Here is a 72,089-nt window from a genome sequence, read left to right on the forward strand (position 1 = left end):
GTTAATTTAATTTTGAGGAATATATATGCATACAAAAATCAAACCACAATAGCTGATATATAAGTGATCATTCATATCAAACTTGGTATATGTACATTGTGACTTGGCTAGTGAATGAGGATTGAGGACTATAATCCTATTTGCTGTCAATTGAGAAAAATATTAGGATATTAATGCATGCACAGTATGAACTAATAATTAGCAAAGTCCAAAATAAACAATAATATTGCGTTTTTTAGGTAATGTCCTATTAGCATTTGGGTTAATGCCTTATATGCAAACAGAATTAAAAACTATATCTTTTTTTTTCGGATCAACCAAGTATTCCAAAATAAAAATCGTTGTCTTCTCCAAATTGCACACAAACCCAGATTTCGAAAAATTGTTAATTTTTTTTTATTTTCGCATATATAAAGACCGATTTTCCATCCCTTGTTTGCGATTATCCAATTAACATATATTGTTTTAGGATTAAAAACAATCCCAGATTCACACATGAATCCAAATTTCGCATGAACTCTTCACATATAATATGTAAATCGATTGATGGTGCTTGGAAGAAGAATAAACTACCTTTGAATCTATGATGAATACGTGGAGAGCGGCAGTAGGATGGATTATCAAGGATAATGGTATAGTAATTGATAGGGGGTCAAGCCCATGTTTTTGCCTCTACCCCAACTCAAACAGAAGCCATGGCTGCTCTTATAGCTATAAAAAAATCCAAGCCTTAGAGGGAGGAATGTCTTGATGCTCACTGACTCAAGTGATTTGGTGAAGGCTTTTAATGACAGTAGCAGTGCAAAGAGGGAAATTAAGCAATTAGTGCTTGATATCAAACAAGCAGTTAGAGAGTTAGGAAATTTTGCTTTTGTAAAAGTCAATAGACTTAATGTAAAGAAGCTCACAAGCTAGCTGTAGCAGCTAGGAAGGGTATGTAATTGGCTTGCTTTCTTGATTGTCCAAAAAAAAAAAAATGTAAATCCATGTATATTTTCAATTTTAACTGTGTGCGAGTGTAGTGATGGTCTAAATATGTAAATCGATGCATAGTGTTTGACCAAGGTTAAAAAAAAATTAAAAATTCGGCCAATGATAAATCAGTATAGTGATGGTCCAAATAAAGTGCACAGTAGAAACATCCTAGGCATATTCTTAGGTGTAACCTCCTGCACCTAGTGTAGGTGCAACAACATGAAACACAAGAATTTATGAATGAAACGCAGCCCAAACTCAAATCATACAAAATGTTTTTCCCGCATAAGTTTGTTTCTTTTTTAAAATTTTTAGTTTCCTTCTTCCTAACTCTATCTTTTCTCTTTTCTTTCCTAATTCTCATCAAAATTTTCGATCATAAATTTCATTATAATTTTCTTTTACTCTGTTTTTTCTCCTTCCTTTTTTTTTATTTCAATTGATTCATCAAATCCAACCACGAATGTTGTTGAAGATTGTTCTTGATCAAAAATTTGCAATAATGATAATATAATTACAATGATCTTCATCCCTTTGTCATTGTGTGAAATGATTTTGAGTTTCAGAGAACTAATGGAGAAGAAGATGGGTTTTATTTTATTTTCTCTCTCCTCCTTTTCTTTTTTCTTTTTTTTTTTTTTATATATTTTTTGTTTTTATTCTTAATCAATCATAGATCAGTAATTATTTTATCTATGATGAGTCAAGATTAGATTTAAGATATATAATCAATTTTGGAGTTGGAATAATTATAATCGAATATTTGTATAATTTATGTAAGAAAAATGAACATGTAATAATTTAAAATGAACATTTATTACAAAATGAACATTAGTACAGTAAACATGAACATTTTACTACAAAAAATGAACTTTTTTATTATATACAATGAATTTGAACTATTTGAATATGAAAATCATGTTCAATTTTAATATACTAATTGTTTATCACTTTGTTTATCATGTTCGTTTTTGTACGTGTTCATTTAGTTTTTTTTTAAATGTTTTATTCAATTGCAATTGTATTTTATTAAATTTATATCAATTTGATCTATGTATGAATTTCGATTTATTATGTGGTGATTTTGTAATGAATTTTGATCGATTCGATTAGGTTTGTTAACATGTAATTCATATGAATTGAATTTACGACCTTTAATTATGAACACAAGAAAATTGAAGAAATAAAAAATAAAATGATTATGAAAGATACATATTATAAGTATTAAAAATAATTTGAACAGGCATCAAAAATATGAATATACACATTTTAGAAAATGAATATACGTATTCAATATATGAACATATGCATTATTGGTTCATTTTTTGAATGCGCATGAACATAAGCATTTCAGAAGGTGAACATATACATAAAAAAATATGAACATATGCATTGGTTCATTTTTGAATGCGTATGAACATAATTAAGCATTTCAGAAGGTGAACATATACATAAAAAAATATGAACATATGGATTTAGAAAGTGAATGTATGCATTTCAGAAAGTTTATAAATGGATTCAAAATATGAACATATGAACTTCAAAATGTGAACATAAGTATCCGTTTGATTTCACTATTTTTTTTTTTACAATTCCAATAAAAAATTTCGAACAATAGAGTTTCGAACAATTTCAAACAAAATTAAGTGATAATCATATAATTCAAACAAAATTAAATGAAATTTACATAAAATTGCCTTTTTTTTAGGGAAGATCTTTTTGATTTTGCATCTCTTTTTTAATGTCCATTGATGTTTTTGCAGTTTTTCAGTGAGTGAAAATGAAATAGAGGAGAAAGAAAGTGAAAAAGAGGAGAGAGAAAATCATATAGAAGAAGAGTTTTGAGTTTGAAAGTGACGTTACATTTATTGGGTGTGGGTGGGTGTATTGGGTGTGAGTGAATATATTGTAGTTACCGTGTTTTTTTTTTAGTTTTAGGGCCTTTTTTAATTGGGTTGTGTGTAATTGGGCTTCTGGGCTGCTGTTACACCTATATAAGGTGCACAAGGGTGCACCTTAGACCAATTGAACATCCTAGAAATACAAAATAATTATTTAGCATCCATAGTTCCCAGTTATATTTTTATTTCCCTCTCCTCTTTAGGCACCTGCAAAATGCATATGTTGGAGAGCTTAATGTCACAATATAAAAAGTTATTTTAATGTGCTCCGCAGATATTATATCATGATTTTCATTTAATTTTTCGTAGACTAGTTGTGAACTTGTGATATCTAATACTCCGTATCAAGCCTCAAGCGCAATACATATAAAAGGGGTAAGTCAATGATAAAAAAAAAATGCTAGGCAAGTGGAAATAATTGATTGTTTGATTCATGTTTGTACAAAAAGTGGACTTACTCAAAGAGTTACAAGTTACAACATCTGCAACGGTATGAAGACTTGGAACTAATAGTAGCATGCCCAAAAAGACATTAAAAAATTTAATGGAAATCACATAGCAGCCAGAGTAAAAAAAAAACATATTCACATTTACAATAGCAGCACATACTTCATAGTGGCTGTTGTTCAGAGTTAGCTTTGCCAACAAAGAGTGCCATCACAAAAACACAACATACATACTGATTCAGGATAAAGGTTCTCTGGTGTGGTCACGACTCCAACAAAACACCAGCTCGTGCAGTTCTTACTAACTGATGTGAGTATCAACTAGGAACACGGTGCTTCCCCTGTGCAGGGGTTCATATGGCTGTATGTTCGTATTAGAAGCTCACCAACAAGAGACTAAAGAGAAAAAAAAATAAAAACAAAAGGGAGAAGCAGTGTTGCAGGGCTGCACTATTTCCAGCTGACTGACTTAAGCACCCAAGTTGGCACCTTGTTCCTTGATACGGAAGTTCGTGGATTAGAAAGTGGTTTGCACTCAGGTCCCTTGCAATTGTCCCAAAACGAGTGTCCCCAGGCAAAACCACTGTCACTTTCTCAAAGATCTCCACAGTCAAAAGTCTGAATAGTTTCTTACATTCTTCGGTGAAAGCTGTAAAGTTCATTGATCCAGATCTATCCGACACATCAAACTTGAATGTTATGCTGCATATAAGAACAGTAGGTACATGTAGGTATAGACAGATTCACTTGCATTAACAATACCTACGGCACCCCTCATGCAAGCAATACTTGCAAGTATAGGGAGCACCAGTAGGAACTTCAAGCAGTTTACCACATTTGTTGGAACCAGGAAACACAACAAACTGAACAAAGTCAACATCATGAATTGATCAGGTTCAGGTATAATGACTTGCAACCAATGCTTCCCTACTAGGAGTATGTTGTGCGGCTGACAAATCAAACGCTTAAGAAGTCAGGAGTCTTTTTTGTTCTCTTTTTCGTTTTTTAAGTGTGTGTGTGTGTGTGTGTGTGTGTGTGTGTGTGTGTGTGTTGTGTGTGTATAAAGTTGGTATCAGACAACAGATGCATTTTATGTATATATATAATGACAAATTTGTTTCCACACCACAAGGGTTAATGTAAATGAATGTGAAACAGAGTGTAGAGAACCTTTCTCAGTTTGATGCTTCCAATTTGTCTAATGACATTCTGAGGATGAATTTTAAATTTCCCAAATTCATGCCATTTGGTCGCTTAACATGAGCATATTTGCTGCAACCCTGCAGGCACACCAATGGTTTTTTCAAACTTAAGCAGAAAATTCGGGGAATGCAAGCGTATAACAAATTAGACAAAGTTGAGAGGTGGACCATGCACACAAGTTCTCATGTTGTTGAAAATGCTAGTTGGCAGAGAAAATCCTGTTTGGAAAACATAGAGAAGCACTAAGGCTCAGAATTTCTGTTTTTTTAACAAACTTTGGTTGGTGTAACATAACACCTTTGTAAGCCGAAGGTTTCAAGGTGAGGAAATTTTAGGTTATTAGTTTCAGCAAAATCATCCCAAGCAGATATTGTCATTGACTGCTCTATACTTAACAGTAAAAGAGCCTAAAGTCGGACAAATGACTTTCAGTGGAAGAATTAAACTGAGCAGCAGACAACTGGCTAACCAGTGGGTTTGATCACAATTAATTTTGCGCACTGGATGATCAACTCCGTGCACTGTTGTCGAATTTAAAGCTCACTAACAAAAAAGATTACTCCCAATACTTCTGCAAATAGGTTAAAGACAGGTGTAAATGGCTGTCAAAGAAAACTATTTGCAAAAGATTTATAAGGAAATACCATAGCAATCAATTTAATTGTTTGTGTGTGGGATAGCTGCAATTGAAACATACTTGGGTAGGACAGGTGCCTTATCAGTACTTAGCGTCTGTATTATGGCTTGGCCTCCAAAACACATCTAGAAGTCATCAGGCCTGGCTTCATACCGACCAACAAGTCAACAACTGGTCTAAGTGATGCATTGGCTATTTCATTGTCCTTGACCTTTTGCAGGAAATCTTTGTATTCCTCAATCTGGTTCTAAAACATTGTTACAGCATAGTGTTTTCTGTGCATTTATGGCATGTAGACAGAAGCATTAGTTGTAATGCCTTTTGCAACAATTATACAAGGAATCATGTCCACCTTGCTCATGTGATTGTTTTGACTACAAACTAATGTACCTAAGCTAGTTTGGGCTCATTCTTTGTGTATTCGAAATGAATCCGGTAAGGTAGTTCTATCGTTAGCATGCATTTCATGTCTGTAAAGCTAACAGGGAAAAAAACGAGGAGCAAAATGGGGGTTGGATAAAAGCCAGGAATTTGTATTCAACTGGAACAAACAAAAAGTTAACGGGTTACAAATAAGCAGCTTATAGAAAATCGTACAAATATTTAGACCAATAAATGAATCCATCTATTTTCAACTTGTTTTTCCATACCATATAACAATATATATCGATGACTCAATCTATATAATACGGAGTACAATACTACACAATAGCCTTAATCACAGCTAAATAACTAGAAGACATCAACTTCCTATAGACCATTAAACATCAAAGTGATCAAAGTCTACATGGAAATTTTATTTTGGTAAAATACAGATTATTTTTTAGTCTCTTCGTTGAATGTTTGCCTCATTTCTCCTTATAGGGATTTAAACTATTGGTGGTGCTAGATGTTCTAAGGGATACAGGGATTGCAAAATGGTATTCACAGTACAAAATATAGGCTGTGTCAGTTACAACACAACAGAGGAGACAATTTTGAAGGGCCAAAAAATTGTGCCTTCAAAATTGTCGGACAATGTTCCTTACTTGGCAATATATAGCGTTTTCTGATGTCTTGGAATCATTGCCAAAAGTTGCTGCTGCCTAAGGCATTCCATCTCCATATACGTGTGGCAAGTGAGAAGATCCTGAAGACAAAATGATCAGCTCCAAAATATAAGGAATAAAGAAAAAAAAAAGAAAGAGATAAGTAAAACAGATAAATGGGAAATGGCAGCACAAAGCAGAATAATCCACATCGTGATGAGAAAGAAACTATACCTGATTTAGACATGTTACTTACAGCTCTGAGTTTGACACATCTGAAGTTTGTTGCTCAAGAAGGTCAGTCAATTTGTACGCAACTGTGCCTAGGTGATCTTCAGCATTTACTAGAGCTCATGCAGCATAATCTTTTAGGTTGTCCAATACCCTGTGGCATAATTCACACAAAAATCATAAAGGAAGACTAAAGAAAAAACATCACAAATAACTCAGAGAGTTGTGTGTGTGCTGTGCGTGTGTGTAAGTGTGCAATAATTATACTGTAACATTACATTTGTTTCTGCTCACTTAGAAGATAAGACGTCTTGCAGTATTCAGCGGCAGAGTAAAGCTGGGGTCTCAGATTCTTGAGTTCCTGTAAAGCAATAGAACAAAAATGATCATAATTAAATAGACAAGACAACAAAGAGTAAAAATACAATGACGAACGGACACAATAATTGACTTCTTAGAAATAATGAAGATTTAGGGATTACTATATGCATAAACCAATGAGTTAGCTGCATTAGCAGCTTTATTATTGCTTCCCACTTCTCCCAAGTGTAATTGCTGCTTAACAAATACAGAGTATAAAGGAAATCACATGGATCAAGCTGAGAAAAAGGTGCAGATGTTCCTCCAGCAGGAGTGCAGGACACGGCTAATTCATTCAACATTACACACTTTAGTTATATTTACAATAAAGAGCTAAGAAAATGTTCAGCACATATATCCTTCTATGTTTCACAGTATTCCTTGGCATAATTATTTAACCTTTTACATTCAAAACGAAGTAATAGGCCGTAGTAAAAATATAATGAAATCACTCTTTTCAGTGAGATGCCTGTGAGGCATAAAGAGCTCCATACAACATATTAACTCAAGATTCTCAATCGAGCAACCATTTACCACCCCATCAAGATTTCTAATCTGGAGGAAGATGGAGACGACAGATGTGGCTACAGCATAAATATACCAAGTTTTAATTAAATAGTCACAATTATATCTTTATTAGAGTAGAAGTGCATATACATCCATAAATCCATAGCTTATTAAGCTTCAAACTTCATCCTACAATGAGCTTTGGACATCCTATGAGGCTGGGAAGCACTATTAACCATCAACTCACTTTATTACAAGTATAGCACCATGTTTGGATAGCTATTTTACTCAAGCAAAGAATTGTCCTTATCACTTTTAAACAAGAAAGGGACTTTATTAAGCTCTAGGCATTAAGTCCCTCTCAAAACACACCAAAACCGTTCGTTTTCTCTTTAACACTCCCCCACCTTACATCTTTGTATCCCAACAACATTAAGCTGACAATTTTCCTTAACAACCAAAAGAACTCCTCTATCATATACATATAATCCCTAAAGCACTCGTTGTAACAGAACTGAACACGCTCAATGTAGTTTCCTGAATGCAACATTTGTCAATTCATCAAGATTTTCCCTGAATACAACAGTTTATTTCATCGTGCCCTTCCCCGAATACAGCAGCTAATCAGCTATATACATTTCGCATTTCTAGTAAAGCACTTAGCTTATCTTGCAAACATAACTCGAGAAAGTGAGCGCCAAAAACAGAAATGTGCCTTCCATTCACATCATCTCAATTCAAACCAAAACACCATCAGTATAATTCTACTAATTTCCCATTCAATATTAATTGTTAAACACTTGGAAGCATTTGTCCATAATCTGTCCAAACTACCAGTACATTCTTTAAGATGAATAATGTTACTGTACATTAATTTTTAAAAATGCAATTTGTATGAATAAACAATAAATCCTACCTCCGATTTTTGTTATTTATTATTTGCAACTTTGGAATATATAAAAATCGAGGTAGTATAATAATAGAACTACAGATTACAAGAATTAATCTATATTTAGCAAGAAGTTAATGAAAAGAAATTATTAGACAAAATATAAGATTTAAAAAAAAATCCAATTATAGCCAATTAATGATTCATCATGTGAAAATCACTTTGTAATAATTGCATCATCAAGAAACAAATAATAAGTCTTACAAAAAAAAATCAAGCTCAAAAACATGGAAATCCAGATTTAGCAATATGAAAATGAGGAGAGAGAGAGAGAAATTACCTCGTCATCCTCAAAGAATAGCCGTTGGTACCATGTCCTCAAACATTAGCTGTTGACTTAATAAGTTAATATGATATGGGAGAGAGCTTCGAGCTCCTCCAATGGCAGAATTTCTGGGTTTGATTGAGAAAGAAGAGAGAGAAACAGAGGAAAGAGAGAAGAATTGTATTCATGTATTGCATGTTGTATTTCTACTGTTTAGGGTTACTAAATGCAGGAGTAAAATATCCATTTATCGAGAAAGAAAGTTAGTGAGAGAAAATCCTCTCTTTCCTAGAAGTTAAGTAACTTTTTCCAGTTAGTAAATTTCCTAGTTTATCTCTTCACTTCAACCTTAGTTTTGTTGTTCTCCTAACTCTCTTCTAAGTTCAGTCCTAGTTCCCTTACTTTGCTTAGTGAATTTTCTACTACTATCATGAGTGACCGTATTTTCCCGAATACATACGTTTATCCTCACCGTATTGGAGGCTTTCAATACCCTCCACCGGTGTATGACAAGTCATATCAGTTGGGATTATTGTGTTATTGGTAGATTTTGGGATGACCGTGACTTTTCAGTGGAGCTTGTCCAGCGACTGGTTTCGAGGTATTGGCATCTTCGACAATCTGTTATAGTGTTCCCATATGATGGAGATTTCATTTTCTTTTGTGGTAATGAGGAGGATGCTGCTGATTTGGATAATCAAGGATGGGTTCATTTAAAAGGTAGTCTCATGGTCATACAACGTCTTCGTGGCTACCATGTTCCGGAAAATCTCAACCTCAATTTGGCGGATATGTGGGTCACGGTGGTTGGCCTACCTATTCGTTACTCAACTCATAGGGTAGCTTCTTCGGTCCTTGCCCATGTTGGGGATGTTACGATGGAGGAAGAATTACAAGAAGGTTTTCCTATCCCACGGCCTAGAGTGAAGATTTTGATAGATTTGTCGCTACCATTAATTGCGGGATGCTACTTCCCGACCTATGACAACCGCGCTACTTGGGTACGTTTTAAATATGAGGGAATATTTAGATTCTGCAAAAAGTGTGGTTTTGTCGGGCATGGACGTCAAACATGTCGTAAAGACCAAGATGAGGTAACATTCCACCTCGAGCGTCGCTTTCGTAAGCTACACGAAGGCGGCGCACGTGTTTTGTTTCGCCCTACGAATATCCCTTTATATTCTAACGCGACTCGAGGTATTTCTCCAAATCCGGAGATTTGGACTACGGAGCTTTGGTTCGGAGACCATGATGATAATGACCCTTCGGAATTTTCCGGCGACTCACATCCCTCGGACGGGGATGTTTTTGGGCCGGGAAATCTTGATTCCCCTCCTCCGCCACCGAGACCGACTCGTTCTTTACCGGGGTTATTTCCGGCGGTCGTTCCTGGTGGCTACCGTAGTGAGTAGGATGAAGTTGGCGCCGCAATTTGGGTATTAACAGGGCGATGAGGGCAGAATTTGAGGCTCCGGCTCCGGCGACTTCGCAGACTCCACCACCGAGGGTCGGTGGTCCGGTGCGATTCTCGCAACTTGCTAGGTATCAGGACACCTGGCGAAACGAGCCGACACCTGTCAACCGAGCAGAGCATATATGCTCATCTAGGTGTAATCTACTCCCACGTGGCAACCCAGCTTTGCCGCACCAGATTTATCATCCTCAGCACATGGGGTCAGCTCCTCATGTGACACCTGCTCAAGGTATTGCCACGTCAGCGTCGGTGCAAGTTATCTCTATCTCTTCTGAGTCTAGTAGTATCGGGGGTTCACTTCAAGAAATCTCTGGGCCTTTGAATCCTAATCATCTTAATGGTCCTAATTCTAGCTTGGGCCTCAATCAAGTTCACACTTCTGCTGGATTTTCTATTACGGGTACTTTTAATTATCTAGGTCCTAATGTGGGCTTATCTCAACAGGGCTTCCATGACCCATCTTTATGTGGGCCGAATTCAACAAACAATTATGGTCCTTCTCTTGGGCCGGTTAATTCTCCAACAAATTATCAAGCTGCTGAGTTTCGAAACTCAGACCCTTACCTAAGGTATGGTAATACCTCAATTACCCAAGGTGCTACGACGACAGTGCAACGATTCTCTTCGCCTCCGTTAGGCCCTTCCGGGCCGGAGTTTCTGGACCCTCTTGGTGCAGGTCCAAGTAATTGGGGGGCGACTCCTTCTCCGGCGACTCTAGTGGCGCTTGCGGGTTCCACACCGGAATCCTTTCCTTCTCTGTCTTCATCTCTCTCCGGGTCGTTTCCGAGCCAGAATTCTGCGGGATCGGGTTACATGGCGGATTCTTCTACGGACGGGTTTACGTTTTCTCAAGATTCTCCGACCACTTCTCAACTACTACAGGGTTATCAGGTTCCGATTAGCAATGACGACGTGGTTTCGGATGAGCCCACCCCGATGGACTGTTCACCTCCTATCTCAGTGCCGCCATCTCCTAGTTCTCTGCGCTCTGATGTCTCTTCTCCTCTGGTTCGTGATATAGGGCAGGGCGGTAAACCCCTTACTCTGAAATTGACTAAAAAAGGCGATCGGGTTTGGAAATGGGTTAGGGAAGTATGTCCGTGCAAGAGGCGTTCTCATTTTCCTGATCCTACAATGCCGAGGTCCCAGCCTTCTGATGTGGGTTCGGATTGTTTGTCTTTTCTGAAGCCTCTCAAGAAGCGTAAGTGCAGTGGTGACAGTGCATCTTCTTCTGGCTCTAGCTCTGCAGGTTTTAAGGGTAAGGTGGCTACCCACAAAGAGCCACCAATCTGGCCATGAACATAGCTGCGTGGAATTGTAGGGGTCTTGGTACAGCGGACTTTCCTAAAGTTCCGTATGTCGCTTCTCTAGTCCGCACTTTTGATGTAGATATCATGTTTCTCATGGAAACTCTAGTGTCTGTAAATATGGCTGTTCAAAAGTTGTCCTTAGTGGGTTTTGATGGTTGTTGTGGTTTAGATGCTTTAGGTCTTAGTGGGGGATTAGTTATTTTTTGGTTTGCCCCTGTCGTAGTTATTCCACTTTCAATTTCGTCGAATGTAGTGTTTTGCAAGGTTGTAGTTCCGGGCCAAGAAATAAAATATATTATGTTTGTGTATGGTTCGCCTCATGTTTCTTTTAGAAATTCCGTTTGGGAGGAAATTTCTCGTATTTTAAACTCGGTGCCAAATGTGGTTCTTTTAGCTGATTTCAATCAAGTAGAGTATTTTAATGATAAAGTTGGTGGTTCTTCTGTGATTCCTGGTAGACATAGTTTTATGGAATGGAAGCTAAATTCACAATTAATGGACATTCCCTTTTGCGGCCCTCATTTTACATGGACTAATGGTCAAATTCAACGTCCTACCTTTGAACGACTGGATAAAGGCTATGCTACCGCCGCTTGGTTGGATTCATATCCGGAGGCTATGATTTATCATCAACCTATCCTATTCTCCGACCATGCTGCTATTATCCTTCGGGAAACTGGTTGCTCCAACTTTAGGAAACGTCCATATAAGATTGAAAGTTGGTGTTTGGGTTTACAGGAGGTCTCAAACTTAATTAATTCTGAGTGGCACATTTTCCAGGCCGGATCTCCCATGTTTTCGGCTTCTCGCAAGTTGGAGGTTGTGAAAAAAAGTTTATTGTCTTGGTGTGTTTCACATAAACGCAACTGGGGTATTGATTGGCAGGATTTACAGCATTCTTTATCTTCTGACTCTTGGAATGCTCAGGTTCAACAGAATAGGAATGATCTACTACAACTTCGGCATGATAAATTGTCTCAGGCACAGGCTGCTTTTCTATTTTGGAAGCAACGTTGTAAGACTCGTTGGGATGCTTTGGGTGATAATCACTCCCGACTTCTTTTTCGTTCGGTTCAAGTTCGTCGCCGTCGAAATAAAATTATGAGTTTACGAGATACTCATGATAATTGGGTTTCCAGTCCATCTCAAATTTGCTCTCTCTTACAACAACACTTTGCTGGGATTTATAATTGCTATAACACTTCTCCTCCACCTACTCCTTGTCATTGGGAGGATTTAGCAGTGCCACAACTCTCTACTGAAGAATGTCAATTTCTTTCTCGGCCTTTTTCTCCAGCAGAAATTAAGGATGCAATGTTTCACATTGGATCGGATAAATCTCCGGGTCCTGATGGGTTTACGGCAGGTTTCTTTCGGGAGCACTGGAAGATTGTTGGTTCTCAAGTTACAGAGTCGGTTCAGTATTTTTTTGCTCATGGTTATTTGTTAAAGGAATGGAATCGTACCTTTCTTGTCTTACTTCCTAAGGTTGAACATCCTGAAACTCCGTCCCAGTTTCGCCCTATTGGTTTGTGCAATGTTCTGTACAAGTGTGTTGCTAAGTGCCTTACTAATAGGCTTAGGAGGGTTTTACCATCCCTGATTTCTTATTCTCAAAATGCCTTTGTCCCGGGTCGGATAATGGCGGATAATGGGCTTTTAGCTCATGAATTGCTTTCTTATATGTCATCGTCATCTTCCCAGTTGTAATCTGCTGCCTTAAAATTGGACATGAATAAGGCTTATGATCGGGTTAATTGGGAGTTCCTTTGGGATACATTACGGCATTTTGGTTTTCCCCCTTACTGGGTGCATATATTACAGCAATGTGTTACCACCGTTTCCTATCAGATCTTGGTGAATGGTTCTCCATCCCAACCTTTTCTTCCTAAATGTGGTCTGTGCCAAGGAGATCCTTTATCTCCCTATCTGTTTGTTCTCTGCATGGAGGTTTTTTCACTTATGCTTCGTCGGGATGAACAGCGGGGTCTCTTTCAGGGGTTACGTATTTCTCGCAGAGCTCCCTCAGTTTCTCATCTTTTCTTTGCGGATGACGCTTTATTGTTCTTCTGTGTTTCTCCTTCAGCCTGTGATCAGGTTCTATCGATCACGAATGAATTTTGTGCTATCTCAGGCCAGATGGTTAATCTGTAGAAGTCGTTTGTCCGTTTTGCTTCTTCTCTTCACATGAAGTCTAAACCTTTGATTGGTGAATACTTAGGACTTCCGGTTGATTTAGGTCGAAGTAAGTGTAAGGAGTTCCAGTTTATGGTTGATAGAGTGGTTCAGCGGCTTTCTTCGTTTGCTTCGCTCCACCAGTCTCCGGCGGCTAAGCTGTTGGTCATCAACTCGATTCTGGTTGCTTCCTTTAATCATGTTCTTTCTGTTTTTAAGGTTCCTTCGTCTATTTGTGATCGGATTGATTCGCTTTTATCTCGATTTTGGTGGAGTTCAAACAAGGATTCTAAGGGTTGTGCTCTAGCTGCTTCTTCGGTCTTGCATCTTCCTAAGGGTCTTGGTGGCTTAGGTATCCGTCATCTTCGTTCCTTTAATAGGGCCCTGTTGGCCAAACAGTCTTGGAGGTTATTCCATAATCCCCAACTTTTGGCCTCGAGGGTTCTTCGAGCTAAGTATCCTTCCCTTTTATCTTTAAATCCTTCTATTTCTTCTGTTCGTCCTTCTTGGGGTAGTCGTGGTTTGGTGGAAGGGGGTGTAGTTTTGTCTCAGGGGGTGGCGTGGAAGATTGGTTCCGGGACTAAAGTTAGCATTCTTAATGATTGCTGGCTGCCTAATGTGTCTATTTCTTTTAAGGACTCTGTTCCAGCGGCAGAGCGGCCTTCTTCGGTGTCTGAATTAATGTTACCTGATTCGTGCGCTTGGAATGTTTCTTTGTTTTGGCATCTTTTCCCAGGCCTAGTGGCTACGGCAATATTAGCTTTGGACCGGCCGCTGCAATTAATGGATGACTTTATTTACTGGAAGTTTACAAGGGATGGATCTTTTTCTACCAAATCAGCTTATTATCATTTGCTTTCTCAGAATATCCATCTCACGCTTGGTCTTCCTCCTCCTCCTTGGTGGAAACGGTTGTGGGGCTTTCCTATCCTTTCTAAATGGAAACTTTTTGCGTGGAAGATTTTACATCAGTATATTCCTACGGCCTCTCTACTGGTTAGGAGAGGTTTTCCCATTGATTCGACTTGTGGGTTTTGTTGGACCCACTTCGAATCGATAGATCATCTGTTTAGGGATTGTACGGTGGTAAGGTTGATTTGGGATTCTTTCCCTTGGGATGCTGATGTCTCTTCGGCTGTTTCTGTACCTGTAGACACCCATTTGTGTCTCCCCAAAACCAAACCCAATGATGAATACCTGTCACGTCGAACCATAATCGAATGAGGTGAAAGTGGTTGAAAAGTCAAGTGATGCGGTTAGTTTTTATTAAAATCCTTCTTTCTGTTTTTGAAAACCATTTCTATTTTATGAAAACGTCCAATTCAGTTTATTTTGGTCCATGATAAGGGTCCAATAATGGTGTAGTTGGATGGGGGCTGTAAAAGACCTTTCCAACGATACATTATAAGACCAATTCCGATGAATAACGAGGAAGTTATGGTCAAAATACTAAATTGGGCCCAAACCGGATTTTACCTACGACCCAATGATCATGTGGAGGGTCCAAAGGTTTAATCCTATTCCTAAACTAATTAGGATTGATTATAATCTTTTATAAGTTTCTAAAATATCTTAATTATCCTTTTTTGAAAAGATAAGATCATAAAATTTGATTTGGATATAAACTTTCCTTTTTTAAAACTTTCCTAATTCTATTCGGATTTAAAGATGTTCAAAGATAGTCAGATATTATTTTCGTGCCTCATATTTTTTATCCAAATTTTATATGGTTGGATAGATCTTGAAATTATCTTTCCAATGATATATTATAATAATAAATCCGAGCTATAACGAAAAAGATATTAAAGATATACGAAACTCTATCCAAAACTGACACCGTCCTACTATTTCGTCCATATCTTTTTATCTACAAAAGATTTTAATCTGATTCTGATTGCATTAGAAAGTAGACTTCAAGAGCTTTCCAACGACATATTATATGACTTATTTGGACTTCTAGATCAAAAGATATGATTAAAACAAAATCCGCAAAAAACTGTCTTGTCGCGAAACGACAGTTTTGTCGCCTCGCGACAGACTCTGTCGCCTGGCGACAAGATAAATCTTTGGCGACAAGGTCGGTTTGATTAGCGACAGAGTGGAGTTTTATTCCTTATCAAATTCTATGATTTTCCGGACTTTTTCCTTATAAATAGGGTCCGAACCTCTGTTTTTATCAATCAACTTTCATCATCAATTCCTATCAATCACTATCAATTCTTATTTTCTTCTCTCTTGAGCAATTCATGCTTTCTTTCTTTCTTTTCTAGTTTTTACATACAATATTCCGCATACATTAGACTTAGAGTCTCTTAGCCAAGTTCGAAGTTGCTTTCGCCCTAGACGTGAAAGGTTAATAATTTCTGAGGGTTTGGTCCAAAACTAGTCAAAACTTTATTTAATTTGATTTTAATTTAATTCTTTAATTGTTCTTTATTTATTTTCATTGAAGTTTACTAACTTGTGTATTTTGTTATTAGAAAGAGGTACGAGGCTTCAAAGTAAGTAGATTAGCTTACTCCCTATTTCTTTCACAATGTAGATTGCATGCTTATTATTGTTTTATAATTCCTAGTATCATGTTAGGATGTGTTTAATTCCTAGTACCATGTTAGGATGTTATTTTATGCTTTCTAGTATCATGTTTAGGGTGCCTTTATCTTTTCTAATATCATGTTAGTATCATGTTGGGTTTAAAGCTTTGATCTTTATTGTTCAATGACATGCTAGGATTTGTTATTAATCTTGTTAGTATCATGCCTAGGATCTTGCTATTATATTCAAGCTTTATTATGCCTTATCATGCTATTATCATCGTTATTGTTGTTATGATTATTATTCTTTATTCTTATGTTGCTTGATCTATATATTATTGTTATTGCTTGATCACGCCTTTTATGCAGGTTTAAAGGGAATTTGTACTTGAAATCACGCTTAATAAGATAATTTAATAATTTGGTTTAGGCTAATGTGATTTTAATACAAGTGATCGCCAATAATAGTCTTATTTGTGCATTAATATTCAACCAACATAGATAAACAGGGTAGGATTAATATAATGTTTGTATGTTATTCGAAAAGCGCGCATGAATACGAGCAGAACAAAGTAGAGGCCTATTTTATAGGGCGGGTCCTTTCTTTTGTAGATTGGATTCGTACCCTCATCCCCGGACCCTGTTTGGTTCAAGACCTTATGGAGTAGTTGACGGTCCTTTGGATTGTCTTTTGGGTTTACAAGTTCCTTAAAACTTGTTGGCGACTCTTTTTGCTCTTTGTTTTCCCTTTGGAACGCCACCATACTTTAGTGTATGATCACAGTGGGGTTCAAGTTTGGGGTTATCATAATGCTTGAAATATTCCCTACAGTACATTTCCATGACTGGTTTGCTGCGGTAATTTCTCATTATGCTTCTTTTAAAAATTGGTCTGCTCTGGATCGTTTCTTTGGGATTTCTTGGGCTATCTGGTTAACCAGGAACAACTGTCAGTTTAGATCCGCAGTGTTTTCTCCCCATTCTATTCAGGATTTAGCCCAAGAATGGTTTGTCAGAAGTCAAAATGCGCGGGAGTTTCGCAATTCCCAGGAGTGTCGTCCTCCGGGGTTCCCCTCATCCTCATGTTTAAGCTTGGTCCTTCGGGGTGATTTACATATGTCTTGTGATGTTTTACTGCTATTTGATGGTGCTTGGGATCAGGCTAATTCTAATGCTGGTACGGGTTGGTGTTTCAAAGATCCTGTCTCTTCTCAAATCTTAGGGGGTGGTGCTAGAGCTTGTCGAGCCTCTTCGGCTCTTCATTCTGAGTTGTTAGCCTGTTTCTATGGCCTCACTCATGCTAGGCAGCGACGGTTTGCTCGGGTTCGCTTGGTTACTGATTGTGTCCGGATTACCCAGTTGTTATCCGCGCTTGGTTCTTCAGATATTACTGTTGTTTGGGTACTCCAAAATATCCGGAATCTGTTACTTTCTTTTGAAATGTGTATCATTCAGAAGGCTCCACGGTCGTCAATTCAGGAAACTCATGGTCTTGCTATTGCGTCTAGGCGTCGAGAGTTACTTCTTTATGCTTTCTAGTTTTTTTAGTTCCCTTTGTCAAAAAAAAAAATACAGGAGTAAAGTATACAACTACTCCCTAAACTTAGCCAAAAGTTGCACTTTACTCACTAAATTCTTAAAAGTTGCAATTTACTCACTACTTAGGTGACTGGAGGTCATTTTTCAGGTAGTAACCTGATATAGCAGGTTAACTCCCTAAACTTTACCTAAATATTATACTAATAGGTAAACTCCCTAAACTTTGGTATTTTTTTTGGAAAATTTTTCAAAAATAAGTCAACCTTTACTTAATTAGCTCAAAATAAGTCAACCTTTTGATTAATTCAAAATAAGTTGAATTTTATAAGATGTTATCTTTAATTAAGTCAAGTGACCTTTTACCTGTCCAACAAGTCACTTTCTTTTTAAAAAAAACAAATTCTTTTATTTTTTTGGGAAAAAAAAACCTCCACCCCAATGAGGCTATGAACTACCACCTGCCACGGCTTCCAGCCACCACCACCACCACCACCAAGCGTCCAAGCCACTTAACCACCGCCACCACCACCACCAAGCGTCCAAGCCACTTAACCACCGCCTCCACCACCCACCACCAAGCCACTTAACCACCATTAGTCACCCATGAAACGTAGCAGATGTCCACCCTTAAAACATGAAGATCATCGCATCACCCCGGTTGTCGCCTTACCTCACTGGAAATCGATGTCTGATAGAGTATAAAACATATTCCTAGGCCTCAACCATCAGCTTAAACTTTTGGTTGAGTTGGTCCTCTAACATGGTATCAAGAGCCAGCGTGACACAAAGGTCACGGGTTCGAATCTCATCCGCCCCTCCTTCGAAGTGGAATTAATTCGCACCAGGTTTGGGTGGGCCTGTGTTGCATCCACATTTCAAGCCCAAAGGGCCTTTCATGTGAGGGGGAGTGATAAAGTATCAAACATATTCCTGGGCCTCAACCATCAGCTTAAGCTTTTGGTTGAGTTGGTCCTCTAACAAGGTCCTTCATTAAAGTGCACTCCTTGTTCTCCATTGAGGAGCCACCTTCTGACAATTTCTATTCTCCATTGAAGAAGCTTCTAAGTTCTAACTGAGGTAAGTTAGTAAGTTTTTTCTTTTTGTAATCGTCGCATATCAATTTCACAATCTCAGGTTTATCGTTAATTTAATTCACAGTTTACTCAATTTAGGGATCTTCGCTTAATCTAGTAATTGAATCAAATGTGTGTGTGATTATTCGAGCCTAAAGTAGGATAACTGATTGAAATTTGGTTAATAATGTGTTGCCGAAGCCTTTAATATTAGTATTGAAGTATGATCAAAGAGTTCTAATGATAGTTGGGTTGTTATGTACGAAGTCATTGGTAAAGGGTACCTCCTTTTTTAATTATGGCTTTAGGGAGGAGAGAGAGAACTGTGGTGAGGGCATGAGGGGGGTTGGTGGAAGAGAGAGAAGGGTGCAGTGGAAGTAGGAGAGATTTTTTTTTATTTTTGGAAAAAGGAAGTAAAAAAAAAGTTTAAATAGTTTAAATAAAATATTACAATGTAAGACCAATAAAATTACAACATGTGTCATATTAACTTGTTTAACGGGTTATCAACAGGTCATAACTCATTCAAAGATAATAACCTATAAAAGTCGACTTATTCTTAGATAATTAAAAGGTTGGCTTATTTTGAGATAATCGAGTAAAGGTTGACTTATTTTTGACAAATTTTCCTTTGTTTTTATTTTTATATTTTTTAATTTAACAATCTAATCATACATATGAAAGCCAATGTCAACTCTAAATTTAAATTCTAAAACTAATTAAATTTTTGACTTGAAAGGAAATTATTTATTTATTTATTTTCCTTTGCATTAGTTTGGTTCAATTATTTTTTTTTTAATTAGATAATCCATATACATTAACATCGTAGTAGAAAGAATGACTTACCAAATCAAATAATCATGAATCGGATTGTTTTTCGAACAAGATGAGCATATTCATTGTGTGTCACTATACATCACAAAGTAATTAGTTTGAATGTTTGATATATTATACACATTAAACTCAAAAAAATTTATAATTAATAGACTTTAGCAAAGAACATAGTACTAAAAATCCCTTATTGTCTCCTTAAAAAAAAGTCCCTCATCGTCGTATGAATTTGCAGTTGCGTGTGATGATTTTAAAAACAAAAAACCCTACTTAAAATTCCAATTTTTTGTGACACGATCATCATGATCTAGAAAATGATGGTTGCTTAATTAATAGCAGTCGATGTGGCTATAAAGTTTTCTAACTAAAAAGCCCAAAAACACAAAATTTTAAAAAAACCCAAAATATTAATTAAAAACCAAAAAAATTGAACTAAACCAATTCAAAGGAGATGAATAAATAAAAAGAAATAAATAAATACATAACTTCCTTCTAAATCAATATTTTAGCTAGTTATGGAATTAAAATGTTTTGTCACTACTATGTTTTATATTAAGGGTTTTTTTTATTTAAAAAAAAGAACTAAAGCAGACTAAAATAATTATTAAAGGAAGAGAAACTATAATTAGCTATTTATTAAAAAAAAAAAATACAGTGCTTTACAGAGTATTTTTTTTATTTTTTTTTATTTTTGTGTGTGTGTGAGCTTTCTTCACTTTCCATTTTACAAAATAATAACAGAGTATCAAAAATGCATTGGAGTATATATATTGATAGCTGTTGTTAGAAATTATTTTATATAATAATCGATTTTTAATTATTATTATTAAAGAGTAGTATTTTTTGTAATGGTTAGTTAATTAAAAATCATGTGTGAAAGTTTAGGGAGTTGTCAGAAAGTTTAGGGAGTTCTTGCATTTTACCTGTTATTGAAGGTCAAAACTCAGGTGATGAGTGAGTGAAATGAAACTTTTGAAAGTTTAGTGAGTGATCAGCAACTTTGTGCTAAGTTTAGGAAGTGACTTTATACTTTACTCCTAAATGCAGGATAAATTTACCTAAACGGAGAATAAATTATTTTTTTTTAAAAAAAATTATCTATCAGTTTTATCCTTGTTTTAACTTAATCCCTTACACTCCTAATTATATAATCATTTCTATTGTTTAATTTACAACTATATTTTAACGTATTCAATCTTAATCCTATTTAATATTAAATACAAGTGCACTACAACATTTTTTAGAGGTATGAAAATTATATGTTGTAATAGATGAATTATTAAACAAAATAAAATTTACATCTTATACGGCTAAGATTTTTGAAGGTCTCTAGCACTCCTCGTATACGATTTCCTAGGGTCTCCAATACCCTGCGGCTAAGATTTCTAGGGGTCTTTAGTACCCCTTCGGATAAGATTTCCGGGGTAAATAGTACCCCGAAAAACATAGAAGGGGGTACTTATAATGAAAAATTACAACAATTAAACAAAAAAAATTAAACGAAAAAAAATCTAAGACCGGATGGTTTATGAGCGGTGAACGACTTCTTCATCTATAGGGCTCTGATTGAAGAATTTTAAAGGAAATGGTGAAATGAAATAAATTACAAAAAAAAAAAAAAAATGGTGACTGAAATGAAAAAAATTGGTGAGTAAAATGAATTGCAAAATAAAAAATGTGAAAACTAAAAGCCAAGTGAAATGGTGAATCAGTTTTTTCCTTTTGAAAAAGGGTATTTCAATCTTTTTATTATTTTTGTATCATTAATTAATTTCTACATTTAGGTTATTTTGTATTGCATTTAGTACTTGCGATGGTTTATTACAGTATTTATGTTGGTGGAATCCACGTCATGGACACACATGGACACTACATTATTTGTCCCAAAATCTACAAGTCCATAGACTAGCTTAGGGAAATTAAGGCATTCAGACATTTGGGCCAGTAGTGGCGGGATTTGAATGCAAATTTTGCTCGGCTGGAGCCATGACCTGTAATAGGCAAAGCTAATCTTAAGACGATATAGCAGCATAGACAGAACGCTGTAATTAAGTGTCCCACCCCTGCTAGGCTATCAAAGAGAGGAAAGAATGTCAAGTTGGCAAAGTCAAGCATAAGCAGGCCAAAGAACTATGTGAGGAAGGGATAACTAAAAAGACATAATTCATGCAGTGGCCCTAGTTGTCTAACACTCTAATCCATCAGGATGGCCTGTTCTTGCACACTGTAGGAATATCAAAGAATGTATAGATAAATAGCATATGCAAGAATACAACAGCTAAAGGTAGCATACAAAGATCTAGCTAATGTGTTTATTTTTACCTATAAAACTTGAGAAGCAAAGTTGATAGGCAACTCATCTTTGGACTAACTAGTTGAGCCATCGCGCTCAAGCCAAATATTAAGTGTCAGTGTAAGTAAATTAAAGGTGTAATAATATTAATGGTTGTATTTATCGTTAAGAGTAGAATGAAATTATTGTTGTTGTTTTGTTAGATTATAATTTGATGTTTGATGGAAAATGTAAGAATAATAAAACAATTTTGTAATTAAGTATAAATATGTTATTATTCATATTGTCTAAAAGTATATTAATATCGTATACATGTAGTCACCTCTGTAAAAATTATATTAAGTATTTGCTCATTCTTATAGAATGTATTAAACCCTAAAAATCATACAAAAATACTCACCTGTAAATAGTCTTCTCACCCCATAAATGTCATATACAATTACCTCACTTTAAAGTAGTTTGCCCATCTCTAAAAATCATATACAAATTAACTCACTCCTAAATAAATTGCTCGCCCGTAAAGAATTTTCTCACCTTTAAATATTTTGTTCACCCCCAAAGAATTTCCTCACTCCTAAAAATCATATTCAAATTATATTACCCTAAAATAGTTTTGTTTGTTTGTTTTTTTTTTTTTTTTTTTTTGACAAAAGAGCTATCAAATAAAAAAAACAATAAAAAACAACAAACGTCAACCCAAAAACTAAAACAGAAAATACAACTGACGCCGCCGGGCACAACCAGCCAACCAGTAAGCAGGAGTAACCCACAAACGAGGAACCTTTTGAACCTGACAAACCAAAAGAGACTGAACTGAAGCCCGCAACTCCTAGATAAGCCACCAAGCAGAAATTTCCATTGAACCAGAAGGAGGAAGAAGAGTAAGGAGGGCAAACCCTAAAATAAACCCGGATTTTTAAAAAGCCTTTGCAAACCCTAAAATAGTTGATCACGGCTAAATAAGTCGCTCACCCTTTAAAAATTGTATACATCAACAAAGGCGGCATCTTGTACCGCATATTCTGTGTGGAAATAAAAGCTACCATTAATTACTAATAATAAGCACTATCCTCTATTACACATCAATGTTCATCTTGCTTAATTGATTCTAATTTCACATCCTGAGACCGAGCAACATTTGTCTAGTCGGTATCCTTCAATCGCTTCAAATCCTCAATATTATTTTAGACAAACATGATCATCAGCCAGCAACATCAAATTAAATAAGCAAATAAACACCACCACTTTCCTACCACACATATTGAAAAATTTGAATTCAATGAAAATAAGCGCATTACAATGTATGTATTTACGGAGCTTGAGTATAAATTCAATGAAAGTAAACTCACTTAGGGCTTGTTCTCATTGACTGAACTCAGCTGAACTGAACTGAACTGAACTGAACTGAGCTGAACTGGACAGAAAGAAACTGAACTGAGCTAAACTGAACTGAATTTATTAATTAGTGATTTTTAACTACGGATTAGTGATCTTTGATTATTTATTGATTATTTATTAGGGTCTGATCTCATACATTGAAATTCAGTTCAGTTCAGTTCAGCTCCTAATTTCCTTCTCTTATAAAATATTCAGTTCAGTTCCGTTCAGCTGAGTTCAGTTAGTGAGAACAGGCTGTTATTATACATATGTGTATATAAAAATATACATATTAAAATATTTAAGAGAAATTTAATATTATTATTATTTATTGATTATTATTGTTATTGTTATTATTATTATTTATTGGTTATTATTTATTGATTATTATTATTATTATTATTATTATTATTATTATTATTATTATTATTATTATTATTATTATTATTATTATTATTATTATTATTATTATTATTATTATCGTCGTTGTAATAAGAGCTTAAAATAATGAAATTTGGCTTTATATCATTAGCAATATCATTAGATATAAGCTGAACTGAACTGAACTGAGCTAAACTGAAATGAAGTGAACTGAACTGAACTGAAAATAAACGTATGTGAACAAGCCCTTAATGACCTTGAGTCATGACTTTGCATCAATTCAAAACATTCTAAAGCCAAAATTAAAGGGAATCAAAGATTTTCTTACATTTTTTTTTTAATAGAAATTAGATTTAGGTTATGATGAATAAATATTTTAGGGTCGGGGTCCTTAAATTTTAGACCCGATGGGTCTGGGTCGGATCTGGGTCTAAGCTTAATGGGTCGGGTCTGGGTCTGGGTCCAAAAAGTGTAGACCCAGATCCGACCCATGGACCGATTTTTATTTTTTTTTCAATTTTTTTTATAAATTATAAATATATATTAGTGATAAAATTTTAAAAAATCACTTAATATACTACATAATTAGAGGTTGAGAAGATAGACTTTAGTGAAAGTGAGCAAATAAAACAGCAAACGACCAAGAAATTAAGTTTTTGCGTAGTATGGTTTTTTTTTTTTTTTTTATCTTGCGTTGTCTTTACTGTTTAATGAAATAAATTATTTGTGTGTCAAAAATATGAACACATTTTTTAATGCTTTTTTTTATTATTTTGAAGTAGTAGTATAATTTTAAATTTATAATATACATAAAAATTATAAAAAATAATAAAAATTATAGTTAGACCCGTTTTAGACCCGAGACCCACTAGATCCGATGGATCTGGGTCTAGGTCTAATTTTTTTAGACCCTGTGGGTCTAGGTCGGATCTGGGTCCACCTCCGAAAATTCGGGTCTCGGTCTGGGTCTCAGTGGACCCGTCCCATTGCCATCCCTAATCATGATCAACCTAAGCTAATAAAATAATAATAGTGAAGTGAAGCTCACTTTCTATTGGCACTAATCAGAAAATTAGTATAATATAACTCAAAATTAGACATGCATAAATATGTATATTGATTATTGAAGCTATACACCATCGACAATGGTTGAGATAGAGAGGAATAGTTAAAAAGAACAAATTTTGGATCAAAAAACAATATTTCGGGACAATGGCTGAGCAGCATACTTTCTACCAAGGCCTTGTTCTTTTGAGCTTCTGGGCAGAGCAGAGCAGATTTCAGCAAAGCAGAGTAGAGCAGATTGAAGTAGAGCAAAGCAGAGCCGAGCAAAGCCGAGCAGAGCAGAGAAGATTTCATTATTATTATTATTATTATTACTAATATTATTATTATTATTACTATTATTTATTATTATTATTATTATTATTATTATAATTATTATTCTTATTATTATTATTAATACTACTACTCCTACTACTACTACTACTACTACTACTACTACTACTACTACTACTACTAATATAATCATTAAATTTTATCATTAAAAATGAATTATTATTAATAATATTAATATTATTAAATATTAATTATATTATTATTAATATTATTATTATTAAATATTAATTATATTATTATTATTAATATTATTATTATTATTAAATATTAATTATATTATTATTAATATTATTATTATTATTAAATATTAATTATATTATTATTAATATTATTATTATTAAAAATTGATTATATTATTAATATTAAATATTATTATTATTAAATATTAATTTTTAATAATATTATTATTATAAAATATTATTTATTATTATTATTAAATATTAATTATATTATTATTATTATTAAATATTAATTATATATTATTATTATTAAATATTAATTATATATTATTATTATTAAATATTAATTATTATTATTATGAAATATTAATTATTTTTTTTTATTATTATTATTAAATATTAACTATTATTATCATTAAGTATTAATTATTTATTATTATTATTATTATTATTATTATTATTAAATATGCATTATTATTAATATAATAATTCAATATTAAGTATTAATTTTAAGCAGAGCAGAGCAGATTGAAGCAGAGTAGAGCAGATTTCAGCAGAGCAGAGCAGCTCTAAAGAACGGGGCCCAAGCTAATTTATGGAGAAAATATTGGACCAAAGAAAAAGTACAACAATATAAAATTGCAATCTTGAAACTAAGTACTGCCCTTTTTAATTGTCTTCTCAAGCATGTGACGTGTCAAGCAATCCAAATAATTTTTCAAAACATATTTAATAAAAATAACTTACTATGCAATTCTGATGTGGGAAAGTTAGGTCGTTGGACTAATCCTCCTAAGCCAAACAAAATTTATAAAAACTCAACAAACCTAAATACAAGTATAGAGGTAAGTCAAGGGTCGAACCCAAAGGAACGGTAATGTCTAAGTGCTTCCAATAATGTGCCTAAACTAGGTCGAAGACGAAGGGTAAAAGAGGACACCTACAACTACTAAGACAAAGAAATCAAAGAAATCAAACAAATAAAATGCTAGGGATTAGGATTCACTTATAATAGCAATGAACAATGCAAATTGGTTTAGGAAGTTGACTAATTCAAGCAATGTGAGGGAAGATCAATTATGCAACCAAAAAAGCATATCAAGCTATTCTCCTAGAGGTCTAACTAGCGTCAACTACGATAAACTCTAGCTAGGAAACATCACAAGACACCTTAATTGTGTAAATGCAAGCCACAAATCAATGGTCCGTATCAATGTGAACTTACAATGCAATCTAGTGTGAATAACTAGGGTGATCAAGCCTAAATCAAACACACACATGCACATAATCAATTAACCAATTTAATCACATCATCAACTCCATCAAAATCCCCAATCTACATCAATCCATTACATAATATAAGCTTCACCAAATCCCTAACCAAACAACTACTCTAGAAACATCATCAATTCAACAAACAACTAAAGTAATCAACAATCTACAATTAAAGAATCAACAATCAAAGGAGAACAATAACTCTAATCAAACATCAATCATCAAATCATCAAAATCTAATCAAAATCAAAAAATCTAAACATGAATACTAAGCAAAACAATAAATGAGATAGAGTTTAGAAATGCTCATTGATAATAGAGTAGATCTCCAATACAATTGTCACCATTGGATCTTCAATCTCTCAATCACCATTGAAATTCTTCACTTTCTCTCTCTAAAATCTACTCCTAAAACTAACCCCTAAATCTAGAGAGAGAAGCTCTCAACGAAGCTAAGAATATGATCTAATTCTATTATAAAAACTTCTTACAAAAATTGGGTTCAAATAGGTATAAGAAGAGAGAGAAAATCGTCGAAATCCGATCGGAAAAGACCCACGTTGGTGCGGCCGCACAACAGAGGATGTGCGCCCGCACCACCATGGTGTGCGGCCGCACATCCTTCGTGTGCGCCCGCACCTTCTGCGCGTGCGGCCGCACTCAACTGGGTTTCTTCGAATCTTTAACTCTTCAAGCTCAAGGGGGTGCACACATGATTTATGATGGTGATATGGGCACTAGGAGTGGCAGTAGCTAAGGCTTAATATTGAAGGCACACACTTCCTTTGAAGGGAGCACAATTGAAGAGCCAAGACTTGGAACTTCCACTTCTTTGCATCTTGAGCTTCCCAAATTCCATGAACTTGATCCAAAAGCTTCTTCCACCATAGTGGATCACCAAAATCAAGACCCGAACCTCGTCCAATAGAGCAAATAAAGAAGAAAAGGCTAGAAAACCAACGAAATGCACAAAAGCTACAAAATAAGAGAAGAAAGGTAAAACTAAGCAACAAAGCACAAAACTAAGCACTTATTAAGCATGAAAGCTATGAAAAGAGAATAGAAAGGACCTAAATGCTCGTCAAATGTGTGCCATTTATGACACACATCAAATTCAACAAAAATAACCCTGTTGTATACACAAGACTATATATATATATATATATATATATATATATATATATATATATATATATATATATATATATATATATATATATATATATATATATATATATATATAACATGCAAAATTTTAGTTACAGTATCAGTATTCCACATAGCCATGGGAAATATGCTTATTTAAGAATCAAATATTCTTATTAAGAATTGAATATCGCTTACTAAAAAGAACAATTAGATCAAAATTTGATTACTATAATCTTTTAAACGTGCTATGTTTTCACTCACTCCCTTGTTTCTAAAGTCGATCTCCACTCCCTCTCTCTACTTCTCAACACGTCTATTTGTGATATTGCAACATAGAAAATCGTTTACAAAGTCTCTCTATCCATCTATTCTTCAATCAATCAATCAATCAAAACCTTAATCCCATAAGTGGGGTCGGCTAACATGAACCAAATTTGATTATTCCGTGTAGTCATCGACATAAATCTTCTTCCTCTGTTTCTTACGGTCCAATGCTTCATCCTCATGCAAATCCATATACCTCATATCCTTCCTAACTCCTTCCAATCAAGTCATTTTCGGTCTCCCTCTCCCTTGTTTAAGCCCTCCATGGTCCCACTCTTCCACTCTTCTGACAAGTGCACCCTCGGGTCTCCGTCTTACATGCCCAAACCAACGCAGGTGGTTTTCTCTTAGTTTATCTGCAATACTTGCCACACCTACTTTGCGAATAACCTCATTTTTTATTTTATCTCTTAGAGTGTTCCCACACATCCATCTTAACATGTGCACTTCCATAACCTCCATCTTTTTAATGTGCTCCTTTTTAGAATCCCAACACCATGGAGCAACACTGGTCTTATGGCAGTCCTATAGAATTTTCCCTTCAATAGTAAAGGAATGCTTCGGTCACATAACACTCCCGTGGCCGCTCTCCTTTTAAGCCACCCCGACTTAATCCTGTGGGCCTCGTCTTGATCAATGTCACCGTTCTTCTGGATGATCGACCCAAGATACTTAAAACATTCACTCATAGTCAAATCCTTTCCATCAAAACTCACCACTTCATTGTTTATCCCCCTCTAAGTACCAAAACGACAAACCAAATATTCAGTCTTACTCCGACTTAGCTTAAACCCTCTAGATTCCAACCTTTGACTCCATTGCTCCAACTTGGAATTAACCACCCCATCCTTAGTTTCATCCACCATTACGATATCATCCGTGAATAACATACACCATGGAACCTATTAAGGGGGCATATTGCAAATGGGAGGACCTACGTATTGAGATAGAGTGCTGGACAACTTTGTCTTTGTTATCATATATTTTGTGGTTAACACTTTGTTTTCCTTCTTTATATTTTCAAACTTTCTTCTACAATTATGTGATTTAAGATAATACCATTGTCGAAGTGTATTGTCCACATCACCAAAGATATATCTTTAGTTTACTTTAGTTTATACTGTCCATATAGCCAAAGTACGCTAAAAATGCTTTATAATAGCAACTAGGTTCTTCTCCACTGATGTTTCGGTTAGGATCCGACAACCCGAGAGCCCGAGTTTGAGATCCGAGATCAGTGATGCTCCTATCGTCCAGATGACAGGGAACAGAGATTGGCTAACCCCGGGGTAGTCCGCGAAAAACCACTCCGATGATAAGTCAGAAACTGTTTAAGAAGAAGAAGATGAAGAAGAAGAAGAAGAAGAAGAAGAAGAAGAAGAAGAAGAAGAAGAAGAAGAAGAAGAAGAAGAAGAAGAAGAAGAAGAAGGAAGAAGAAGAAGAAGAAGATTTGATGATATGAAGAGAAAGTAGAGAGAGAGTAATAAATGTTAACCTTAATTATGAGGTTAAACTTGATATTTATAGCACTTCTAAATGACAGGTGGTTACATGGCATGCAGATTTCTTCTCGCCAAGTGTTAATTCAAGCTGTCGCTGCCACGTGCCAATGGCCGACAAGCCGACATGTCTACTTTACGCATAACCACCGATATGTTCAACCTGTATTGTGGATCCATACCTGAATTTATATAGATGTCAACATTGTTTATGATATCGGTTTATTTTACGGTATCTTTTTGTACAACTAACCCCCCAAGTGAGGACATGAGATTAGAAATCAATGTTATCACTTTGTATGATGCTCAAACGTTTAACACCTTCGCGTTTCTTGCACTCTGTCTAACACTTTCCTGTTTTTCTAATTTGTAATATTTAGGATGACTTCTTGAAAAATTCTTTGTGATATGACTCTATAAAATTTGTGGGTTGTATGTCTTTGACATTATACTCTTTTTGTGCCGACAACAGACAAGGTTTACACGACAAATAACTAGGAGCGAAAAAACTCCGTTCCCCCCCCAATTGACCTTGTGTGCCGATAGCAGACAAGGTCTACTTGACAAAATATATGGGTGTTAAAAAACTTCGTTTTCCCCCTAAGTGACCTTGTGTGCCGATAGCAGACAAGGTCTACTTGACAAAATATATGGGAGCAAAAAAACTCCGTTTTCCTCCCTAAGTGACCTTGTGTGCCGATAGTAGACAAGGTTTACTTTGGCTGAAAGCTGGAAGTTTATTAGTCATCGCACAAATGCATTTTTCTTTGGGCGGGAATTTTATTAAGCCAAAGACACGCGTCTTTAATCTTACACTTGCTTTTTTGAAACCTCTTTAATTCTTGTCCGTTGGATTTCTACCTTTCTTTTCAATTGTCGCTTCATATTACCTACTTAAACAATTTTCTACTCATTTTCACTTGTTTTCTTCTCATTTTAAATTCAATCGGTTTTTTGCTATTCTCTCTTCGTCCTGTCATCAATTTGTTATTGCTCCGTCGCATTTCAGCCGCTTTTGCTTTTGTGTATTGCATCGTACTGCAAGAATCGTCATTTGTGTTAACCTCTTAATCTGGTTTATCTTGAAGGTACTTTAGAACCCTAACTCTAATTTAGCATGTTTTCTATTTTTGCAATTTTTGGGTTATTTTCATTTTTAAATGTTTGATAATAGCATCGAAGAAGAACTGCCTAGTCTTAGTACAGTTAGGCGTTGTCTTATTAAGAAATATTTGGGTAAAGATATCGGCAGAACACAGGGTAATTCGTCATCTCTTTTTGATAATATTGACAATCCTTTTCAACCCTTAACTACTGAGGAGCAAAGGCGGGCTTACATACGCCATAAAGTTATTGCTGACCAAGAGCGAGCCCTTTGACCTAATAGCCTCGACATCCCTGACAATACTAATATTCTAGATATTGAGCCTGTTAGCATTCGTTATCATTTACGCAGCTTTGCCGAGAAACGTTATATTGATCAATACGGCTCTAACGTTGGTAATATAGGTGTAAATACTGCTCCAATGACGAGAACAAAGCGAACCAGTTATCAACCTGAGGCTGCAGCCCATCTAATGCCGAAATAGTTGAGTCAAGCAAGAAGCCTGGGCAATGCCAAGTTGTGAGTTCTTCTGAATCAGTGACAGGCTAAAGTCGTATCACCTGATCAAAAATAATTACCTAAGTCCTCTAGCTTATGCAGATAGGGAAGTAAGGTCGAATCCACAGGGAAACACGTCTTTCTACTATTAATTAATTATTATAATCTAAATTATCAAGTAACCAAATTGTTGTTATGCAAAGATATTAAACTACGGAGAATAAGTTTTTGGGAGAAAATTAATAATAAAGAAGACTAGGGCATAGGTTCACCAATAATTAATACTACAGGGTAAAACATAATAATCAACTATTAACATTGCATAGATAACATGGATCTAACAGGCTCTCGCAATTTATTAGATCTAAGTCTTAATGAAAATAGCCTATAGTATTAAATTAACATCTGCTCGATTCATCAATTTAATATTGCTATACTTTTACAAGCCATAATTGTAAAGCGTTAAAACAATTCAATAAGATAATATCATGCAATATGAATAATCAATATTAGTCAATCATCAATGCATCAATTAACCAGATCAGGACTCTCGCTACGTATTACGACCATAGGATTAATCTACCGGTATTAAATCTCATCTCTCGAATCTAGAATTAATATTGTCTAACTCATGCATAAATGATCTGCGCAAATCTAGTCACAGATCATTAAATCAATCAAAAGGAAATTAATCTAGCATTGATAATTAACGACAATAAATTACCCCTTCATATTAATTATGGATCCCCACAAACCCTAGAAAGTAAACTACTCAGACATAATAAAATCTAGAGCAATCACAATAATAAAATAAGACATGAGAAATTGAAAGAACGAAAATACTGAAATCAATAGAATAGAAATCGTACCGAATCGACGGAATTACAAAGTAGTCAAGAACAAGGTAAAGTTGAGAGAAAAAGTCTAGAGAGAGAAGAATACTAAGTAGAGAGAGAAAGTTAAGAGGAAAGAGTAAGTAAAAATAATTATCCTAAAACGTACTTAAACGAAAACAAAACTACCCTAATTAGAAACTAAGTGCTTCGTCTAACAAAGCTCTCCAGAAACACACGCCCGATCGGGCGCGCCTTTTTGCTCGTACTCCTTATGCAGCAGCTCCGCCCAATCATGCTAAGGCTCGCACGATCGGGCGCGCCATAGGCTACGCTCAGCCATAGTTGCAGCATCCGCCCGATCGAGTCCATGCTTGCCCGATCGGGCCCGGCTTCCCTTCAAGTCTTGGACTTCGATTGGGCTCGATTCCTCGGCCCAATCCGGATCTCCTCTTCGGATCTTGAATACTTGGTCCAAATGCCTCGGTATTCCAAATACCGAGCCCTTAATCACCGGCTTGATGACTCTAGCCGGCCTTGGGCTTCAATGACGGTCGTGCTCCTCTCATTCTCGTAGTCGCTCCATGAAAAACCCGAGAAAATGCTCCAAAGATGCAATTTTCTGCAAAACTCAACAAAGACTACAAAAACACTAGAAAACACCAATTAGTAATAAAAGTGGCTCGAAAGAGCCAAAAACACTTCTAATTATGACCAAGGGACGGGGGTAAATCACTATATAAAATGGACATATCAATCGGACGATATGGAAGCCCCATTAAACAAACAAGAACACGCTTTACCCGTCCACAAATCTGCCGTAAACTCTGTCTTTGGTGATGAGCAAGAGGATAGTGTCAATGCCAAGAGTAGAGATGACGTTATCGACCTTACGGCGGAGGTCATTAAGGAAGAAAGTTTAGATGAGGGGTACAACTCTGAGACAATCAATCAATCAAAGCTTTAATCCCAAAAGTGGGGTCGGCTAACATGAACCAAATTTGAATATCGGCAGCCCCTCATTCTACCAGCTGGCAGCAAAGTTGCAAAGGCAAAAATATGTACTCGATCTCTCTCCGTCCCAACCCCTTTAATGTGAACAATGCCCTCCCAAACTCACACACTCGTGTGTTTAAAAAGACATACACTGAACCTAATAGTCGACTCGGAATATGTCAAGTCATAACTTGCATAGATAAACAACACTTTCACATTTACACAACTCAATGCACAAGGTCGGAAGGTCTTTAAAGCTTGTAATATAAGGCTAGGGTAAAGGGTAGGATATATTTGGGAACATGTGAGAGAAAAGCCATGCTTTAAGGGAGCCAAATCATAATAAAACCCATGATCAAAAATTAATGATGATCATTCATCTCCAACATACTCAACTCCAACAAAAATTCACCAAATACAACTCCAACAAAAATAAACAATCCTAAGACTTACAATTTCACTCTTAAAGATATGATAATATAGGATTAAAGTGAATAAACAACCTTTTTATTAAACTTGAAATATTTTTTTTATTGAAACTCAAATTTTTCTTTCTTTTCTTTTGACCAACCTTCACTTAGAACATTTGGACATATGACAATTTTTTCCTTTTTGCTCTTTTTTTTTTTTTCCTTTTTTTCATCAGAAGTTCACTTTCTTTTTCAAATTTTCCACTTTTTTTTTTTTTTTTTGAACTTCTTTTTTTTTTCTTTTTCATAACACTTTTTTTTTTCAAGAATATATACAACTTTTAAACTCATCAAAACATAAATATGAACAAGAAATTACTTCTCAAAACCCACCCAAATTGTGCAAATAATAAGACACACTACAAACTCCCTCACCTCACTTTCTAATAGCTCCCCCAAGCCAAGCTTGGGACTAGTAACCAATGGGGCAAAAATAGGCTTGTAATGTGGCTGAAAACAACAAAAAGTCAAGGCAACAACATGGGTAGCAAGAAGGGAACAAATGCATCTAAATAAATCTGAAGGCTACCTAAAAGAATGAACGCCTTCGTCCTCCTCATGTGCATAATAATGAGTCATGAAACACTACTCATAGTTGCAAACCAATACTCAAATTCATTGACATACTAGGAACTAACACACATTCCTAACCAAATCAACTAGTCAAGCACTATATTCACAAGTAGTTGGACAAAATTGACACATGTTTAGGCATCCAAGTAATTAAACTTCAAATCATGACCAAAAAATCCACAATGCTTATCATCAAATACCAAGAATCAAAACAAGTTTTTCTCAAGTATGGGGCACATGGAAGCATGATTTACAATTCATTGGAACGTATTTTTTTTTTAATTTTTTTTGTGTTTTTCATATAAGGAAAACAATAAAACTAAACTAGAAAGCAAATAAAAACTATACTAAAAAGCAAATAAATAGAGAAAAGGGAGAGAATTACCAAGCGAAAGATTACCCCCTCCAAGCCAAATCAAGCAATGCCTTCATTGACTTGGGAGTGTAACCTACTCCTCATCCTCATCCATCCTCGAATAGCCACCATTATGGCTAGGACCGGCTCCTCCATGGCTCGAACCACCACCTCCATAACCCAAACCACCTGCAAAGTAGTTAGGATCCACATTCCCCCCAAGCCCACAAAAAGGAACATCGGTCCCATATCCATGGACCGATGAATAGTCCACATAGGTACCTGTAGACACCCATTTGTGTCTCCCCAAAACCAAACCCAGTGATGAATGCCTTGTGCGTCGAAACATAATCGAATTAGGTGAAAGTGGTTCGAAAGTCAAGTGTCGCGGTTTAGTTTTAATTATTTTCTTTTCTCTCTGTTTTTAAAAATGGCTCTATTTATTTGAAAATGTCCATTTCAGTTTATTTTGGTCCATGATAAGGGTCCAATAATAGTGTAGTTGGATGGGGTTTGAAAAGACCTTTCCAACGATATATTATAAGCCCAATTCCGATGAATATTGAGGAAGTTATGGCCAAAATACTAAACTGGGCCCGGAGTTCTATATTAATACGGCCCAATGATCTAGAGGAGGGCCCAATGTTAATTGTTATTCCTAAAGTTATTAGGATTAATTAAAGTTTTCTAGAAGTTTCTAGAAAGTTCTTCTTAGTTCTAATATTGATAGGATTGGTAATTAATTATCTTTAAAGGTTTTTTATTTGGAATAAAATATTATTTTATTATCTTAAATACGTATTTTATCTTCTGTACGGATTCCGTAGATCTAGTTGATTGAAGATCGGATTCTGTGTAAAGATAAAAACGCGCTGATACAGGCTGTCGCCAGACGACAAGTCTGTCGCCGCGCGACAGACCCTGTCGCCGCGCGACAGACCCTGTCGCCTCGCGACAGACATTGTCGCGTCACGACAGAGTCTAGTCCTGGCGACAGCGTGGAGTTTTATTCCTTATCAAATTCCGTGTTTTTCCGGATTATTTTCATTATAAATAGCGTCCGGATTCCTATTTTCAGAATCATCAACTACTACAATCAATTATCAACAATTATTTTCTCTTTTCTCTCTTAAGAACTTTATGTTTTCTCTCTTTCTTTTCTAGTTTTACAATATTCCGCATACATTAGATCTTGAATCTCTTAGCCAAGTTCGAAGTTGCCTTCGCCCTAGACGTGCAAGGTTTGATAATTTCTGAGGGTTTGGTCCAAATCTAGTCAAAACTTTATTTAATTTGATTTCAATTTGATTCTTTAATTATTCTTTATTATTTTCATTGAAGTTTACTAACTTGTGTATTTTGTTATTAGAAAGAGGTACGAGGCTTCAAAGTAAGTAGATTAGCTTACTTCCTATTTCTTTCACGATGTAGATTGCATGCTTATTATTGTTTATGATTCCTAGTATCATGTTAGGATGTTTAATTCCTAGTATCATGTTAGGATGTTATTTTATGCTTTCTAGTATCATGTTTAGGATGCCTTTACTCTTTCTAATATCATGTTAGTACCATGTTAGGTTTAAAGTTTTGATCTTTATTGCTTAGTGACATGCTAGGATTTGTTATTATTCTTGTTAGTATCATGCCTAGGATCTTGCTATTATTATCAAGCTTTATTATGCCTTATCATGCTATCATCGTTATTATTTATTGATTATTGTCATGTTGCTTGACTTATATTATTATTGTTATTGCTTGATCACGCCTTTTATGCAGGTTTAAAGGGAATTTGTACTTGAAATCACGCTTAATAAGATAATTATTAATTTGGTTTAGGCTAATGTGATTTTAATTCAAGTGATCGCCAATAATAGTATTATTTGTGCATTAATTTCAACAAACATAGATAAACAGGGTAGGTTTAATATAATGTTTGTATGTTATTCGAAAAGCGCGCATGAATACGAGCAGAACAAAGTAGAGGCCTATTTTATAGGGCGGGTCCTTTCTTTTGTAGATTGGATTCGTACCCTCATCCCCGGACCCTATTTGGTTCAAGACCTTATGGAGTAGTTGATGGTCCTTTTGGATTGTCTTTTGGGTTTACACGTTCCTAAAACTTGTTGGCGACTCTTTTTGCTCTTTGTCTTTCCCTTTGGAACGCCACCATACTTTAGTGTATGATCACAGTGGGGTTCAAGATTGGGTTATCATAATGCTTGAAATATTCCCTACAGTTTTTGGCGACTCCGCTGGGGAGGATTTCTATTTATATTCCTGAAATTTATTTAATTTTGGCAATTATTTAGAATGAGCGGATGAGACTCGAAAAATTCTAAGTATTTCATGTGCGTGATTTGATTAACATTATTGTCATATGCATTAAAAGGTCCTCATGGGAGCACCCCATGAGTCTATCCATAGGAATTTTACACGTAGGAAATTTGGGAAATATCTTTCATGACTAGAATCGAAAAGATAATACGAAAACTGGAAAATTCGAAGAACACAGAAACTTGCCAAGGCATGTAGGAACTAGCGTCTAGAAAACAGGGTTTGTCGCCTGTAAAAAGTTTCTGTCGCCTGGCGACAGGGATTTTTTTTCGGCGACAGTCCCTGTAGTCTGGCGCCAAGTTCTTCCAATACCGAGCCAGGGTTCTGTCTTCTTGCTTTGACCTTTTCTAGTGTTGTTGGCTCGATTTTGCTTATTGATTGAGTCATTTTCTCACTTTTCTGAAACCCATATGTGTTCTACATATGGATATAACCCTCTGGGGGTTCCTGCTTCGCCTGCCCAATGGAGTATTCCACTATTTTGTGCAAAGCTCAGATTTGGGGACGTGTAAGTTTTGTGAATTCATCCAACCATGGCGTCAAGTCCGGTCTCATACCGCACTCGCGGAATCTTGTCCATTCGCTCCAACCCTCCTGGCAGGCTTGTGTGCAATGCATGTGGATTCTTAACCATGGACCTCTTTTTTGACTTAACCCATATCCTCGAACTTTAGAGAACTAGAGCCATGGTTAGGTTGCAAACTCATCATGTTGTGACTATGTGAACTACGTGTACTTTTTGCTTATATATATTATATGTGTGCTAACCGTTTGTTTGACTTGTGTTCAAGACTAATAAATTGACTAATGACTAAAAGGACTTTGTCTAACTAATTAATTAATTAATCTTGAATTAATTAAAGGCTAATAACTTAATCAATTCGACTTAGTACGACTTTAGGCATGTCCATTTAGAGGAAAACTACTGGAAACAGTCCAGGTTAATGTTCCAGCAATGGCGCAGAAGTTTGGACTGTTGCGCTGCAGTTTAGTGTCTGTCGCCTGGCGACAATTTTGTCGTCTGGCGACAGGCTCTAAACAGTGGCGACAGTTCTGTTGTTTTGGCGACAGTCCAGTTTTCTTACTCGAGTCATCACGATGAGTCTAATTAACGGATCTGCTAATCGAATTAATCAGTTTATTAGTTATTTAAACCATGTTCAAGTCTTTAATTGAATTTAGGCATTTAAAAGTCTCATGGTCACACACTAGTAGTCAATGCATGTCACTCACATACACATAAAGCACACACATAACATGTTTGTCACGTTATAACCATGATTAGAGAGTCTTGAATGCGTGTTTTCCGTCATTTTTTTTGGGGGGGGGTAAGTCGGATATTAATCCTCCAATTTAGTTTCCCTTAATATATATATAATATATACCCATCATTTTTTTTTTATCTTAAACATAAAGTCAAGTCAATTAGAGTCAAATATTAAAACAAATATGGTTTAAATTACAGCGCGTGGTCAAGAAAGGAAGGGCGTTTAATCAAAGACAACACTTTTGTTCAAGTCTTACTTTTAGACAAACCAATCGGTAGGAAAAGGAAGGCTAAGAAGGCAATGGCTAGTCAAGAAGAACTTAATGAAGTCAGGGGATAGGTAGCCAACTTGGCTGAGATGTTGCAAAACCTATCGCTGCAAATTAATAACCTTGAGAAAGAGAAACAAATGGACCTAATCCAGGAAAGTTTGGGCAAGCTATCCAATGACTTCAGATTTCAAGAGATTAGCTCTCAAGGGGTCTCGGTGGATAAGGATCTTATTCCACACAAATTCAATCCCAACGACATCCCTAAGTTCAAGGCTATGGATAATCCTTACTTTCATTTAAGGGCTTTTGAAACTGTAATGGACATTAAGGGGATAGATAGGAAAGCTTTCCATTCTGTATTCTCATTGTCTTTAGAAGCTGTATGTCAACAGTGGTACTTTTCACTTGATAAAGAAAAGACCTCTAGTTGGGAATCTATTGTGACCGCTTTCATTGAAAGGTACAAATGCAATATACAAGTTGAAACCGATCACAGAGAATTAGAAATGCTGAAACAAAAAGAAAATGAGGGTTTTACCTCCTTCTTCAATAAATGGAGGGAAACCACCGCAAAAATGGTTGAAGTGCCTAGTGAGAAGGAATCCGTTAGGATGTTTATTAAGAACCTCCAAGAAAAATATTCCAAGCATCTAAAATACCAAAGCAACCTAAACACATTCAAAGCAGTATACGACATTGGAATTAACATTGAGGATGACCTCACTAAAAAAAAAATTGCTAGTAACAACTCAAGTAGTGGCTGGAAAAATAAGAAGAACGACAATCCTTCTTCATCTAAATCTACCCACTCGAATAATGTTAGCGCTTTTCCTCTTAATGAAGTACTAGCAATGAACAACAATCAAGGGCAAAAGAAACCATTTAGGAAGAACTATACTCCTATTGGTATGAGTTATGACACCGCGTTTGATCGCTTACATGCAAAAGGTCTCATAACTCCCATTGACCATTTGGAGATCCACCAGTCGAAAGAAGAACGGCCAGCTGGAACCCAAATGCACATTGCAAATATCACCAGGGTAGAGGACATCCTACAGAAAATTGTTGGAGGTTAAAGGAAGCCATTCAAGACTTGATTGATAGTAACAAGCTCCCATTACCCCCTGCAAGTAAGAAGCCAAGCATCAATACTGCACCACTATCAGACTCTTTGGCTATTTCTGACGAAGAAAACCAAGAGGATCCATCTAGTCTCATAGAGCCTATCGAGACTATTGAAGAAGAAATCTTCGAAGATGCTCTCGAATCCTCCGGTCAAGAATACGCGACTAAACAGGAAGTAGTGGCATTAACATTAGTACTTTTTGAATTGAAGAAGTTTATGTCGCAAACCTTCGAAGCTATAAAAGAGCAAAATGAATTGCTTAAGAGAAAGAAACCCTTTTCTTTCCAAGTAATTGATACCCCTAAAAAGAGCACTAGGAAATACACTCCAATTGGGATGTCATACACAAACATGTTTAAAATGCTCTTCGAGAGTTGAAAAGTCCAACCCCTCGAGCCAAGACCATTTGAATCGCTGAAAAGGACAGACAAATACTATTGCGCATATCATCAATCAGGGGTACATACAATAGAACAGTGCTTCGAATTCAAAGATTTGGTTCAACGTTTGATTGATGAGAAAAAGCTAGTTCAACTTTCGCAGGATGCCACGATAAACGGAGTATGGGACAGTGACGACGAGGATGTTTACCTCAAAGACATCGAAGAAACTCCTCTATCAACAATATATCCAGTAAGTGACATTTGGGATGAGGAAGATTCACCTATAGATGTCCTCACTAGATCCGGGAGAGTACAACCTCCCATTTCAACGCAACCCATACCGTCTATCTAGCAAATTCCCATACCTATCATAGAAGACAACGATGTTGTCAAGCAGTTAAAAAAGACTAAGGTAGAGATGAACGTATGGAAACTCTTAGCCACGTCTCGAGAGCATAGAATAGCAGTTATGGATGCTTTGGCTAAAGTGGGCATTGATTCGGACACCACTCCTGAGGGACTTGCAAACTTCCTCACGAGTGATCTCCCAAGTCCAATTAATCTAGTCACTTTTTCAGATAAAGATCTACCCCCGGAAGGTGACAAACACAATAAGGCTCTAAACCTCACCGTTATATGCAAAAGAATGAATGTCCCTATGACCCTTGTTGATAACGGTTCGGCAATTAACGTATGCCCACTTAGAACCGCCAGGATGCTGGGAATAAGAGATGAGGATTTATCCTCATCAACCCAAGGAATAAGAGCCTATGATAATTCACGACGACAAGCATTAGGGACAATCACTATGAATATAACAGTAGGCGCAATTGAACATGCCACTACATTTCAAGTAGTAGATATCAAAGCTTCTTTCAACCTGCTATTAGGACGCCCTTGGCTTCATGATCTTAAGGCCGTCCCTTCATCTCTTCATCAACAAGTAAAGGCTATAGTGGGAGGCATTCCAATAACCATTGATGCTTCACCTATGAGGATCAAAACAATAGAAAATCCACTAATTAATGTGGAACATGATGAAAATGACGAAGATTTGTGGGGCTTTAGCGAAGAGGTCTCCTTAATAGAAGAAGATGAAAGGACCCCTCTTCATTATGACCTCCACTCAAACATGGTGACAAATGCTATCCTAAGAAAACAAGGACACTTTCCTGGAATGACTCTAGGAAAGAAAAAAGGAATAGCTAAACATATGGGTTTACCTGGCCTTCCTAAACTCGATACTTTCGGACTTGGTTTCGAACCAACTCGCGAAGACTTCAAATGGGCCCAGGAAAAATTAAAGGCACGAAGAAATGCCCGCGTACAAAAAAGGGAAATACCCATGGACCAATATCCTCTTACTTTAAATGGGCAATTTATAAGAGAAGGAGAGGATTACCCTTGTCACGAATTTCCCGAACCCTTTGTTGTGAATGTTATAAGGCAGCCTGGATTCGAAAGCTTCCTGGATTGTTGTTTCCTAGACGAGATCCCAGCTCCAACGTATAAGGAAAAAGCACCTCCTTGTTTTGACTTTAATGTCATGGGGCTCCTCTTTGGAAGGGAGAAAAACGAACCGAAGCATGTGGAGGATAATTCATCGCTTATCCAAGCAGTTCTCTAAAGTGAAAATTTCGATCCCTCCAAGCTTATTACTCCTGTAGAAGATCAAGAGCGTGGATGGCGCAAGACGGTGAGAGTCGTCACTACAAATGGAAGGAAGATTTCAGTAACCACGGGACAAGGACCAATTTTCGAAGAGTCGTCTGAGTCAGAATCTGAATTAGAGTCTCCCCCTATCGAGTCTTCTAAGTCCTTAGTTGTAGCATCTCCCTCTTCTTCTCCTACTCCTAGGATAGTTAGTGATCAAATCCCGACAGATATTTCTTTATTTGATGTAATGATTTCCGAGTTCAATAATATGTCTTCTTCCCCTTATTCCTCTTGTTTTTCTTTATCTAAAGATGACGAACATTGCTTGGCTAATGATGAAAATGACAAAGAAATTATTAAAGCAATGGAAACACTTGAAAATAAAACGCCAATAATTGAGGATACAGAAACGGTTGATATCTCAAAAGATCCAACCATTAAAAGAGAAGTTAAAATCGGATTGACATTAAACAAAGAAGAAAGAACCGATTTAATAAATCTGCTAAAAGAATTTATCGATGTATTTGCTTGGTCATACGAAGATATGCCAGGCATTAATAGAGAAATAGCTGAACACACTATACCATTAATTCCAGGAATGAAACCTGTAAAACAAAAGTTACGTCGAATGAAACCCGATGTAGCCCTTAAATAAAAGAAGAAGTACAAAAACAAATAACTGCAGGTTTTATCCGGGTATCCAAATACCCCGAATGGGTCGCTAATGTGGTCCCAGTTCCGAAAAAAGATGGTAGAGTTCGAATGTGTGTCGACTATCGAGATTTAAACAAGGCAAGTCCAAAGGACGACTTCCCTTTGCCACACATCGATATTTTGGTAGATAATACAGCAAACCATGCACTTCTCTCGTTTATGGATGGATACGCAAGGTATAATCAAATCCTCATGGCCGAAGAAGATATGGAGAAAACAACATTCATAACACCTTGGGGTACTTATTGCTATACGGTAATGCCATTTGGGTTAAAGAACGCAGGTGCCACTTACCAACGAGCAGCAACTGCCCTACTCCATGATATGATGCATAAAGAAGTAGAAGTCTACGTGGATGATATGATTGTAAAGTCAAAAGACCGTCAAGGACATCCAATAGCCTTAAAGAAATTCTTCGAAAGATTAAGAAAATACAACATGAGATTAAACCCCTCTAAATGTGCTTTTGGGGTCACTTCAGGGAAACTTTTAGGCTATGTCATAAGTTCTCGAGGAATAGAAATAGATCCTACAAAGATAAAAGAAATCATGTCCATGCCACCGCCCAAAACCGAAAAACAAATTCGGGGGTTTATTGGCCGGTTGCAATATATAAGTAGGTTCATATCTAAGTTAACCACGATATGCGAACCAATATTTAAGAAGCTTAAGAAAAATGTACCAATTATATGGGACGATGAGTGTCAAAAAGCCTTTGAAAAGATCAAAGCCTATCTCGCAAATCCTCCCGTATTAGCTCCAGCACTCCCCGGAATACCCTTGAGACTATACTTAACTGTCACAAAGGAAACAATGGGGGCTATGCTCGCACAAGAGGTAGAAAGCAAGGAAAATGCCATTTGCTATCTAAGTAAGAAAGTGCTCGAGTACGAAACGCGCTACACACCATTGGAAAAGTTGTGCCTCGCATTGGTACGGGCCACAACCAAATTAAGACATTACATGCTCGTGCATACTGTCTATGTAGTCTCACGAATGGATCCCTTAAAATATTTATTCGAAAGATCTACACTTAATGGACGAATCTCAAGATGGATAGTAAATTTGGCTCAATTTGGTTTATGCCTCAAAAAGCAATTAAAGGATTAGTGGTCTCGGATTTTCTAGCAGATTTCCCAATAGAAGATTCAACACCCTTAGAAGAGAACGAATTTCCGGACGAAGACTTAATGATGACAGAGGATGACACGTGGACTCTGTATTTTGACGGAGCTTCGAACCAAAAGGGGTGTGGTGTAGGAGTCTTATTAGTATCACCTAAGGAAGAACATGTTCCTATATCCATCAAGTTAGATTTCGACGTCACTAACAACGCAGCTGAATATGAAGCATGCGTCGTAGGCCTCGAAACCGCTTTAGCCTTAGGCGTGAAAAAACTCCGGAGATTTGGAGATTCATCCTTCATCATTAATCAAATTTCCAAAAGATGGAAAGTTAGGATTGAGAGTCTAGCTCCTTACCAGACATATCTGGAAACTCTCACGATCAACTGGAAAAGGTAGAATACACTTACCTACCTAGAGAAGAAAATCAATTCGCCGACGCTCTGGCAAGGTTAGCCTCAATGGTTAGAATACCTAAAGAAATTGAACAAATGCCCTTAACTATAGAGAAAAGGCATAAACCTGCATACATTCAAGCTATAGAAGATGATGAAATAATTCAAGAAGAAGAACCAGAGGAGGAACCATGGTTCATAGATATATCGAATTATGTCACCAAGGGAGAATACCCTCCTCATGCTGACAAAAGAGCAAAAAGAGCATTAAGGCTCTTCGCTTCCCAATTTGTACTCATAGGAAATGAACTACACAAAAGGGTACCTAATGGACGAGCTCTATTATGTGTAGGTAAAAAGGATGCTCAAAGGGCTATGAGAGTTATCCATGAGGGTATATGCGGAACACATGTTAACGGTAAAATGCTAGTCCAAAAGATAATGCGAGAAGGATATTACTGGACTACCATGAACAAAGATTGTCATCAATATGTAAAAAGATGCCCCAAGTGTCAAATTTATGCAAATTTACAACATATCCCGCCATCTCTTCTCTACACCTATACTTCTCCATGGTCTTTCTCTACATGGGGAATAGACATAATTGGAAAGATTACACCACCAGGAGCAGGAGGTCATGAATACATCTTGGTTGCAATAGATTACTTCACAAAGTGGGTGGAAGCACAATCATATGCTAAACTCACCGCCAAACATGTAGCACTCTTTATCGAAAGAAACATAATTTGCCGATACGGAGTCCCACATGAGATGATAAGTGACAATGGAACACACTTTCAAGCAGAATGTGAAGAATTGCTGCAAAAGTATGGCATTCAACATCACCATTCTTCTCCATATAGACCTCAAGCAAATGGGGCAGTTGAGGCTGCTAATAAGAACTTAAAAACAATCATCGAGAAAATGACTGAAAATTATGAGGATTGGCCTGACAAACTCCACTTCGCACTGTGGGGATATCACACGTCAATCCGAACATCAACAGGAAATACACCATTCAATTTAGTATACGGGATGGATGCTGTACAACCTGTAGAATTAGAAATACCTTCTTTACGCATTGCGTTATAAAGTAAACTCGATGAAGTTGGGTGGACCAGAGCACGATATGAAGAGCTAATCCTACTCGATGAAAAACGACTAGAAGCTCTACACCATACCCAATGTTATTAAACCCGTATGGCTAGACATTTCAACAAAAAAGTCAAGACTAGGAATATCAAGGTTGGGGACTTGGTATTAAAAGCATTAAGGAAAAATGTTTTAGACCCAAGAGGCAAATTCCGCCCTAATTGGTCTGGACCATACATTGTCAAAACAATCCTGTCAGGAGGCGCAGCTAAGTTAACTGACATGGATGGCAATGAATTTTCAAATATGACAAATCTTGACCAACTTAAGAAATACTACCCATAAATACTTGAGGAAACACTCAAGAGAGCTACGTTTGGCCTGATTTCTTAAATAAAGGATACGTAGGCAACCCGAATAGGGTGCGGCCACTTTAATTCCTTCATATCCTGCATCCCCGAAGCAAAAAAAGCACGTCTGCAAAGTTTCAAGACTGGCGCCAGAAAATAGACTCTGTCGCCAGGCGACAGAGTCAAATCGCCGGCGACAGTACCTCAGACAACAGCGCCAATCTTCTGCAAGCATCTGGACAAGTTTCACGTATTCTGGAAATTTTTTCGACTCTCGTACTCGAATTAATTTTCCGAAAAAAATAAATCTTGTAATTGTTTTCATTGCTTCAATTAAAAGTAAATTAAAATAAAAGCCGGAATTTTATTAATTAATAAAAGAAAAGTACATTAGTGATAAAATAAAAGCTGAAAAATTAACTAAAGCAAATTTAAATTTGTCTAATGAATCAAGAGACAAGCAGTGTTCTAATCTTCTTTCTCTTTCTTCATTCTTTTCCAATTTATGTCTTCTTTCTCTTCCTCTTGATCCATAACCTTCGCTAGGAGACAACCGTTAGAAGATCTGCATTCTATCTTGGTATCGATGGTTTCTCCTTCCGCTAGGACTCCATGTTTCTTCTCTACCCAAACTTCCTTTTCGGTAGAATCCACCTTCCTTTTTCCTTGATTCTTTTTAGCACTTTTCTTCCTAGGCATAGTAGGAGTTTTGAATTCAATCCTTTCCCCTAGACGCTCTTTAGCAGGAATTTTCTTGTCACCCAGTCGGTCCTTCACGTTGGTCTCTTGAGGTTTTTGAAATCTTCCATCAAGCCACTGCTTCACTTTGTTTGACAGGCAAGGCGGTTCCTTATAGACAATTACCTCCCATAAAGGCCTACCACTCCAGTATCTATCGAAGCGCTCAATCTCTTGTGACACAGGAAATTCATAAGGGCGGCGGAGATCTCCTGTAGGGATGGTTTGTGCAAGACCATATTGTCTCAGGACTCTACAAGGGAAATAAAAAGTTAGTCTTGACAAGCTCGGGAGACGACAATATGCTTGGTTACTACAACCGATCATCGCATCGATCCTCCACCAATGAACAACCCAGTTTATGGTAAAATCACCAGCAGCAAACACTTTGCTCCATTCACGGCGACCAATTTTCAAGAATCGTTTCTTTCGGCGGATGATGCAGTTTGGAACATAAGTTTGAATGTCATCAGGAGGATTAATGAGCTTCAATCTCTCCAAGAGCCATATCTGCAAAATATTTGTTTACATTAATATTAAGAGTGTAAAAATAATATGCTTTAATAATTAATAATAATATTATTTTATACCTGTAATAAAATTGGAGAACCCCTAAAAGGTGCTTTTGGATTCTTCCTCAATGCATCTAACCATAGCATAGTCTCTCCAACAATTAATGGCATGTGATTTCTCCCAGTTTCAACTTGTTCTATAACAGATATGATTATTGACTGCCCCTCATTATCCTTACCGCTAACTAAGAGCAATTGATTAAATAAACAATAAAGACAAGCCCTTCTTTTATATGTGCGGAAATCGGGATTGGGATTATCATAATAATAATGTGCAAATTCTGTCAAATTAACTACATTCCCGTGCACTATGTTTTTTAAAGCCGTACCCCTTAAGTCAAAGAAGTGTTCAAAATCTTTATAGTAATATTCATTAACTCTAGGCATTACCGCAAGGTCTGTGGAATAATAACCTATAATAGCTCCAAATTCTTCCGGTAAAGGACATATTTCATCATGAAAAAATCTAAAACAATGAGTGTCAATATTCCAATAATCTATGGCAGAATAAATAAAGTCGGTATCAAGAATCATCCCCTTGACCCCAAACATACCCCCCATATGAGAAAGTTCTTTTAGCTAGAGACATGGTTACTAATTAATCTAATTATTTGATAAGCCGATCGAATTATGCAATAAACGGACTATTCGGGGGCTATTTATAACTTTTCCTGCACAACAGACTTCCATTCCTATAGGAAATAGGAAAGCGTGTCTGTCGCCGGGCGGCAAAATAGTCGCACGGCGACAGAGGCTGTCGCCTGGCGACAGAGCCTGTCGCGTGGCGACAGACTGGATTACGCGGCGCCAGTACTTTCCTTAACAGCGTCACCTATTGCGCGTAGGAAACCGTGTTTTTACGTATCTGATTTCGAATTTGACTTGACTTACTGTTTTTATTCCTCATTATTATTATTATTATTATTATGATTATTATTATTATTATTTTTATTATTATTATTATTACTACTATTATTATTATTATTATTATTATTATTATTATTATTATTATTATTATCATTACTCGTATTATTATTATTATTATTATTATTCTCATTATTATTATTATCATTATTATTATTATTATTATAATAATAAAGCTTAAATTTTAAGCTTGCTCTCATTTTTCCTTTTTTTTTTCTTTTTGGGGGAGAGAGTCGGTACCCTCCACTAATATTAAAAATGACGGAAAAATTTCGCGCAAAAATTACACTCTTCCACACACAATGCATACATTATAAAATGACAAACTAAGTAAAATGTTTAATAAATAATGAAATAAATGCATATATGCAAGTGTCTAGTACATGAGTCACATAAATACACTGGATAAAGTCCTATAATAGTCAAACATAAAAAATAAGTACAGGTACAACTATGGTGCCGGAGGTCGCAAGTCGCGCGGAATACCAAATGTATCAAAAAATGCCCTACTCCGCGGAGTATGTCCATCATCGTCCCCTGGACCACTAGATGACGCGAACTGCAACTCAAGACCAGGCCACCTAACCTCGCCCTGAAACCCAACAGAAAGAGGCTGAGGTTGCAAGGGTTGCTGCGACGACGAGCCGAACTCGTATGTCCCACCACCCATCCCACCTCGAACAGTTGGCCCGGTCGGAGCATCCTCAGGCGATGACGCCGAATCCTCTACAGCGGCGGCCTCAGATTGACCACCTCGGCCACTAGAGGTAGTCCGGCGACGCCTCGAGTCAGACCTAGTAGTCTCCCTCCTAGGCTCGGGCCTCGATCGAGTGCGTGGAGAAGGAATAGGCTGCCCCTGCAAAAGTAAATCCAAGATTAGCCAATATAACAAAATAAAACCAAAAACAGTGAAAGTAAAATAATACCTCCTCAACGTCGTTGCTACGACAGGTAGCACGGTTCCGCAACCTCACAAGCTGGCTGCGAAAGGCGTCAATGCACCTGGCCATAGCCGTCACCACCTCGCGAGAGAACTGTCGAAACAATCAAGTCAAAATAGCGAACATAAAGCCAATACAAAGATCACATAAAATGGCCTAACTACTTACTCGAGTCTGGTGACGAGGGATAGACCGCTCCACAAACTGCTCCCCCTCTGGAGCAGGCGGAATGAGCTCCTCGATCGGCCCATACGTACCCTGGTAACGTATAGACATCCTCGGAGGAATAAACTCCCTAGGACCAGCCTGCTAAAAATAGAAGGTTAAAAAAAAGATACTTGGGGGCTACCTAAGGCAAATAAAACTAAAGAAATAAAAACATACCGCTGCCTCCTCTGAAGGGACAGGAGCCGACGCCAGCAACGGTAGCAGATCCTCCCCATAGCTCTGCTCGAGGAGAATATGGGACCTCCAATGAGTACCTCGCGAAGGACCACCAGCACGATCCCGCTGCAAGGCATCATGGAACATGTGCCTGGGTGGAGGAGCTGGAACAACGAAAGAATCTGAGGAGTGCTGGATGGCCACCCGCTCCCCTAGGTAGACCACCGCATCATATGTCCCCAGAAAGTAGCGACGCTCAGCTGTATACTGCGCCGCCAGTGCAGAGATGGGGAAACCAGCCCAAGGTCGATATACCAGGCTAGGAACCTGAAATATCACTAAGTAAGACACTAATGCTAAAGGTGATAAAACAAAAATATGAGTTAAGAGAAAAACCCACCGTGAGGATCATCTCTCGAAGGCGTGACACCTCCGGCGGACCTCTGCGGCCTCCCCAACTAGCAGCAATGGGGAGCACGCGAGGAGAAGGTCTCGCTGGTGCGAGAGAAGGAAAGTACTCGTAGAACCAAATCTATACAAAAGCGAAAATTAGTAAAAACATGTTCCTAAAAATCTAGAGCAAAATCTAAGCAATAAAGAAGAGGCATACCTCTACGACTCTCCAGAAACTGGACAGGGCGACCTCTCCAGATAGGGCCTTGTGGCGACAGGAACGCCGTAACCCCAACAGGAAATCAACATAGGCCATGCTGGCCCAATCATATGTCCCGACCAATCCTAGGTCGCGAACGGCAGGCAGGTAGTACAGTAGTACTCTACTACCTCGATCAGGGGAAAACGTCCCTGATAGCAGAATTAGCACAAAGATGCGTACCCGCTGCTCTCGGGTAGTCGCATCATCCTCAAAGGCTGCAGCCAATGTGCAGCGACGAATACATCGGGAACTCAGCTGTCCCGACTGAGCCTCAGCCTGGGCCCGAATGACGATCAGCCCCAATAACTCCAAAACCTCTGGCGAATAGACAGTAACGCCAGCATCGAACGGCAGCGGAGTAGACTGAAACTCTAATCCCGTGATGAGACTAAAGTCAGCTGGAGTGACTGTCATCTCACCCCAAGGAAAGTGAAAAGTGTTGGTGGTGTCCCAAAAGAACTCCACCAAAGTCCGGACGACGAGGTTGCCCCCATCGTATGAAAACATGGCCCGAGTGGCCTGCAGCAGGGGAGTCAACCCACATGACTCCCAAAGATGTCGAAGCCCCTCGTCGCGGCAGATGAAACTATCATACAAGGAGCCGATGGTGGAGTTACCCGAACCATGGCTACGGGTCCTCCCACTCACTAAACCTCGTCGGATTCTCTCCGACAAATGATGAACCGGCGCGTGGAACAAAGTGCGCTCATCCCAGTCAGGCATCGCGCCCAACCCCGAGGTAGAAGGCACGTCCTCGCCCTCGCTGGTGGGCTCGTCCTCTCGACGCGTGTCCCTCGATCGAGAACTCGAACCACGTCGTCTAGCCATGCTAAAGTTTGTAAAGGTAATTAAACTTAAGTTTCTACAGTATCTAAGTTCGCCTAAGCCGCATGATACTATGTTAAAAAAAAACAGAGTACGTAGTACTAAAACAGAGCAAAAATCTCAAACAAGCATGGAATTATTCTTTGAGCAAATAAACAATTTCTTGCAAACATATGATGAATATTTGTGACAAATTGTGCAAGTAAAAGCAGTTAAAATATCAAGAACGACTCACATTGTTCTTCACGACCTTAAGAGGTCCAACAATGGTGAATTGTTCGTTTCTTCACCAAATTGAGTCAAACAAGTCTCAAAACACTCCCAAGGTAATATACAAGCATAATTAAACAAGTTCAAGGCATAAGATTTAACGAACAAAGCAAATTAAGCAAAATAAGTTTCGAATTTTCGGAAAAAACGCGAACAAGAACGGACAATTCATCAAAAACCGAGTAGAGTTTGAGCAAAACTTACATAGATCGGGAAAGTAGATGAGAAAAGCTTCGATTTGCAACAAAATTTGAGCGAATTTGGTTGAGAAACGAGCAAGAACGAGTGGATTGAAGTGTTTTACGAAAAACTGAAGCAGAGCAGCGAAATGAAAATGAAGAAGATGACGGGTTTAAAACCCCGATTCTGTCGCCAAACGACAGAATTGTCGCGAGGCGACAGACTCTGTCGCGCGGCGACAGAGGCAAACCCTCGCGACAGGTATCTCTGGCCAGCGCTGGAGCGGCGACAGAGTTCTGGGCTCTTCCTTATGGTTTTGTGGGTCCAGTTTAGTAATTTGGGTTCCTTGGTACGCCAGTTAGCCCTTTAAGTAATTGACATGATTTAGTCAACTTGATCAAATGCACTGAGTGATCGACTTGATGAAAGATCGTCTCACTTTAGCTTAAAGCGCCTAAGTATTGGCTCATAATAAGGCACCGAAATAATGGTTTAGGGCACCGAAATAATGGTTCAAGGCACCGAAATAAGGGTTCAATAAACGCACCAAAATAATGGTTCACAAAGGCAAAAGCACCAAAGTACCGGCACAAATATTAAAGACAAGCAATGATAAATAATAGTGACATTAAGGGTCAATAGGTAAAGTGATTCTTTGGCAATGTCTCAACATAAAGGGAAATTGTTTAGCGGCGAAGTACGGTCGTGACGAGGTAGTGTCACAAATGGTGGAGATGGCGAAGTAAGGTCACCTTCGGCGGTCCCTCAAGGTAAAGAAGAGATTGTCTATAGCGGCGACATACTGCTGTGGCAAAGTATGGCCACACCCAGGAGATGACGACATACAGTTATTTTCGATGATGTTCCCGAAATACTGTGGAGGATCAAGAATATTGAAGGCGACGACATATGGTTATCTTCAAGGATGGCGTTCACGAGGCACAGTGGAGGTTGTCACAAACAACAAATGCAACAGCAAAAAGGTTACCCCAGAGAAGTGTGCTCGACGGTGCAAGATACGCGTTTCTTAACTCTTTTATCTGTTTAACTAATGATTGTTTTACAGGTATCGGTGTTATAAGAATGATTTGGAATTGCAGAACATTTTGAATCATTCTCCGTCCCTATCGATACTTTGACTCTCGTTTTTCGAAACATAAGTTTCTTCAAACTCAGTCAAAGTGGGGGCTTCTGTAGACACCCATTTGTGTCTCCCCAAAACCAAACCCAGTGATGAATGCCTTGTGCGTCGAAACATAATCGAATTAGGTGAAAGTGGTTCGAAAGTCAAGTGTCGCGGTTTAGTTTTAATTATTTTCTTTTCTCCCTGTTTTTAAAAATGGCTCTATTTATTTGACAATGTCCATTTTAGTTTATTTTGGTCCATGATAAGGGTCCAATAATAGTGTAGTTGGATGGGGTTTGAAAAGACCTTTCCAACGATATATTATAAGCCCAATTCCGATGAATATTGAGGAAGTTATGGCCAAAATACTAAACTGGGCCCGGAGTTCTATTTTAATACGGCCCAATGATCTAGAGGAGGGCCCAATGTTAATTGTTATTCCTAAAGCTATTAAGATTAATTATAGTTTTCTAGAAGTTTCTAGAAAGTTCTTCTTAGTTCTAATATTGATAGGATTGGTAATTAATTATCTTAAAGGTTTTTTATTTGGAATAAAATATTATTCTATTATCTTAAATACGTATTTATCTTCTGTACGGATTCCGTAGATCAAGTTGATTAAAGATCGGATTCTGTGTAAAGATAAAAACGCGCTTATACAGGCTGTCGCCAGACGACAAGTATGTCGCCACGCGACAGCCCTGTCGCCGCGCGACAGACCCTGTCGCGTCGCGACAGAGTCTAGTCCTGGCGACAGCGTGGAGTTTTATTCCTTATCAAATTCCGTGTTTTTCCGGATTATTTTCATTATAAATAGCGTCCGGATTCCTGTTTTCAGAATCATCAACTACTACAATCAATTATCAATAATTATTTTCTCTTTTCTCTCTTAAGCACTTTATGCTTTCTCTCTTTCTTTTCTAGTTTTACAATATTCCGTATACATTAGATCTTGAATCTCTTAGCCAAGTTCGAAGTTGCCTTCGCCCTAGACGTGCGAGGTTTGATAATTTCTGAGGGTTTGGTCCAAATCTAGTCAAAACTTTATTTAATTTGATTTCAATTTGATTCTTTAATTATTCTTTATTATTTTCATTGAAGTTTACTAACTTGTGTATTTTGTTATTAGAAAGAGGTACGAGGCTTCAAAGTAAGTAGATTAGCTTACTTCCTATTTCTTTCACGATGTAGATTGCATGCTTATTATTGTTTATGATTCCTAGTATCATGTTAGGATGTTTAATTCCTAGTATCATGTTAGGATGTTATTTTATGCTTTCTAGTATCATGTTTAGGATGCCTTTACTCTTTCTAATATCATGTTAGTACCATGTTAGGTTTAAAGTTTTGATCTTTATTGCTTAGTGACATGCTAGGATTTGTTATTATTCTTGTTAGTATCATGCCTAGGATCTTGCTATTATTATCAAGCTTTATTATGCCTTATCATGCTATCATCGTTATTATTTATTGATTATTGTCATGTTGCTTGATTTATATTATTATTGTTATTGCTTGATCACGCCTTTTATGCAGGTTAAAGGGAATTTGTACTTGAAATCACGCTTAATAAGATAATTATTAATTTGGTTTAGGCTAATGTGATTTTAATTCAAGTGATCGCCAATAATAGTATTATTTGTGCTTTAATTTCAATCAACATAGATAAACAGGGTAGGTTTAATATAATGTTTGTATTTTATTCGAAAAGCGCGCATGAATACGAGCAGAACAAAGTAGAGGCCTATTTTATAGGGCGGGTCCTTTCTTTTGTAGATTGGATTCGTACCCTCATCCCCGGACCCTATTTGGTTCAAGACCTTATAGAGTAGTTGATGGTCCTTTTGGATTGTCTTTTGGGTTTACAAGTTCCTAAAACTTGTTGGCGACTCTTTTTGCTCTTTGTCTTTCCCTTTGGAACGCCACCATACTTTAGTGTATGATCACAGTGGGGTTCAAGATTGGGGTTATCATAATGCTTGAAATATTCCCTACAGTACCATAGGCACTTGGGTCCGTGTAACCAGTCGGGAACAAGTGATTTGGGGGGAATAGCCCCCCAACGTGCATAATCATCATACATGGGGTATAAACCCCGCTCAAGGTTCTTCTCCACAAGCCCAACCCTAGCATCTAGGGATCCTATCCTAGAGTCCAAGTTCCTAACCATACCCTCCACTCTCCCTTTCCCACTCTCGATCCTATCCAATTGGCTCCTGAAAGCCGAAAAGTCATATGGGGCGTTAGGGTCGATGTTGCAGTTGGTTGAGGAAGCGGGAATGTCATATGTGTAGGGTTGGGGTGATGGTTGGTAAAATTGGGGTGTTGGTGAGGGTGGTGCTTGGTGAGACGCTTGGGCCTCATCTTGGTTGCCTAAATCAAAGTATAAGAAGGAAGGCCCTTCTCAAACTTGGTCAAAGCCGGGTTAGGTAGGGTAAAAGCATTGTCCCTTCTACCCAATTCCCTTTGGATCACCCACCAAGTCTTGCCCCCTATTACATTGATCTAGTTTAGGCCACCTAAATAGGGTAGGTCCATTAGTGTTGGGCCGGCTACCTTCCCTTCGTTCTTAGGGACAAAGCTAAGGTGTTTGACCGCTATGTGAGTTACTAGACCACCAAAATAAATTGGGACCCTAGACCTACCCGATTTGGCCGCATTGGCCACCCTTTGGAAGTGGTGGGCCATCCTATGAACTATGTTGAGCTTGTCACTCCTAGGAATCATGTATGACCCTAATAATTCTAGTTAATCTCTCCTCACATTCGCCGGTTCATGCCTCCCAAAGAAGGTAAGGCCAACAAACCGTTCCTAAAACTTTGGCACGTGATGTTGTATCCAAGTGCCCTTGGCATGTTGGAGGTTCAAGTTGGTATTTCCCCGTGAGGGGTTGGTAGACAACAGAGATGTTGTCTTGGGGTGGTTCAATTGGTCTATCCAATTTCAAATCAAACAATTTTCCGAACTCTTTCAACGACAATCTAACATCATTATTAAGCAATCTAAATTAAACATGAGAAATCAAAGCATTTGATTTTATAACATTAAAACTGGAAATGAATTCTAAAGTTAAATAATCAGAAGTATCATAATGCAATTTAAACAAACCAGTCATGCCAATTCCTTTAAACAGTTTTTCAACCGGTTTATCAATTCCAAATCTAGAAAGTGTAGGGTGATGAACAAAACGAGTAGGGATTACCTGTCTCAAAGTGAGATTGATCATCCTTTGCCTTTGCTCTTGGGTGGTGATGACCACCCTCTTCCATCCCGGAACTTGCAACTCCGGGTCGATATTGGGCACTTGTTGCCTTGAACCTTCACCCCTACTTGTTCTAGACCTCTTGAAAGCCATTTTTATGTAAAAATATAAGAAATTGAAGCTTTCTCTCTCTTAGGGTTTGAGAAAAAAATTGAGAGAAAGTGGTGAAAATTTAGTGTAGATTGTTGAGGAAGATGAGAGGAGTAAGAATATGTAAGAATTTTTGAGTTTTGATGGAGGAATTAGAGGAGATCTTGAAGCGAAGTGATGGTTGAAGGTGTGAAAATGGAGGTTTTAAGGAGAGAAAGAGTAATGAAGAAGATCAAAGAAGAAGAAAGTGAGGAAAGAAAGAAGAGAAAGGAAGGTAAGGGGACGGCCATATAATGGCGCGCCCGATCGGGCGAAGTTTATTTTCAGATTTCAAGTTGCGCGCCCGATCGGGCGAGCTCTGCCCGATCGGGCGCGAACACGAAGCAAATTTTCTCCATATTGCTCGCCAAATCGGGCGAGCTTCGCCCGACATATCTTTTCCTTCACTCGATTTTCCACAAAAATGCACCCGATCGGGCAAGCTTCGCCCAATCGGGCGAAATTAGCTCCAAAATAACTACTAGAAAACAGGCAAATAACGACGGAAAAATTCCGTCGGAAACACCTTGTTTTCTGTCGGAAAATATGTTTCCGACGGAATTTCCGTCGGAACTGGTTGTCGGAATAACCTTCGTCGCAAAAAGGACAATGTCCGACGGAATTTCCGTCGGAAACACTATTCCGACGGATTTTTGTCCGCCGGAAGTGATTTTCAGGCCCGACAAAAGTCCGTCGGAAATTTTCAGGCCGGAAAAATTCGACGGGAATTCCGTCGGAAAATGATTTTAAAAAAAACAAAAAAAAATGCTTCCCACCACCCTCACCACCAGCCCACACCACCAGCTAGCAGCCCACACCACCTGACCACATTAGCCTTAACCCGTACCACCACCCACATCAGCCGCCCTAACATGAACCACCACCCACTACCCAACCACCAAAACCTCCACCAATCCCCTACCCACCTAACCCTAACCCACCCAAATACAGATCTACCACCCCAGCGAACCCATATTTATGACCCTAACACAGCCCCAACCACTCCACACCACCAAAACCACCAACGTCGCCGCTATAACAAAAAAGCACAACCCAAAATTTTAAAAAAAAAATAATAATCCCACACCAACCCTAAAATTCGAACTCCAACAGCCACCAAATTCGTAGTATATTCAAAATATCTAATAAACCAACAACAAAAAAAATCGAAAAATATACACTTACCTTAATTCGACTACACAAAACCTTGAAATTGGGTTTAGGAGGCCAAATTCGACCATGAAAACTCTAGATCTAGAGTTTTCATGGTCGAATTTGACCTGAAAACCTTTGTTTTCATCATGAGAAGACAGAGGAAGGGCGAAACACGATCTAATCGAAATTGCTATTGATGTCGTCGGTGTTGGGGTTGTTGTTGATGTCGATGTTGGCGGTGATGGGGTTGTTGTTGATGTCGAAGTTGTCTGTGTTGGGGTTGTTGTTGTTGTCGATGTTGGCGGTGGTGGGGTTGTTGTTGATGTCGATGTTGTGGTGGGAGATGTGAGGTGTATGGAAGAAGGGAAAGAAAATGAGAGAAAGAGAAGATGAAAGAGAAAAGATGAAGACAAGAAGAACGACAGAGGAGAAGGAGGAGAGGAGAGAGAAGGAGAAGAGAGAGGAGAGAGAAGAGGAAAGATAGTGAAATGGAGAAGGGGAAAGAGAGAGAAGCGGCGGGTAGGATTTTAGGGTTTCTTTAAAAATGTTTTTTTTTAAAAAAAATTGTATTCCGTCTGAAATCCGTCGAAAAAGGTAATTTTCGACGGATTTTTCCGTCGGAAATTTCCGACGGAATATTTATCTGTTGGAAAAGTTAATTTTCGACGGATTTTCCGTCGGAAAGCACATATTTTTCGACGAAATTTTATTCCGTCGGAAATTTCCGACGAATTTTTCGACGGAATAAAATTCCGTCGGAAATTTCGACATTTCCGACGGAATTCCGTGTCCGTCGGAACCAATCCGTCGTTATTTGCCTATTTTCTAGTAGTGAATCAACTCTCTTTGCGCGCCCGATCGGGCAACATAGCCCGATCAGGCGAATTAAGGGATGAAATTTTGCCTTGCGCGCTCGTGCCCAGCTTGGACTTCTTTCTTTTTTTTTCTCCAATTTCTTCTCTTCTTCAAATTTCTTCTAAGTCTTTTTACCTGTCAAATCCATACTTGTACAACAACACTTGTAAATGGTATAATTATACTCTCCTCGCCCCTCTAAAATAAAAATAAAAATAAGGAAAAAGAAAACTAGCCTAAAAAGTAAAAAATACGGGTTGCCTCCCGCAAAGCGCTGGTTTATCTAGGTCCTGCACGACCCTCTTACCATGTACTAGTTGAGAAGCTAAGCCCCTTGGCCTCTTGCCTGGTTGGATGTTTCTTCACCCGATTGAGCGATTTTTAGACCGCGACTTAACTTTCTAACACGCCCGGTAAGGAGCCAATTCACCCTATCGGGTGGGTCCTCATTGGCTTGAACTGACGTACTTTGCTATTGTTCGGTTGAGAACCCTTTTTGACCGTTGGTTGCCTCAATTTGTCACTTGGTTGAGCTATTACAACGTGGTCTGGTGGAACTCTCACCATAAGCTCGGTTTTCGCCGCTTGAGCACTTGTCTCCACTTCTCATCTTCAAAACTGAGACCCTCACAGTGTAAGGCTCTCTCTATTGCGTCTACCTTTTCTTTCCATCGGTTAGTTGTATCAGTAGGAGATGCAATACGCAATACCGCCTTCAAGGAATCTTTAACAAGAGCTTGGTGCTCATTAGAAAAATTTTTAACCACTTCAATTTTAAAACACTTCTCCTCTAACATGGGGCTTTTAGGGGTATTATTCAAATTAAAAACAATTTTGTCCTCCCCTACTGATAGTGCCAATTTACCACTTTTTACATCTATAATTGCTCCTGCAGTATTAAGAAAGGGCCTTCCCAAAATAATTGGGGTCTGCAAATCCTCAGCCATATCAAGAACAACAAAATCCATAGGTATATAAAATTTACCTACTCTAATTGGGACGTCTTCTAGAATGCCTATGGGGTATTTAGAAGAACAATCGGCTATTTACAGAGTAATATTGGTAGACTTTAATTTACCCACTTTTAGCTTTAAACACACAGATAATGGCATGACACTAACACTAGCACCTAAATCACACAATGCATTATCAATCATTAAATTGCCAATATGACAAGGGATAGAAAAACTACCGGGATCTTTAAGCTTTGGTGGAGATTTATTTTGTAGTACGGCACTGCATTCGGCAGTAAAAGCGACAGTCTCTACCTCACTAATAGACATTTCCTAGTCAATATTTCTTTTATGAATTTTGCATATGCAGGTATTTGCGTGATTAATTTTGTAAAGGGAACTGTTACCTGCAAATCCTTCACCATCTCAAGGAACTTACCAAACTGCCTATCTACCTTGGTCTTCAAATGTCGATTTGGGAATGGTAGTTTGATAATTGGTTGTTGCACATCATTACTCTTGTCTTGAGTTACAACCTTCCCTGGAGTTTTTCCCCAAAATGTAACATCAGAAATATTAGTACTACCCTTTAGCTCTACAGGGCTAGGATTAATATCCCTTGGTATAAAGGAAACAGGATTAGCAATTTCCGTTGAAACGAATTCATCCTCTTTGGGCATAGGAGGCCCATCATAGTGTGAACCACTCCTGAGGGTAATTGCGAACGCCTGCTCTGAGGGTTGTACTGGTTGCGACGGTAGGGTTCCTTGTGGGCGAACCTGAAGAGCTAACTGTGCAATTTGTGAAAGGAATGGTGTCCTTCCAACAAGTGTATTATTCTGATAGCGGGTTCAGAATTATTAGAAAGCTAATATATTCAGTAAGGTCAAGTGATCAGAATGCCTGGGTGGAGGCCGCTTCCGATCAGTAATATTAATATAATTAATATTACAGCTTAATCTTGTCTGAACCCTTCGGGTCACACCCAAGCAAAATATACGAACCAACTCGATGAATTAATTCGGAAGAAATTAATCCGTCGCCCGAGTGTTAAATATACATACGTCGGTAATTCGAGCTTAGAGCGTCGAAACCGATCGTCGGAAGTCGAATCAAAATAATAAAAGACGAGACGCACAAAAATAATAATAAATCGACCATATTCCCAAAATACCCCTAGCATCGGAGTGCCCCGAGCATCCGAATGCTAGGGGCAAAAATGTCCTAGCAATGGTGGCTAGCAAGCACTAAGCCGAGCCTAGCATGGCTGGCTGGTGCGTGCTAGCGCACCGTGCTAGCAACCACGACCAGCAGCAGCTAGCAGCCGCAGCACGTGGTGCGTGCAGCAGCTAGCTGCCGCGGCTAGGCACGCTAGCACAGCCACATCAGTAGTCGCGCCGCGCCACAATAGCAGCTTGGTGCGGGGTTGGGTGTGGGCTGGGCTCTTGGCTTGGCTCGGGCCATAGGGCCATGGATTAAGGCGAAGCATGGGAATTTGGGAGCAAGTGGGTGAGGACATGTGGCACAAGGAGAGTATTGAGTGGGGAGCAAGTATGGTCCCCTACTCTACATGTGGTCCTCACCAACCCATCTCACATGGTAATGCCACTTGTAGATTTATTATTAGTTTGCAAATATTAATTTAATTTAGCTTTAAATTAATTTGTGGAATTTCATGATCCCACATTGATGGGATAGAAATTCCCACTCATACTTTCCTCTATAAATACTAACCTTGGGATTTGGAGTAAAGTGCTTGAGTGGGAGTTAGAAAGAGCATTCCATAATTTTGGGAAAACTCTTAAACTCATATAACACTCGGGTTTTGGTTGGACCTTGCTAATCCCAAGGTAGCGGACCTTAAAGTTGTGTTCGCCTTTTTGTGGGTGGATACCGTCGGAGGCACGACGCTTGACGTGCTCGTAGCTTTCAAGTAAGAGCCCCAGTTTTTGGGCGAAGCTCGCTTCGAGGGTAAGATTCGTTCTCCTTTTCTTTGTGATTATTTATTTATGCTTTATGGTTTTATTTATTGCGAGTGGTTCCTCGGGTCTTTATTTTTATAATCATGTTTTTCAAGGTTTATTTTGGCTTATTTTTCTGGTTTAAGTTACTAATGAGATTAGTAGCTCAGTTTTATTTATTTTAATCCCATTTTCAATGTCGAGTTTGGCCCAGAACCTAGATTTTTGCCCAAGACTAGTGAATTTTGGGTGGAAAACGTGTTCTGGAAAGGTTTTTATCCCAAAGGGGCCGTGATTTTAGCCAAATTCTGACCTTAAATGCCTTTTTCGAGGGGTTTTTCGTTTTTGACGAAAAATTTTAAGTCTTTTCTAACCTTGAAATTAATGGCATAAATTGTTGATTATATGGTGTATTTGCATCATTTTCTGCATTTTTATGTCCCCTTAAAGCACACTTACTTGGCAGTATTTGATGCTTAAAGGTTGATTTATTTTCACATAATTGCAAACTAATTGCCTTTTAGTGTGAAAATTTTATTTTTGAGCCTTCCTAAGTGTTAAAGATTCAATCTTGATTTGTGATAAGTGATTGAAATTTAAAAAACCACTAAATTCCATGTTATTTTGTGTTAAACTTTGTTGTTTTAATCATTTTCAGTTGATTGGAAACATAAAGTTTCGATTTTTGTGATAGAAATTTGGTTATCTTCATGTTGGAAGATATAATTTTCAAGGATTCACAAAATTTAGATGTTGGAATTTTCATTTGAACATTAAAGTTCATATTTTTCCAACTTCCCTTTACTTTGTCAAATTCTCAAGTTTAATTTAAATTGATTAAATTGAAAGTGAGAAATTGCCTCAATTTTATTTTGCACCAAGCTAAACCAATTTAATTAAGAATGGTTCTTGGAATTATTTTAGTTACTTACACTTTGAAAATTTTATTAAGTTAGACTTGTTTAAAATTTTATTTTGCTCAATAAATTAAATCTAAAATTAATATAGAATTAATTATTTTTGTCTCGCGAAAAGGGATCAAATCCCGAGGCCGTGGCACACAAAACGAGGCAATGCACCACCTTGGCGAGCCGGGCTGCACAGCAGCCCGTATGTGGCTGCCAAGGTGGCCGCCCCGCCTTGCTTGCGGCCACACGCGCGGCAGCAGCACGCGGGCTGCAGCAGCCACGCGCGGCCGTGCCATGGCAGCAGCTCGCGGCCGTGTACCGTGGGCCGTGTGTTCGTTTTTTTTGGCGTGTGCGTATGCTTGGTGCGGTGAGGTGACTAGCCGTAGTAGGCTTAAAGTTAATTATTTTGCCGTTTTATTAATTTTAATTAATTTTGTTTATTATAATTAAAATTTTGGGAGGCTAGGCCTCGGTTTTGAGCGGCATTGGCAAAATTTCATTTTGAAAAGTTTGGGTGCTACGGACTTAATTAATTAGATTAACTAAGGGAAATGCGTAAAATTTAGTGGGATCTTCAATTATTAATGACGTATATTATATAATCGGTTAAACAACTTTGACTAGTTTTAATTAGGCGTGTTAATCGGATTAACCACCTAGATTAGTTACTAGTGCGCGCGTTGTTTAAATGCATTTTTACTTGTTTTTAATTTTGTAAATTGCATGGGCCATTCACAAATAGTGAACGGATGAATGGAAAATATATATTCTCTCTCACAGGTTTTTTGAAATGGCAACTAGTGGGACCCGACTAGGATAGAAAATACGGACTACGTGCCGTTATGTATTTTTGTAAATCTAAATACGGTCTACTCACCGTTAAGTATTTTTGTACTTTAATATTTAGATTATTCCTAGTTGTAGACACTAGTTTTTGCATAGTTTGGTTAAGTCTTGAAGACGGCGTATCTTGGAATACAAAGCCTTGAATTGCAAATGAAGACCTTTTGAAGATATGAAGATTTCAAGGGGTCATGCTAGTTGCCAATATGCATCTATAATTTCGCTTTATATTTTATGCTTATATATATATATATATGTGTGAATTATTCGTTAGATGCTTTTTTAGGTTTTCTTGATGTTGCGGTGATTAGTTAAGTTCACTTAAATCAACCAACATAGAAATCCTAGGTCCCTAATAATATTGAGTCAAACTTGCCTTTCCAAAACAACACTTAATTACTAACCGGACGATGGTGATGGTAGGCTACGCCAAAGCGAGGTGCCATCACTTCTCCAAGGGGCGTAAGGCACACCGGGTGTGCAGTTGATTTTTGTTTAACTCATCGGTATGAGTGAGGAGTCCTCACATACCGTGGCGAAAGAGATACAATGTCAAAGATGCATTAGATGCGACGATTGTCTAACCAAGAGTGGCTTAGAGCCATTAGCAAGGCAATGCTTACCCTAGAAGATTGAGTGTTTAAGACAAGCCAAAGCATGCTTAACCACTCTTTGTTTCTTCGGATCTTGGAATCGCTTTATTTTCACAAAATAGAGACAATTTTACGTGTAAATAAGACGTTAAATAAGTATTGAAAATTTGCATGAATAAAATTCAATCTTATTTCAATAATTTTGAATGTTTTTCATTAAAATTCTTTCAATTGTAGAATCATGTCTTCAACTAATGACAACGACCTTATGTACCTGGAACTTCCCGAAAAGTTACCAATTTTGCTCAATTTGGTGAACTTCAAGGAATGGAAAGATGAACTCCGAAAGACACTCAGATTTTGGTACCTAGAGCATATCTTGGACACTCCGATCCCGAGTTTCTACTCGAAAGGGATCATGAGTGATGAAGCTCATGAAAAATGGAGTATAGATTGCTAGAGAGTTTCCAAACTCATGACAAACTTCAACCCGGATCAATGGAAAGGGGTTTTCTCCGGCTATTTTCTGGACATGATGCTCAAAGCTCTTGAGGATGTAGTCAATATGAGGGTCACCAAGAGTTCTAGGGGCAATTATGATGGTCATGTGGAGGATGTGACTAGGTCACTCTCCAAAATGAGGATCAAGCCACCGCAAGAAGGTTGTCTCTCGAAAGAAAGACAAGAGGTATGGGGAAAAGTCTACAATGCGGGACTTAGGCCCGGAATGCCACTTCAAGCTCATGTAATTAACATGACAAGGTTATTCAACCATCTGGAGCTAATTGGCAAAACCAGTGGAAGACGAGCAAGCGGCTCACATGCTTCCTAGCTCTCTTCACTCGGGGTATGTGGGGCTTAAGATGCGTCTCACCGCCAATAGGGATACACTGTCCTTAAGGGAAGTCATCCAAGAGCTCCAAAAGACCTATTCTTGCAAGAAGGCTAACTTTGCCCTTAGACCAAGGAAGAAGGAGTTCAAAGACAAGAGGAAGATGCGCTTCTTCTATTGTGGTAATCCCAGACACTACAAAAGAGAATGCGGCATGTATCTGGATGATGAGGCGAAAGGAAAAGTAACCTCAACCTCAGGTATCATCTTATACACTTGAATATAAGCAATTTTAAAAGGTATTATATACCGGAAAATTAGCTCACATTCACTCCTTTTCAGGAACCAAGTGAGCGGTGCTTTTTCAAGAGGAATCGAGTTCACAAGTAGGATGGAAGTGATCTATACAAGAGAAACTTGTAATCTCATGTTTTGTCTAAATAAGTAGAACTTATTTAGTTTTATCTACCATACTTTTGATGTATTTCCGACGTTGGACGTCGTTTTCATCAAATCAAGACCTTTTGTTTTGATGTCTTGAACATATTTATGGAATGACACTTTCACGTGTTTTTAGACAAATGTTTGATACCAATACAAAGAAAGCTAAGACTACACAGTCTTGTCAAAGTTACTTGTGGCATTGTCGCCTTGGCCACATTAACATCAAACACATCAAGAAACTTCTACAAGAAGGTATTCTTGACTCATTTGATTTAGAATCCTTTGAGAATTGCGAAGGATTTTATTATGCAAGATGATAAATCAACCATTCTCCAAGTTAGGAGAAAGGGCCGGTGACTTGTTGGGACTAATACACACCGATGTATGTGGACCAATGAGTACACCCGCAAGGAGTGGTTATCGGTATTTCATAACCTTCAATTCACGGACGATTTTAGTAGATATGGTTATGTCTATCTAATGTCACACAAATCTGAATCGTTTGATAAATTCAAAGAATTTCAGAAAGAAGTTGAAAACCAACTCGGCAAGAAAATCAAAGCGCTTCGATCGGATCGAGGTGGCGAATATTTGAGCCAAGAGTTTGATGACCATCTGAAAGAACATGGAATACTTTCAGAGTTGACACCTCCTGAAACTCCTCAATGGAATGGAGTATGTGAAAGGAGGAATCGAACCCTGTTAGACATGGTCCGATCGACTATGGGTCTTAGTGAACTTCCAATCTCTTTCTGGGGACATGCACTTTTAACTGCAGCACTCACACTAAATCGTGCTCCGTCAAAAGCAGTGGAAAAGACTCCATATGAATTATGGACAAGTAAACCGCCAAGGTTGTCTTTTCTCAAGATTTGGGGATGCGAAGCATATGTCAAGAAACTCATTTCTGACAAACATCATCCGAAATCTGACAAGGTTTACTTTGTGGGTTATCCAAAAGAAACCAAAGGGTATTACTTCTACAACAAATCCGAGAACAAAGTGTTTGTTGCTCGTGATGGTGTCTTTTTGGAGAAGGAGCATCTATCCAAAATGACAAGTGGGAGGAAAATCGAACTCGACGAAGTTCGAGAGGACGAGCAACAAGGACAAGTTGACAATCAAAGTGCTTACCAAGCAGCTGTTGACATTGGTCAAAGTCAAAATATGCAAAGTCAACCCGACAATGCAAATGCTCAGTCCATTACCCTACGTAGGTCGACTCGGCCAAGATCTCAACCTGACATATATCTCGGTGTTGTATTAACCGAAGATTAGGACATCCTAGTAGTGGATGGAGATGAGCCGACAACCTACAAGCAAGCTATGACGAGCCCCGACTCTACAAAATGGCAAGAGGCCATGAATTCCGAAATGGACTCCATATTTGAAAATCAAGTATGGGACTTGGTTGATTTACTCGCAGGTTACACACCTATCGGATTTAAATGGATTTTCAAGATCAAAACCGACAAAGATGGAAATGTATTTATTTACAAAGCAAGGCTGGTAGCAAAAGGTTACATGCAAATTCACGGCGTTGATTATGATGAAACCTTTTCTCCAGTTGCTATGCTTAAGTCCGTTCGAATTCTTCTAGCGAGATGGACGTCAAAACCGCCTTCCTGAGTGGGATTTTGGAAAAAACTGTGTATATGACACAACCTGAAGGTTTTGTCGACCAGAATAATCCTAAGAGGGTATGCAAGCTTAAGAAGTCCATTAATGGATTAAAGCAAGCAAGCAGAAGTTGGAATCTGCGATTTGATGAAGCCATCAGTAAGCTTGGTTTTATCAAGAATCCAGATGAGTCTTGTGTCTACAAGAAGGTCAGTGGAAGTGACATCGCCTTCCTAGTCTTATATGTCGATGACATTTTGCTCATTGGAAATAGCATTCCATTGTTAGAGTTTGTGAAGGCTTAGCTCGGGAAATGTTTTTCAATAAAAGACTTGGGAGAGGCTCAGTACATATTAGGCATCAAGATCTATAGGGATAGATCAAAAAGGATGATAGGAATGAGTTAGAGTACTTACATCGATAAGGTACTGGCTCGATTCCAAATGGAAGGAGCCAAGAGAAAGCACCTACCCATGTCACATGGCATAACCTTAAGCAAGAAGCAGTGTCCAAAGACACCTGATGAGCGAGAAAGGATGAGTCGTATTCCGTATGCTTCGCTTATTGGATCGATCATGTATGCCATGATATGTACTAGGCGGGATGTATCGTATGCCTTGAGTGCTACGAGTCGATACCAATCAGACCCAGGAGAGGCGCATTGGACTGCGGCCAAGAATATCCTGAAGTACTTGAAAAGGAACAAGGATAAATTCTTGGTCTATGGTGGTAAAGATGAATTGGTTGTTGAGGGATATACCAACGCAAGATTCCAGACAGATAGAGACGACTTCAAGTCACAATCAGGATACATATTCTGTCTCAATGGAGGAGCGTTTAGTTGGAAGAGTGCAAAGCAAAGCACGACCGCTGATTCTACAACTGAAGCCAAGTACTTGGCAGCATCTGAGGCAGCCAAGGAGGCAGTTTGGATTCGCAAGTTCATTGATGAACTTGGTGTTGTACCCTCCATCAAGGGTCCAAAAGACCTCTATTGTGACAACAATGGAGCTATTTCTCAGGCCAGAGAGCCACGAGAACATCAGAAGGTAAAAAATGTCAGAGGCGATTTCATATGATTCGAGAATGGAAGTGAGAAGGTGAAATCAGAATTTGCAAAGTTGGAACGGATGACAATGTAGCCGATCCACTTACTAAACCTTTGTCTCAAGTGAAGCACAACAAACACATTGAGGCAATGGGAATCAAGCATGTCGTGAACTGGCTTTGAATTCCATTTTATAGTGTTTTAATCAGATTTTGAACAATGTTGATGTAAAGCACCATGATGAATCATTCAGTTTTGGAGTAATTAAAATTTTCATGCAATTTAAATCACTCCGTCTCTATTTAATTGTGGTTTAGAATTAAATAATGAGTCCATTCGATTTTCATAAATATTCAAAATAGGGTATCAAGTCAATGGCTTGGATAAAGAAACACCTATTAAGTGAACATTGAATATTTTAATCGAAAATTATCCATAATCAAGGTCATATTTTATGGACGATTGATGACCATCAGAGATTAGTGTGTAGTATGATTTGTAGCACCGTTTCTTGTGTTATGAGGATATAAATCATTTGCACAGGTATTGTATTAGAACCATACTGGATCGACCTATGATGATACTTTAAGAGATTTAAAAATCGTCATAAGTATTTTCTCATTATTACTATCGGAACTCTTTTCCTTTGACCATGAGTAGTGGGAGATCTCTTGTTTGAGTACTGGTCTGCATGGTATCCGCCAAACGTCCGCCGTAACTAGGGATTAAAGACAGATATCAGACAGGTGAGTCCTCTTAGTAAGAGAAGCTACATTACAAGACTAACAATAGGGAACATGTCTTGTTGTTTACAAGGCCTCTCGAAGAGCGAGACTGTGAAAATGCATGGCCGTGCTCATATGGATTTTAGAAATCATTTGCTTATTGACAGTCAAACACTGATTTCAAAAAACACTTCTGGACGTAATAGAGATGACTAGTAATCTTACTCTGTAGTTCATGAAGAGACATAGGATAAGGGCTATACACTAAATGCACACTTGTCCGGAAGGACAAGTGGGAGATTGAAAGGAATGGTGTCCTTCGAACAAGTGTATTATTCTGATAGCGGGTTTAGAATTATTAGAAAGCTAATATATTCCGTAAGGTCAAGTGATCGGAATGCCTGGGTGGAGGCCGCTTCCGATCAGTAATATTAATATAATGAATATTACAGCTTAATCTTGACTGAACCCTTCGGGTCACACCCAAGCATAATATACGAACCAACTCGACGAATTAATTCGGAAGAAGTTCGTCGCCCAAGTGCTAAATATTTAGACGTCGGTAATTCGAGCTTAGAGTGTCGAAACCGATCGTTGGAAGTCGAGTCAAAATAATAAAAGACGAGACCCGCAAAAATAATAATAAATCGACCATATTCCCAAATTACCCCTAGCATCGGAGTGCCTCGAGCATCTGAATGCTAGGGGCAAAAATGTCCTAGCAATGGTGGCTAGCAAGCACCAAGCCGAGCCTAGCATGGCTGGCTGATGCATGCTAGGGCACCGTGCTAGCAGCCATGGCCACGGGCAGGAGCAGCTAGCAGCCATTGCACGTGGTGCATGCAGCAGCTAGCTGCCGCGGCTAGGCACGCTAGCATAGCCACAACAGCAGCTTGGTGCGGGGTTGGGTGCGGGTTGAGCTCGTGGCTTGGCTCGGGCCATAGGGCCGTGGATTAAGGGGAAGCATGGGAATTTGGGAGCAAGTATGGTCCCCTACTCTCCATGTGGTCTTCACTAACCCATCTCACATGGTAATGCCACTTGTAGATTTATTATTAGTTTGCAATTTTAATTTAATTTAGCTTTAAATTAATTTGTGGAATTTCATGATCCCGCATTGATGGGATAGAAATTCCCACTCATACTTTGCTCTATATATACCACCCTTGGGATTTGGAGTAAAGTGCTTGAGTGGGAGTTAGAGAGAGCATTCCATAATTTTGGGAAAACTCTTAAACTCATATAACACTCGGGTTTTGGTCGGACCTTGCTAACCCCAAGGTAGCGGACCTTAAAGTTGTGTTCGCCTTATGTGGGTGGATACCGTCGGAGGCGCGGAGCTTGACGTGCTCGTAGCTTTCAAGTAAGAGCCCCGGTTTTTGGGCGAAGCTTGCTTCGAGGGTAAGATTCGTTCTCCTTTTCTTTGTGATTATTTATTTATGCTTTATGATTTTATTTATTGCGAGTGGTTCCTCGGGTCGGGGTTGTTTCCGCGGTGAGTTGGACTCACCAAACCCCAACAATTTGAGTATCTATGACTGTATTGTGGGCTACAATCGAGTCGATTTGTGAGTCTCTACTCTCTATATGCTTTTGCATACTAGTTAACATCGCTCTAATTTCTGATAAAGCTGGGTCAGAAGGTGGTGGAGGACTTTGTGGTTGGTTTTTCTGGCCAGCATTGGGATGGTAATATTTCTGATGTGGTGGTGGTACTGGTTGTTGTGGTTGTTGTGGAGGTGGAGGTGTGGGGTTTTGCACATTAGTGCTCCTATAGGAAAGATAAGGATGGTTCCGATACCCAGGATTATAGGTGATGGAGTATGGGTTATTTTGCTTGATGGACTGGAAAGCGTTAACCTGCTCCATGGAACTCCTACACTCATGTTCCCAATGACCTACAATTCCACAATTTTCACAGAAAGAATCTTTAGCATTATTATCAATTGCAGAAACATTAGCTATTTTAGAATTAGCAGTAGTAAGGTTATCCAATTTTTGACAAATAGAGGTTAATTGAGATTGCAAAAAGGATACAGAGTCAGCGTGGTGTTTTCCCTTGTTTGCAAAACCTCTAGGATTCCCATATTGGGAATTATGAATCGCCATATCTTCGATAACCTGACCTGCATCATCAACATTGAGGTTCATAAACCTCCCACTAGCTGCAGAATCCAAAATTGCTCTAGAAGAATTTCCGGTCCCATTGTAGAAAGCCTGAATCAACTGCCACTGTGCTAAGTTATGGTGAGGGCACTCTCTCTGATCTGCAGGTCTTTGAATCTCTCCCAAGCCTCATATAGTGCTTCATCTGGCTCTTAGGAAAAATTCTGAATTGCGCTTCTCAATAGAGCTGTTTTCTCTGCAGGATAATACTGGTTATAAAAATTCAAAACCAGAGTCTCCCAATTAGTAAAGCCAAGTGCAGTTCTATTTAAACCATTAAACCATAGTTTAGCTTTTCCACATAAAGAAAAAGGAAAAAGAATCTCCCTTATTTGGTCTTGCGTGACCCCAGCTTGCCTTATAGTATTGCAATATTGACAGTAGTCGGCAATGTGTAGATTAGGGTCTTCACCCTAAGCTCCACTAAATTGCTTCCTTTCTATCATCGTGATGAGTTAGGGTCTTCACCCTAAGATCCACTAAATTGTTTCCTTTCTATCATCGTGATGAACTGGGGCTTGATCTCGAACTGAACTCCCTCGAGATCGGGCGTAGGAGAAAGGTGGGGGAAGTGCGCCAAAGATGGCTGAGAATAGTCGCTGAGCTTTTTAGGTGGAATTTTTGCCATCTCTAATTCTAATTATGAAGAAGTGTCTAGATCACTAGAATCAGATGAAGGGTCTCTAGGAATATCACCACCAGAACTCGCAAGTATTCGCCTATATATATTCTTTTGCCTATGCAAAGATCGCTCGATCTCAGGATCGAATAGGCATAAACAAAGAACTAGACGACAAATATGAGAACTGTCCCAAAGAACTTATGTTCTAAGGGACGAAGGAAAATAATCTAGACTACAAGAACAATCAGAAATAAAAATATAACCGTCTCCCCGGCAATGGCGCCAAATTTTGACAGGCTAAAGTCGTATCACCTGATCAAAAATAATTACCTAAGTCCTCTAGCTTATGCAGATAGAGAATTGAAGTAGGGTCGAATCCATAGGGAAACAAGTCTTTCTACTCCTAATTAATTATTATAATCTAAATTATCAAGTAACCAAATTGTTGTTATGGAAAGATATTAAACTACGGAGAATAAGTTTTAGGGAGAAAATCAATAATAAAGAAGATTAGGGCATAGGTTCACCAATAATTAATACTCCAGGGTAAAACATAATAATCAACCATTAACATTGCATAGATAACATGGATCTAACAGGCTCTCGCAATTTATTAGATCTAAGTCTTAATGAAAATAGCCTATAGTATTAAATTAACATCTGCTCGATTCATCAATTTAATATTGCTATACTTTTACAAGCCATAATTGTAAAGCGTTAAAACAATTCAATAAGATAATATCATGCAATATGAATAATCAATATTAGTCAATCATCAATGCATCAATTAACCAGATCAGGACTCTCGCTACGTATTACGACCACAGGATTAATCTACCGGTATTAAATCTCATCTCTCAAATCTCGAATTAATATTATCTAACTCATGCGTAAAAGATCTGCGCAAATCTAGTCACAGAGCATTAAATCAATCAACAGGAAATTAATCTAGCATTGATAATTAACACCAATAAATTACCCCTTCATATTAATTATGGATCCCCACAAACCCTAGAAAGTAAACTACTCAAACATAATTAAATCTAGAACAATCATAATAATAAAATAAGACATGAGGAATTGAAAGAACGAAAATACTGAAACCAATAGAATAGAAATCGTACCGAATCGACGGAATTACAATGTAGTTAAGAACAAGGTAAAGTTGAGAGAAAAAGTCTAGAGAGAGAAGAATACTAAGTAGAGAGAGAAAGTTAAGAGGAAAGAGTAAGTAAAAATAATTATCCTAAAACGTACTTAAACGAAAACAAAACAACCCTGATAAGAAACTAAGTGCTTCGTCTAACAAAGCTCTCCAGAAACACGCGCCCGATCGGGCGCGCCTTTTTGCTCGTACTCCTTATGCAGCAGCTCCGCCCAATCGTGCTAAGGCTCGCATGATCGGGCGCACCATAGGCTACTCTCAGCCATAGTTACAGCATCCGCCCGATCGAGTCCATGCTTGCCCGATCGGGCCCGGCTTCCCTTCGAGTCTTGGACTTCGATTGGGCTCGATTCCTCGGCCCAATCCAGATCTCCTCTTCGGATCTTGAATACTTGGTCCAAATGTCTCGGTATTCCAAATACCGGCCTTGGGCTTCAATGACGGTCGTGCTCCCCTCATTCTCGTAGTCGCTCCATGAAAAACCCGAGAAAATGCTCCAAAGATGCAATTTTCTGCAAAAATCAACAAAGACTACAAAAACACTAGAAAACACCAATTAGTAATAAAAGTGGCTCGAAAGAGCCAAAAACACTACTAATTATGACCAAGGGACGGGGGTTAATCACTATATAAAATGGACATATCAATCAGACGATATGGAAGCCCCATTAAACAAACAAGAACACGCTTTACCCGTCCAAAAATCTGCCGTAAACTCTGTCTTTGGTGATGAGCAAGAGGATAGTGTCAATGCCAAGAGTAGAGATGACGTTATCGACCTTACGGCGGAGGTCATTTAGGAAGAAATTTTAGATGAGGGGTACAACTCTGAGACAATAAATCAATCAAAGCTTTAATCCCAAAAGTGGGGTCGGCTAACATGAACCAAATTTCAATATCGGCATCCCCTCATTCTACCAGCTGGCAGCAAAGTTGCAAAGGCAAAAATGAAAAGGTTTTCTTTTCTCGAAGGCCACTCAAGAGACTGATGGCAGCCTGAGCTATATGTGTACCGAAATGAAACGCTTTTTACCGATGACCCTATGCAAGGAGGGAATCTCGGTTATCGGCTTTTGCGCAATCTGGCGCCCCCGGTGGACAGGTCTGTTGGTGTCGTCGGTCCTTTTGCTGCTCAGCACATGCATGACTTGATGAAGGTGTTATTTTCACTTCCTCGTACTTTTTTATCCCATTTTCTTGTTTATTACTTTTCAATTGTTATTATCTTTACTTATTGTCATTTCATTATCTAAACAATTTGCTACTTGTTATTTAATGCTACGTATACTTTATGTAGGCTGTTATGTCCGGCACCAAACTTGTAGAGATGTACCGCT

The 72,089-nt window shown here is 38.0% G+C and overlaps 1 protein-coding gene and 1 long non-coding RNA gene across 4 annotated transcripts; one reads left to right on the plus strand and one right to left on the minus strand.

Moving 5' to 3' along the window:
- Positions 1-3,285: 3,285 nt before the first annotated feature.
- On the minus strand, positions 3,286-8,701 carry LOC145611667 (uncharacterized). Of its 3 annotated transcripts, none has more exons than XR_014106426.1 (5): positions 8,518-8,701; positions 6,700-6,782; positions 6,425-6,575; positions 5,223-6,291; positions 3,286-5,096 (listed from the first exon to the last, which is right to left on the minus strand). It is a non-coding gene; the product is annotated as an uncharacterized LOC145611667 (long non-coding RNA). The 3 variants fall into 3 exon arrangements; XR_014106425.1 differs by having other exon boundaries at positions 3,286-4,271; positions 4,493-6,291; XR_014106424.1 differs by having other exon boundaries at positions 3,286-6,291.
- Positions 8,702-13,017: 4,316 nt separating this feature from the next.
- On the plus strand, positions 13,018-17,534 carry LOC145610703 (uncharacterized). The gene is made up of 3 exons (XM_081666004.1): positions 13,018-13,383; positions 13,441-14,467; positions 16,828-17,534. The coding sequence occupies exons 1-3, from the start codon at positions 13,018-13,020 to the stop codon at positions 17,532-17,534; spliced, it is 2,100 nt and encodes a 699-aa protein (XP_081522130.1).
- The last annotated feature ends 54,555 nt before the right edge of the window (positions 17,535-72,089 follow it).

The sequence above is a fragment of the Chenopodium album genome, chromosome 24 (genome assembly GCF_948465745.1).
Source record: "Chenopodium album chromosome 24, dcCheAlbu1.1, whole genome shotgun sequence".
In the NCBI taxonomy this organism is placed as follows: Eukaryota; Viridiplantae; Streptophyta; class Magnoliopsida; order Caryophyllales; family Amaranthaceae; genus Chenopodium; species Chenopodium album.

Excerpts from the sequence above, each read along its gene's own strand:
- LOC145610703 (XM_081666004.1), top strand. The coding sequence starts at position 13,018 with ATGAATAAGGCTTATGATCGGGTTAATTGGGAGTTCCTTTGGGATACA. Across the intron at positions 13,384-13,440 it reads CTCCTTCAGCCTGTGATCAG|AAGTCGTTTGTCCGTTTTGC; the intron begins GTTCTATCGATC and ends GTTAATCTGTAG. Across the intron at positions 14,468-16,827 it reads CTCTCTACTGGTTAGGAGAG|TACATTTCCATGACTGGTTT; the intron begins GTTTTCCCATTG and ends TATTCCCTACAG.